This window comes from Pseudochaenichthys georgianus, chromosome 6 (assembly GCF_902827115.2).
Source record: "Pseudochaenichthys georgianus chromosome 6, fPseGeo1.2, whole genome shotgun sequence".
NCBI lineage: Eukaryota > Metazoa > Chordata > Actinopteri > Perciformes > Channichthyidae > Pseudochaenichthys > Pseudochaenichthys georgianus.
Genome location: NC_047508.1, coordinates 29350761 through 29422849, shown reverse-complemented (window position 1 = coordinate 29422849; position 72089 = coordinate 29350761). Strand labels below are relative to the sequence as shown.

Genomic DNA, 72089 nt, shown 5'->3' with positions numbered 1-72089 from the left:
GCAAAGTTTTCCAGGTCGGATGCGTAAGACTAAAAACGAGGCTTTCAAAAGAGGTATAATTACATTTTGGTTTAGTATTGATAAGTAAACTTGAGTCAAAGATTGCTGCAACTCCACCTCCTCGGCCCGTGCCTCGAGCAATATGAGTGTTGACATGGCTGGGTGGAGTGGCCTCATTTATGCTGACATATTCTTCATGTCTCAACCAAGTTTCAGTGAGACAGCATATATCAATATTATAATCTGATATTAAATCATTTACCAATATTGCTTTAGATGCTAGAGATCTTATGTTTAAGAGACCACATTTAATCTTCCTGTTTTGTTGCACTGTAGTAGTTGTTACATGTACTTTTATTAGGTTATTATGTATGACACCTCTATTAGGTTTTACCTTAAATTGTCCTTGGGCAGACACACACACCGCTAATATTGGGTATTTTATTGGGTTCGGGATTCCTATGGGTGACTGCCTAGGAGAGAGCGCAGAGAAGCGTGTAAGACTGCGACTCTGCCTCCTGGTCTCAACTCCAGTTTGTCATGGATTACGTCCACAAAGCCCTGAAATGTTTGCCGAAATGAGATCTGCACCTTTCAAAGTAGGGTGAATGCCGTCTCTCTTAATCAGACCAGGTTTTCCCCAGAAGGCTGTCCAATTATTTACGAAGCCCACATTGTTTGCTGGGCACCACCAAGACAACCAACGCTGAAATGATGACATGCGGCTATACATGTCATCATTGATCAGATTGGGGAGGGGACCAGAGAAGATTACGGTGTCCGACATTGTTTTAGCATAACTACACACCGACTCCACATTAAGTTTTGTGCATTCTGATTGGCGTAAACGAACATCATTACCACCGACGTGAATAACAATCCTACTGTATTTACGTTTATCTTTAGCCAGCAGTTTAAGATGCGCCTCAACGTCGCCCGCTCTGGCCCCCGGAATGCATGTGACTGTGGAGGCTTCGGTCTCTAAATTCACGTGTCTCATAATAGAGCTACCAATAACCAGAGTTGGCTTCTCAGCGGGTGTCTCGCTGAGTGGGGAATATCTGTTAGATACGTGAACGGGTTGGTGGGGAGCTGCGGGTTTCGCGTTATGCCCCTTCTGAACAGTCACCCAGCCTCCCTGCTGCTCGGGAGTTGCCGGGGGACGGCTAAGAGGAGCTACATTTTGCCGGTCCGCACATGCTAACATGGGCTTTACTTTAGCTGAGTTACTTTCTAAGATGCGGAGCCGGGCTTCTATGGCTATGATTCCCGCCTCCAACCTAACAACTATACTACATTTAACACATGTATCCTTACCAGTAAGGGAGGCCGGGAAGTAACCAAACATGAGACAGGAAGAGCAGGAAATAGCACCAGAAGGTGGGGAAAGAGCCATGGCTAGCTATCAAGCTAAAGTAGCTACCGTTAGCAAACCCGAAAAGAGTGTAGGCAACTGTGGAGTTACAGTCGCTAAGAGAAGGAGAGTTGTGAGTGCTTAAGCTGTAGTAACGTGTGATTACAACGTCAGGCAGTTGCCGTGATCAAGAGTTTTAAAACAATCGATTAAGTTTAAGTTAATAAGCTATCAGCAACAGAACAGGCACACGGGATACCCGGAGATGACAACAACAACCGGAAGTTACAACGTGCTCACTGCAATAGGTTCCTCCTTCCGCTCAGTCTCACAGACCCAAGATCTAAGAAATATGTCGTTCCTCCACCCCGTCTTGTTTGAGTAAGGCGAGATATCTCTGTAGCAAGGTGTTGTATTTTTTAATTTTTTCATAAGGGGGTAATCCTGTTTCGTTTAGCACCGCTCTCATTTTTTCATCCAGAACGTCTTCGGCAGTGCGTCTCATTGATTCCTTACTATGGGGTCTAGTTACACCATTCTGATTGAGCTGATTAAACTGATGAGGTGATAACAAAAACATCTTTTGACTCATGATCGAGTGAGTCCTCCTAAAAGCTGCCCTAAAATGGGGATAATAGCCCCGAGCAGAGGCAAAAGAAAACCTCCAGATTGCTTTCTTAAGGCCTTGAATTTAGTTTTTAAGTTGTTCTTTTTATTGGCCAAGAGTTTGAAACATTTCTTATTCTTTTTGAGCTTCTTATACTGAACGCCTGACAAGGGGATGTTACCTTTTAAAAGATTTAAAGATAGCTCACAGAGTGATTGAAGAAAATCCGGGGAGCAGTTATTGAGAATATCCTTGCGCTTCGACGGCTTGGCGTGACACAAGGCCTTCAGCAGAGGCATGTTTCTTTTTAAACGGGCTGACATACTGTTTGTCAAGTTTTCGTTTTTGGTACATAAACAACTGGCCACTGATTAGGTAGTGCCCCCGACCTAAGTCTGTAGACGTCTGGACAGCTGGGGGTCATGTCTACGATTAAATAGCCGTGAGGTTCGTTGGTAGCGTCCTCAAAACTTTGTAGGAAAAATTATTTATTACCCGGGTGTATTTGCTGAGCAAGTATGTTCATCTGTAATCTGTCTCTGGGGTTTTTAAACAATACCATGTAATTAGTATTCAAACTAATGGTACGACTGTTTTTCCCTTGATGAAAAACATTTTGAGTAAGCATCATAACGCTCATATTTCTATGATGACGGTACTGGGTGAAAAGTCTGACTACTTCAGGATGCTCCGAGGCCTGAAATATAACATCGTCCAGTATAATCAAATGACTTTGATCTGGCGGAAACAGGGATTCGTCTTGAAATGACTCAGGCAAATCTTTGATGAACTTTATATGTTTATTCTTTTCCTGCATTTCTGTATACATGGATTGAAAAGAAGTATAAATCCATACAATATTCTGAGGCTGTACATCCATCACGTGAATACAATTTTGCAATACATTCTTGACAAAAAAAGTTGTACCACACCCGCTGGGGCCCACTACTAAACAGGAAAAAGGAACTCGTAGTCTGGGCTCAAAATCAATTTGACGGGGTGAAAACATTTTTGTCTCTTCTTATTATTTCTCAATACCCAAAAGGTAAAGTATTTCCTCCGTCTAGCAGACGTCTCTTATCAAACACAACTCGGAACTTTTTGACGAATGACGCATTTCTCAAAACGAACCCCTTCTTATTACGTACAATATTATGCTGCGGAGTCACAATTACCCTCCCCCTCTCAGAGTTTTGGACGTAACCCTCTACCAGATCTGTCAGACTGTCAAAGTTCACTCGTTTGCAACATTCGTGCGTTTGTGTGATGCCTTTCACACGCATCACAACCTTTTTTTGATTTTTTGTTTGATAAGCATAACTTTTAGGGCCTGCCGACACAAATTCTTCAATCGTGTCGCCCTCCAACTCATCTGTCAGATCACCTAGATAAACCCCCATGGGGAGTGGAGTTTCACCCTGTCTTGTCACATAGATTATGCTATCTGTGTCGTAGTAGAAGACTCTGTGTTGTAATTTCTCCAATTCACTGTACAGTTTCAGCCTGGCATATGCAGTGGTAAATGCGGCAATGAATATGTTATCTACCTTGTTGGGAGGAGAGTAGCATTTATCACCGTAGCACCACTGAACAAGAGCCGTTCTGTCGTTGAGGAATGAGAAATACGTAACCTTATGTTTAGCTGAAAACAAGAGGTGAAGAAATTCTTCTGTTTTGGTCACAATCTTAGTCTGAGTCAGGTTGTTTCTCTGGGCAAATTTACCCCAGAAACTGTTGAGACATAGTTTTGCCACTTGTCTTTTGGCTGGATTTGATTTGATTTGATCTGCATCCAGCAAGATACCCTGTTTAGCGTGATAGTCTGCTACATACTTTTGTCTGCTCTCGTCATCTGTGGCCTCTGAGGGGTAACCTGAAGCTTCTTGTTTACCCTTCAAAAATGTGTGTATATAGTCTACAAAAATGCTGTCACTTTTCTTCTCAAAATGCCACACCTCTGTGATCCGAGTCATCTTGTACCCCAGGTCCAGGGCTTTGGTGAATTCTGTGGTCACCCAAACGCCTGTTAATGCTCTTTCCTCCTTGCTATGCAGGCAGGGCCCCTGTTGGTTGTTAAGCTCTGCGCATGTACGGCATAGGGTGAACACTAGCTTACCCCCTGCAGTTCGGTAGGGCAGGACAGGAAAGTAAAGTCCTCGGGGCGGATCCACTGTGGCTCTGATTAACCCAAAATAACTGCGAGGGTCTTTGAAATCTCGGAATATGATCTGGGGGTGTCCAAGTGGGTATAAGCCTGTGCAGTTGACATATGGATACAAGGATGTGAAATCACAATAATGAACCAATTCATCTGCAGCTGACGTGTGCCTCAACTTTACAGCACAAGTCCTTCCTCCGTAAAGAGAATTGCGGGGGGTCAATGGTTCCGGTGCTTTGTACTCCCTGAGGAAAGCCTGTAAATCTGGGTTGGTTTTTTTCATCTCAACCCAGGTATGTTCACGCATGACAATCACCTTGGCCCCGTGAACAGACTGCAGCTCATGCAGCTTTTCCTCACTAACAGCATTGAGCCGCTCAAATGTATCACCTGTCAAGGGGTTTGTCTCGTGTCCCTTGTAACAAGATGGACAGCCGTGATAGAAACAGCCGAGAAATTCCCAAACAATCTTGGTCCCTGCTACTTCGGCAAAACCATCCACGACAAAACGCCCCACTCGTTTTTCTCCTTCGTTCAACGCATGTTGAATAAATACACCTTCTGTTTGAGCTCTCCACTCCAACCATTGGACACCTGCATCTGAGTACGTCTTGTTTTCACGGCGATAGTCGTCGGGCGGGAGTATTGCCAGGGTTTTAGGCGGTAGAAAGTTGGTGGTAAAAACGTTCATACACGCAGAAGCTATGGTCGCACGGCTAAAAGGATCTACTCCAGTCTCTGTTAGGAACCCTTTTCGAAATAAAGTGGCGCCCTGGGCCAGAATGTCCACATCGTTTTTACAGTAAAGCAATGCCTGCTTTCGAAAATCAAAAGTGCCAGTGCATACCGTCTCATACCAAGTGAAAAAGTCACTTTTTTCATCAGTTCTCATTCGTTCAATCCCATAGTAGTGGGCTGAAGGATAAGGGCCTATATATTTCAAATTGGCCTTAGAGCTGAAACCGTGGGGAAAGTACCCCTTGATTTTATCTTCAAATCCCAAAGCTTTAGGCATTGCTGCTAAGCGCATCGAGAGATAAGACAATGAGTCTATGTACTTTTGCCCAAAATCCTGGTCAGTAAAAGAGATCACTTTACTCCCCTGCATTATGAAAGAGGGTTTTAATCCCTGCTCTATCATGGCATTGATAATGAGATAGCTGTCAAAACCCTTGGCATTGTGAGCGATGAAGGTTGCATTTTTGAACTTTGGACGTCTAAAGTGTGCCAGAAACTGCAGTGCACAGTCGGTGCCCTCCGCGACCCAAATTTCACCCGCGAGGGTTTTTGTGCACACCATAAAGGGGACATGTATACCCCCTGCCCCCTCCGCCATTGTTTCAAAATCATAAAACACTATGTTGTCATTGTGTTTTGTCTCTTTGGGCAGGACTCCGATGTAACACAGATGTTTTTCAGCATCGGTTGTAGAAGCAGAGGGTAGTTTTTCCCCGCATGTCTTACATTCTTTCACCGCACACTTGTGTGTTATATCTACACTATTCATGGGAGTGTAGTATGACAATTTACAATCTACACACTTTTTGTGTAAATCACAATTGCTAGCAACATTTAAAGATCTCTGTGTCTGTTTTTTATGTCGAGAGTGACAGCCGAGTGTACGGCACGTTTTGTTACAGTCTTTGCAAAAGATGGGTTTAAACTCATCCAGAGTACATGAGGGGTCAAGGCAGACATAACAATGACCTGGACAGGAGTGACTCCATTGAGAGCTGTAGCCCTTGTAACAATGTTCACATACAAATGGAGAGCCTAAAAAACCCTTCAAGTTTTTAATCCCATAGTAATGGTTATTGAGGAGAAACAAAAACACAGTTTTGTCTCGTTTTGGACCGTCTGTCTGGAATTTACAATGAGTACGTTCTTCTTTGCCACGTTCTAACCCTTCGTTATCAGTGAGGTTGTCATGCAACAACAGTGCTAAATTAATAGCAAAACACAGCTGGTTGGAGGGGTTCTGTACAACGTAAAGAAAACACCTCTTCTTTTTAACAATCTCATTGTCCAACATTTTATCAGCCAATCTTTTAGTACCGCCACGGGGGGGTTTTACAATCTGCACCATTAACTCAAGGTTGCTGTCTGCCATTACCTCCATATTTGACTGCACTGCATTGAATAACGCCTCTTCAAAATCGCTCAAATTATCATCCCCGTTTACATTTAATATAGCAGACACATTAGCCTGTAGCTGATCGCCCTGGAGTTCAATCTGAACAATATCTTCCCTCTCTGCCAGTAAAAAAGCCTCATTTACCATATCCTGGACATTGTTCATCAGAACCCTATAATAGGCTGTAAAGTCTGCTTCATCGTTAGGAGGAGTTAGGGCTAGAGACTGACGCAATTCTGTGTTATTGAATACAGGTCGAGACAAAACACTCGGTGTGGCATTTCGATTAGCCCCCCCTCCGTGTTGTATGGAGGGTCCTGCGGTTTCTGAAGCATTCTGTTCACAATGTCTACCACCACCATTTAGCCTGGAGCAAACTGGTAATTCAGAGTAACCCCTGCTGGCATTAACACTTTCACCATTCTGGACTGCAGAAACTGGGGAATCGACTACGGGCAGAGCTAGGCTACTTACCCCATGCAGTTGGCTCACTCCACCCGCGAGCTGATTTAAAAGCCCCAGACCGGGGTATGTGTCAGAGTTTTTATAGAAATCTATCACCCAGTCTAGAGTGCTGTCTAATGTTGTTGGATCGATTGAATTTGTTTGTGATGAGATGAAAGGTTCTTCGTCGTTTAACTCACTGATATTGCCCAAACACTGAGGAAATGGCATATCTCCGTACACAAATTCCTCATCACTGTTTAGTTCATTTATGTCGTTTATAGACTGAAGAAAAGAGATTTCTCTATCTGCTAAATCACCCATGTTTGACCGTTTATGAAAAAACAAAATCACAAGTACAATTGGCACAGTTGAAGAAACATACCGTACGGTTACATCAGCATCAATTTACATGAGACCCTTCCAATTTATTCATTGGTGTGTCCAGAAAAGTTCGCAGTAGCAGCAGTGGGCTTCCTCTCGATAATGGCTTGTCTGATCTGTATATAAAAAAAGACAGAGAAAAAGAAGGATAAGTATTTTTAAAACACATGATTATACAATTAACAACTAATAATTTATCAAAACATCTTGTAAAATAACCATACAACTTATTCACCTGTATGATATCTCGTCAGTAAGGGATCTGTCAGGAGCAGGATATCGCTCTGTATATTACGCTGCGTTTGGGCGGATAATTCACCCGCTGCTTGATTACGGGGTGAGTCTGTCTGACTCGTTAGGAGTGTGTCTGGGACGGATTGCAACTCGTAATTGTCTAGAAATACACTGTACACGTCAAATTCGGCCTGCAATTCTGGGGGGATTTGTAGTAGGACGGTTTCAGATGTATGCTGCTGCTGCTGCCGCTGCTGATTGTATTGCTGGTTCTGATGGAAAGCAGGGGAAATATTCCAGTCTGCCTGGTCCTCTGAGTCACGGGGAAGAGTGTGTCTGACTGGTGCCCCCGGGGATTCGGCAGTTATCTCAAAAAGTAGTGTGCGGCCGGATTCATAGGAGAGGCCTTGGGCTCCTGGTTGGATTTCTGTGCTGGCGAATACACCACCTTTCAACCAAAAGATAAACAACGCTATTAGAGGATACTTTACAGATAAACCATATTTGATTTCATAAAATACAATTAGTTTAAATATACTCACTATCTGTAGGGTATGAATCAAGGTAGGCTCCAAGTACACAGCCGATTCTTTCTATTACCAGAGGTTCTATTTGACTCAGAGTGTCCTGAGCTGAGACACACACAAAAGATTTGATTAGAATCTACACCACATTATTTTATACTTTTTAGTAAAACATGTTAAAGAAGTAAAATAAAATAAAACCAGAAACTCACCTAGTATTTCAATAATCCTATGACCCCTCACATTGGGGTTTTCAGCGCATAGATTCTCTACTGCAAAATACAAAAAAACATAACATTTAAAGTATCTAATAATATACCATACCCCTAATATACATGATATTAAAAAAAGTACTCACCACATTGGTTTGTGATGAGGTCCAGATCAATAAAGCGTATAGCAGGGACGTCAGGATAACTCATCGTCTGTTTTTCACTAACTGCCAAACATGAGCCTGTCTTATAAACCCCTCAGATACAAAATGTCAGGGCTTACCTCCAAAAAAGCTATCAATGATTCCTTACCAATGTAGCTATCTATGTGTCTTTTCTCGCCCCCCCGTAGTGTGTCTGCCATGAACACTTTTGTTCAGATCGGCCTGGAGCCGTATAGAGTGAATTGGGGCAGAAACCAGATTCTTTATGGGTACAACAAAAAATCTAATAGTACACGGCCTTATGGAGTGAATTGGGGCAATGGGAAAAGTAAAACATTCAGGCTCTTCGTACGGGCTTTTTTATGGCATGTATTACATTATATTCTAACAGTGAATGTCGCATGAATAGATAATCAAAAGCTCACTCTTTATGACACCTTAAGGAAACTTACTGACACTCAAGCGGATCCCCCTTGGAGAAAAGTCAGAGTCTTTTGCAGTCAAACCTGTGGGGGGAAATCCTGCTCGTTCCTTCAACCTTCCTTACAGAGCCCCTCCTCCAACACACGTGACCAGAAAGAGGCTGTACTCTGAACCCACCCACCCCTATGCCCGCATTCGCTTCTTGACTGGCGCTTCAGACGGTTGACTCGGTAAGTTGAATTGTCTGTCTTTTTTTAAATTTATTTTTGAGTATATCTCTATATGGTCTTATCCCAGTCATTTATACAGATGCTTTCATCAGTGTGAAATTGCACATCAAGGGCAGGCATCAAAAGCTAATTAGATTAGACAACATAGGGCTCTGAGGGGGAGGGGTCAAAGAGACTATCTATTCAATACATCAAAAATACCTATACAACAGAGGGGGTGTCTGGGGCTAATATAATTGCTGGCAATTACTCCACTCTCAGGGTCAGGGGACAAATACCTTAGGTATCTTAATTGATGCAATAAATGGCCTGTACACAAAAGGGGGTGCCTGGGGGTAATATAATTGAGGGGCAATTACTCCACTCTCAGGGTCAGGGGTCGAATACCTTAGCTATCTTAATTGATGCAATAAATGGCCTGTACACAAAAGGGGGGTGCCTGGGAGTAATATAATTGCGGGGCAATTACTCCACTCTCAGGGTCAGGGGTCGAATACCTTAGCTATCTTAATTGATGCAATAAATGGCCTGTACACAAAAGGGGGGTGCCTGGGGGTAATATAATTGCGGGGCAATTACTCCACTCTCAGGGTCAGGGGTCGAATACCTTAGCTATCTTAATTGATGCAATAAAATGGCCTGTACACAAAAGGGGGTGCCTGGGGGTAATATAATTGCGGGGCAATTACTCCACTCTGGGGTCAGGGGTCAAATACCTATAACTATCTTAATTGCTACAATAAAAAGCCTATACACAAAGGGGGTGCCAGGGGCTATTCTAATTGGGGCAATTACTCCACTCTTGGGTCAGGGGTCAAATACCTATAACTATCTTAATTGCTACAATAAAAGGACTGTACACAAAGGGGGTGCCTGGGGCTAGTCTAATTGGGGCAATTACTCCACTCTGGGGTCAGGGGTCAAATACCTATAACTATCTTAATTGCTGCAATAAAAGAATCACTCCGGGGGGTCTTTCACGCCAATCTGACATCAAAGGACTTAGCTCATTTGCATAAGTAGGGAGAGGTATGACCTGTCACACCACCTGTCACTTTTTTGAGGAAAGGAACATGTGTACTACTACTCATATACTATAAAAGTCTTACCCAAGGCTGAATCATAAACTAAACTGTATATATATATATACATGTATACATATATACATGTATAAAGGGTTACGTCCTTAGCTGGCTAATAAGCTACATAACAAGCTAAGCTAACAAGCACACAAACACCTGCTAACGGTGTTAACATGTATAATATTATAATTTTACTCACCGAAAAAAGCTGAGAGTAGACTTCTTGGAAGTTCTGTTAGTACATTCAAGCGCACAGCACGACATCTTAATTGTCTGGTATATCACCACGAACACGGCTAAAGCTAAAGGGTCAAGTACAGTAACTACGACTAACTAACGTTGTAGCCTCTATGGTTGTAGCCTAGCAGAGTGGACAAGTTGCTGTTAGCTGACAGTGAGGCATGTACTAACAGAATGTGTTTGAGTTCCTGACCAATAGCTGTCTCACAGTTCCAGCTGCTTCCTAACATGTGTTCAGAGGTATTAACCCTTTGTGTGTCTGTCTCTCCAGAGTCCCAGACGCTGCTGCTGCCGCTAAGCCGTCCTCTGAGACCCGCACGGGGAGGACTGCGTGGATCTATCGACTGTTCAGACCAACACAGGTATGTTTCACAGGAAGTGCCCAGCTTCATGTGAACTCAGTTATATTCTTTTAAGGGTTTGAATTAAGACTCTGTGAACAAAAGAGGCCTGACAGTTTATTCTCATGTTGTTTTACAGAAGAAAAGTGGAGGAGAGAGTGGACCGCAGAAGAGGTAAGGAGACCCCTCCTCCATCAAGAGCAGTATTGGCCTGTTTGTGAACATGTAGTGTTTAAACAGGGTCCTCCACATGTTGTACACCCCATTCAATGTAAAGCCTTGATTCATATTAAGATGTCTTGAATCAATGCTTCAAAGTCTTGCTTAGAAATGGGAAGTAAGATTTTATGAATCATTTGTAAGAACTCCACGTATTGTTGTAAATAATGTTCCTAATGCCTCTTTGGTAATGCAGGTGCAGACTGCGGCTTACATTTGAACTTGACTGCAATGTTCGCAAAGGAACATCTATAAATATTATTTAAATATTATCAAATGCACCATGTTTGGCTTTCCCAGGCCCACACCGATAGCATTAGCATGCTCGTTGTGAATACATGTCTTCTCATAGTGTTTATACATTCAGATAGCAGCTAACCTTTGAACTTTAATGTGCAATGTTCATAAGGGGCAGTTTGTTACAAATATGCTAAGCTATGTTTATACTTGAAATCATTTCACCATGGACCATGGTTTGGCTTTCCCAGGCCGACCCCCATAGCATTAGCCTGCTCGTAGTGAATACATGTCTTCTTGCAGTGTTGTTAAATGTAAGTGTAGCTCACGTCACTGAGCAGTAGATTAATCAGCTGTGTGTGTTCATCAGCCCAAGGTCAACAGGAAGTGATAACTGCTGGATCTTTTCCTGCTTCAGAGTGAGTCTCACACTGCCACTGCTCCAGTGCAACACATCTCACCACATTGTTGTAAAGAAGTGTGTCGCTGTAACATTGAACTTCCTGTTTCCTCACAGAAAAATCGTAAAGTCGCACCATGTGAAGGGACAGAGCAGAAGACCCCTCACACACCTCACAGGAGGTAAGCACACTGATCTCACACACACACATCACTGTGTGTGTCACCGAGAATAAAACACACACTGACAATCTGTTTCTCCCTCCATGTTGCAGCCCAGCCAGAGAAGCTCCATGTGAGGTCACTGAGGTGCAGAGGTTCAGTCCCTCTATTGATGACGAGGAAGAAGACCAGGAGCAGGAAGCAGAGGAGGAGAAGAAGAAGGTACCTGAGGTCCAGAGGAAGGTACCTGAGGTCCAGGAAGAGAAGAAGAAGGTACCTGAGGTCCAGGAAGAGAAGAGGAAGGTACCTGAGGTCCAGGAAGAGAAGACGAAGGTACCTGAGGTCCAGGAAGAGAAGAAGAATGTACCTGAGGTCCAGGAAGAGAAGAGGAAGGTACCTGAGGTCCAGAGGAAGGCACCTGAGGTCCAGGAAGAGAAGAAGAAGGTACCTGAGGTCCAGGAAGAGAAGAAGAAGGTACCTGAGGTCCAGAGGAAGGTACCTGAGGTCCAGGAAGAGAAGAAGAAGGTACCTGAGGTCCAGGAAGAGAAGACGAAGTTACCTGAGGTCCAGGAAGAGGAGAAGAAGGTACCTGAGGTCCAGGAAGAGGATAAGAAGGTCGAACTTCCTGTGATCGGGAGGAAGAAAGAAGGAATGATCAATATTCCTGTAACCAAGAAGAAGGAGGATACAAATACGGTGCCGATCCATGACACATCCCCCATCAGGTAAGTCCACCAGTACAATCAGGTTTCATTCAAAACAACATCAACACATGCTGAAGAACCATCTGGAATGTGGCCGCTTCAGTCTCCACAACGTTAATCTGACCGCTACAGATTCTATCAGAGTAGAATGACACTGATCTTGAACAATGTCCACATACTTTATCACCGATGCTAAATGTGTTTACTATACTTCATTTTCCTGCAGTCGTATGCCTGTCATGTTTCCTGACCGTATGTGTTTCTCTGTCTGTAGAGAGCGTTATGTCCCCGTCAACGAGGGGGTCCGCGGTGGGAGGCAGGACTGGCTCGGGTGAGTAGATCTGCTGAAAACACACACGACACAAATCTGTGGATTTTTGTCATCTTGGTACTGAATTGCTAACAATGACAACAAAGACGTTTTATTCAAATGCAGTGTTTATTTTGTTTAAAGATAGTATTTTATGAGAACCGAGCCTGATGAGAAATCAAATAATATTTCAGCTGCTTTTGTTGTCCCTCTCCATGTCCTGTGAGTATTGGCTAATGAATTCTGCATGTTGACGTCAGGTTTCCGAACCCGGGCAATCTGTGCTACATGAACTCCAGCCTGCAGGGCCTCCTCACGCTGAAGGGCTTCATCAGAGACCTCAGCCAGCAGCAGGAGGTGTGGAGTCACCTGCCAGAGGCCGACATCATCAGGTACACACTCACACACATTCTCAGCTTGCTCCTTTGTGAGGTCTGCATCCTTCTCGGTTGTTCCACACTTTATAACATCAACATATATTATCCCTCTGCAGAAGATTCATGAACATCGTGGGGTGTCACCGCTCTGCTGACCCCACCCTCAAATGCTGGCTCCTCCTCTTGTTCAAGAAGGCCCTCTCGGTCCGGGCTCCTGAGTTTAGAAACAACCGCCAGCAAGTGAGTCCTCCACCTTGCTTCTCTCTGTTTCACCTCCTCCTGATGCGTCTAACTGTGTGTCTCTGTGTGTTCAGGACGCTCACGAGTTCCTCACCACCGTCCTGGACCAGATGAAGGGTGTGGCCCCCCAGCTGCAGGACATCGCTGCCTGCCTAGGGAGGGCCTACAGATGCCCCGTGGAGGAACACCTGGTGTTCAGGATGCAGAACACCAGGACCTGCAGGAGGTAAGAGCACGCAGCACAACACAGACCGTCATCTCCCTGACTTTTCTGTGACTTCTGGGTTCATGTCAAAAATACGCTTCTCCGTGTAATTACATCATGAATTCTTGAGCTAGGGGCAAACAATATGTTTAATAAGGTCCACTAATATCTAATCTGTATATATTTAGTAACAATTTAAGAAATTAGCATTAGCTAATGCTAATGAATTAGCCTCCGTTAGCTTACAGTAACAAAGTGAGTCTGAATCACTCCCTTCAGTCGCTGCTACTGATATAATGGAGCCTCAATAGTGAGCTCCACACAACCAATCAGTAGTGGGCAGTGAATGCGCAGTGTGAGTGTATTTGTAGCGGTATAGAAATTCAAAGTGTGTTTCTTGAGAAGTAATATTGTGCTCTGTGTTGATGACCTGGATGTGGTCCACGTTGTCCCGTGGCTGTGAGTTCACTGTGTACTGTCCCTTTAATGTGCAGCTGTGGAGCCGGGTCAACACGTGAGGAAGACTACACCAACCTGTCACTCAAACTGCTGCCTGGAGCCTCAGTGGGGGACATGCTCCAGAGCTACCTCATGGTAACACACGCACACGCACACACACACACACACACACACACACACACACACACACACACACACACACACACACACACACACACACACACACACACACACACACACACACACACACACACACACACACACACACACACACACACACACACACACACACACACACACACACACACACACACACACACACACACACACACACACACACACACACACACACACAGTCCTTGTGTGTACAGTATCTGACAGCATGTTGTGTGTTCAGGAGACAGAGCTGGACTTCAGGTGTGACTGCGGCTCCAACAGATCAGTCCAGCAGCTGGCCTTCAAGACGCTGCCAAAGTGAGTGAACTACTTCACGGTGCTAACAAGTGTTTGATTTAAATGTGTCTCCTAACAGTCTGTCTGGTTGTCTTCCACAGAGTTCTGATACTGCACGTGAGGCGGATCTGTTTCACTCCCAGCATGCAGCTGGTGAAGCTGAGCGACCCGGTCACCATCTTCAGAGAGCTGATGGTGTCCTCTACTGAGGTAACAACAGCACATTGTGTGTGAAGCTGCTGTTTTAAAGTGTGTGTAGCTAACTGTTATTACTGTGCTCCTCTCAGGATACTGGGTGGTACAGCCTGGTGAGCATCATCAACCACCTTGGGAACAATACAAACAGTGGTAAGACTTTATTTCTTGTTTATTTTTGAATGTTTGTTACGACAATGTACAACTTTGATTTTGTTCTGGTAGGTTTGTGAGCTTTTTTCTCTTGACTTTACCACTTTAAATGCAGGATATGAATGAATATCCCCCCCTCCCCATATTAATATATGTTGACCTCAAATAACCCTAATATGCGCCAGTATGTTTGACCTTTGATCTAACAGTGAATTGTCTCCTGTCAGGACACTACATCAGCGACGTTCTCCATCCGGAGGCGGGGCTTGATGACCCCTCCGACAGATGGCTGACCTGCAACGATGCGGAAGTCACTCGCACCAGCGGGGAGGCTGTGTGTCAGGAGAGGAGAGACACCGCCTTCATCCTCTTCTACCAGAGGAGACAGGTGAGAGGGCCGAGGAGGAAACGCTGTTTCCAGCTTTGCTCACAACACAACTTCCTGGACCCAGCTGCTCTGTCCTGACTCTGAGTGTTCTGTGTTCTCAGTTGTAGAGGGGCGGCGGTGGATGAAGGCGGGCTGAGGACGAGCCCAGGTGAGGGGTTACGGGGGACCAAAGAGGTAAGTGTGAGTTCCCCTCAGTCTCTCCCCAGGGGAGGGGGAGACTGAGGGCCAGGACGGGGATCAGGAGGCGGGCAGCGACGTGGGACCACACAGGTAGGTCTCTCCCTCTGCTTCTGGAGTTGCTGAAGATGGAGGACCAGCAGATGATGGGGCCTGCAGCAGAGAGAGGACTCCCCCTCTCCACCGGCCCTCAGGAGGAGGGGCTTCTCCCAGAGAGCCAGGTTCCTCCCGAGGTCTCTTCCTGTAAAAGGGAGTTTTTCCTCGCCGCCGTCGCCTCTGAATCTTTACCAGGCCAGTCAGAACTCATCTCCAAGTCCTCGCTCTGAGTTGGCCGCGGATCAGACAGCTCATATATATATATCTTTTTTAAACTTAGAATTTATTTTCAGACAGTTCATATTTTTAACATCATATTTGGAGATGAGTCGGCCTGGCTTGCTCTCTGGGAACGACTGTAAATAATTTGTATAATTAGGGATGCACGATATTGGTTTTTTGAAACCGATACCGATAACTTCCTGCTTCTCAAGACCGATACCGATAACCGATAATAATATAATATATATATATATTAAATGTACCTGTAGTTTTTGCACACCTGGTGGTAAAAAAGAGACCATATTTATTTTCCGAAATAAACTTCTTGCCTTTTTCAAAAGCCTCGTCGATAGGTAAAAGCCCCGGTGCTTTTGCAGCTGGCTTTGGATTCGCCGCTAGTTTAGCAGCGCAGGCGTCTTCGTACGCTTTTAACACACCATCGTAGCGATGGCGATGTTTCAGGTGACTAATCAGGTTGGAAGTATTGTAGCTCGTTGCCTTTTTCCCTCCTCGTGGAACTTCTGCATTGCATTTGTTAATACAAATAGCAAGCGAACTATCGAACTCTGAAACTTTGAAATAGTCCCATACTACCGACGACATGTTTGTTTACTGTCCTGGCTTCACGGCCGCACACCATTTACGTCACAGCCAGGCATGAGTTAGGGAGCGCTGGATTTGTGAAGAACTCCCCTCTTCCTAAACCACTAATACCACAGTTCTGGCAAAACGGGAGGAGCCGAGTGGAAAACAAGCGCCCCTCATCCCAATCCACCCACACCGCAGGATCTTTTCTTTTTTTTACCCAAGAAATATATTGTATATTATCGGGGCTATTAATACTTTTATCGGGTTTATCGGGATGACGTCATAATTCCTAATATCGGACCGATAATTATCGGGCCGATAATTATCGTGCACCACTATGTATAACTATATAAATAAATGAATAATTTATAAAAAATTAGGGCTGTCAAACGATTACAATTTTTAATCAGATTAATCACAGCTTAAAAATGAATTAATCATGATTAATCACCATTCGAACTATGTCCAAAATATACCATTTATTTATGTATATTGTTGTGGGAATGGAAAGATAAATGAAAGAAGGCGGATATATCCATTTAACATACAGTATCTATGTTTATTATAAAAAATGTCTGTGTGTCAAAGTAAAAGACAGCCCACACACCTATCAATCATCAAACCGTGGGGTCTTAATTCATTACGTGTTGATTTCTATCAACGGGGGAGTAGCCTACTTCAGGAAAGTCGACAGAGGGGGGGGGGGGGCGCTAGTGGAGTACTTCGTGACCACAGAGTGTGAACGTTGTGATCAGCTGTTTTAGCGCAGTTCTCCAGTGAAGGGGGGAAGTCTCCCTAGGTTGGCGTAGTTTTGGCACAGTTCCGTTGTACAGACCGACGTTAACAGCAGCCCTGTCTGTGCACACGGAGACCGACTCTGTCGCCCGGTGATCTAACCGCCTTCTGGAAAAGCTTCACAAGTACTCGGTACGCAAATGCGCTTTGTGACACAAGTGACGGTACGCATTTCAAATTACGCACATAACCTGCGTACCAGTTATCTGCACCCCTGTACCAGAGCCATATTATTACTATTATATGGCTCTGCCCTGTACTACAGCAAAAGTATTCTGCGTCGGGACTTCCTGCAACAACACCACGCCGTTATCAAAGATGTTTTATTGAGAAGACGATCACTACGTGACAAAAGTTTTCAAAACCGTGGCTACTGAAATCAATCTTACTAACTGCTGTCTGTGCAATTTACTCCGCGCGAGTTGGCAGACTTTATTTTGCTTACTTTAACATCATTTTTCATGGTGGGGCTAAGCCATTTCTTGGTATGGGTGTAGCCTACCCCAGCCATACCCTGGCGCTGCCACTGGTGGCACGTATGGGGCGGGCCATTCTGCACATGCGTTAAATGCGTTAAATATTATATATTATAAATTAATTACCGCCGTTAACGCGATAATTTTGACAGCACTATAAAAAATATATATTATGGTCTGAGTGCATTTCATTCATTTTGTGTGTCATTACACTGGCTCCCTATAGAACACAGGATAGAATTTAAAATTCTTCTTCTCGCCTACAAAGCCCTTAATGGGCAGGCGCCATCTTACCTTAAAGAACTCATTATACCCTACTGTCCTACTAGGGCATTGCGTTCCAAGAATGCAGGGTTGTTGGTTGTTCCTAGAATCTTTAAAAGTACAATGGGAGCCAGAGCCTTTTCTTATCAAGCTCCACATTTGTGGAATCAGCTTCCAGTTTGTGTTCGGACGGCAGACACCCTATCCGTTTTTAAGAGTGCGCTTAAGACCTTCCTTTTTGATAAAGCTTATAGTTAGGGCTGATTAGATTCAGCCCCTATAGTTTTGCTGATATAGGCTTAGTTTGTCGGGGGACATCTTACTTCTTCCTTCTCTCTGTCTATACCCGTGTACACTCATGTTCCGATTAACCCAGCTTCCCCAAATGTCTTTCTTTTTGGTGTCTATATACGCTGGGATCCGGAGTCATGGATGATCCTGCGGTCCTGTGTCCTGGATCGCGAGCGCTGGATCTTGAGTCGTGGCTGTGGTCCTGGATCATAGGTCCTGGATGGATATCCTCGTGGATTCATCTTCCTATTATACACACATGCATTTCCAAACATTTGGACTACCTATGTTGCAAATGTATTATCTTTTCAATTTACACACGGCATCTATTGCACGTCTGTCCGTCCTGGGAGAGGGATCCCTCCTCTGTTGCTCTCCCTGAGGTTTCTCCCATTTTTCCCTTTAAACTGGGTTTTCTTTGGAAGTTTTTCCTTGTACGATGTGAGGGTCTAAGGACAGAGGGTGTCGTATTGTCATACTGATATTCTGTACACACTGTGAAGACCACTGAGACAAATGTAACATTTGTGATATTGGGCTATATAAATAAACATTGATTGATTGATTGATTATAAGGTCTTGTTTTTAAAGTGAACTCTATTATATATCATGTTCTTAAATGTCCACAACCACATTCTCTGTGTGGGTCATTTCACATATTTGAAGGAAAAATACATATATATTCAGACAGTTAAATAAAAACAATGTTTTTCTAACTTGAAAGCATGTTAACGCGTTCTAGCAGAAACCCAAAATACAGTTACTAGAACAATTATCATGGTAGTTCTCTTTAAGTTATGGTAATGTAAAGTGTTTCACTTTGGGTTTAGGCTTTTTAAACACTTAAATGTGCAAAGGTTTACATGGTTATTTACACGTAACTGTATTTCTTATGTCTGCAGACAAACACAACTACTTTTTATATTTTGTGTTATTTGTTATGTGATTATATTTCTTAAGAGTATTTTTTTTTAATCATTTGTTAGCCACCAATGCCTATATTACAGAGACAGATGTGGAATGTGACTCGTGGAATAAATGCAACTTCATCAGAAACTCATTTGGACATTTTATCACTAACCTAAAATGACGCTCAATGTCCTCTAATCTCCCTGAAAACGCATTTAATTTGACTTACTAGAGTGTGAGGGAGTGTGAGGTGCTACTCAAAGCCATCAGCGACCTCTGTGTCATGCACTTGATTTGTTGGGATACCTTACACCTTAAACCTGTTTCGTACGAGAGCGCCAGACCACTTTGGATCGGAGAGGATTGAACGAGCAGGGCATGTTGTTTCCGTCTCTACTTCAGTCTCTCTCAATCCTTCGGACCTTAACAGCCGTGCCATAAAGAAACCAACGGACTGATAAAAAACTTCTTTGTTTAATCTGCTTTTTACTGATCTGCAGTAATCATTTGTTCACATTTCTTTTATGTGTAATGTGTCCAACCCGGTATCACGGCAAGACGTGAACATGTGACGATGTACCATGCTGGGAGACGTGAAGATGTCATGATTTCAAACGTGACAGTTACACGGTATTGTTACCCCATGTTAACCAGTGGAGAAATAACCGGAAATACCAACCAAATGCTACTCCGACGTAATGATTTATTTTGTAATAGTCACACTCGATTACGCCGATTTTCTTGTTTCCCCAGCTGGTCGACACCTCTTTTAACAGAAACAAAGGCTACATTAATGTATTAAATTGATGTTAATCCGTGTGTGTGTGAATGTGGAATTAACGGACGTGACGTTGTGCGATTGAGTTACCAGGCAACAGCTTCGGTTCATGTTAATTTACAAACTCTTCAACTACAACCGTAGTTATATTTAAAAACATGTTAGAAGGCCTCACGAAATACTTTAATGCAAATTAAAATGTAAATGTGAAGGAATGTGTGTATAACAAAATACATCGGTCATAAACGAAACCGGAAACAGACGTAGGCAAGATCCTCAGCTCGATGATTGGATGGTTTAGCCGCAATGCATGCTGGGATTTGGTGTTTATGTGATGTGAAATCTGAAAACGTTTTTTAAAAATACAATAATACTTTATTCCGAGTGTGCTTGCTTTTCTCTTTGAAAGTCATCACATAACGGCATTGTAATACACGGTTCGGCTGCATTAAATATTACATATCTGCCGTAAGTTTATTTACATAGCACCTTTCAGCACCAGGCAATTCAAGGTGCTTTACAAAAATGAAAGACATTCAGACAAAGGCATTTAAAAACAGTAAAAGATAAAAAAAAAAGAAACATTAAAAGAAAAACAAAAAATGAAAGACATTAAGAAAATGGCATTTAAAATCAGTCATTAAAAAGAAAAGCTAATAAAATAAACATTAAAAGATAAAAGTTACAGTGCAGTCTAAGATATGAATAGTTCAATTATTTCGGTTCTTGATTTTTAATTTATTCACAGAACCTCCCTTTGGAAATCCGAACATTTCCGTCCCGATTGTTAATTTAGACTGATTGTTTTCACCATGTTATGCTCGCATGACATCCACAATCGGACCCTCAGGAGGGTGTACTAGCCCCTACTCTGCTTTGCATTCCATAACAAAGTCTTTAAGTGTTACCTGAACACCCGTGTTACCAAAACACTATTTTTCACCCGTCGGTGATGTGATACTTGTTCCTCAGTACAAATCACCCAAAAACTGATCGTAAACCCTGGCTACGATGGATATCCCAAATATCCTACTTTCGAGCAGTCCCTCTCATAAATGTCATGGAGTTTCAGACGGTTTTCACCATGTTTTGCTCGCATGACATCCACAAGTGGACCCTCAGGAGGGTGTACTAGCACCCTACTCTGCTTTGCGTTCCATAACAAAGTCTTTAAGTGTTACCTGAACACCCCGTGTTACCAAAACACTATTTTTCACCCGTCGGTGCTGTGATACTTGTTCCTCAGTACAACTCACCTAAAAACTGATCGTAAACCTTGGCTACGATGGATATCCCAAATATCCTACTTTCGAGCAGTCCCTCTCATAAATGTCATGGAAAAATTAATTAAATTTAAATTTAAAACATTAAAAGAAAAAATACATGGATAAAAGTTACAGTGCAGTCTAAGATATGAATAGTTCAATTAAAAGCAGCGACAAAAAGAAAAGTCTTCAGCCTGGATTTAAAAGTAGTCAGAGTTGCAGCGGACCCGCAGGTTTCTGGGAGTTTGTTCCAGATATTTGGAGCATAATAACTGAACGCTGCTTTACCATGTTTAGTTCTGACTCTGGGGACAGAAAGCTGACCAGTCCCTGAAGACCTGAGAGATCTGGATGGTTCATAATTTAGCAGGAGGTCAGAAATGTAATTTGGGCCTAAACCATTCAGTGCTTTATAAACCAGCAGCAGTATTTTGAAATCTATTCTTTGACACACAGGAAGCCAGTGTAAAGACTTCAGAACAGGAGTGATGTGATCCACTTTCTTAGTGTTAGTGAGGACTCGAGCAGTGGCGTTCTGAATCAGCTGCAGCTTCCTAATAGATTTTTTAGTGAGACCTGTGAAGACACCATTGCAGTAGTCGAGTCTACTGAAGATAAAAGCATGGAAAAGTTTTTCCAAATCCTGCTGTGACATTAGTCTTTTAATCCTAGGTATATTCTTTAGGTGATAGTAGGCTGATTTAGTAACTGTTGAAACTCAGGTCAGAGTCCATGACTACACCTAGATTTCTGGCTTTATCTGTTGGTTTGAACATTGCAGACAGAAGCTCAGCGCTCACTTTTATATGTTCTGACTTTGCTCCAAAAACCATTACCTCAGTTTTATCTTTGTTTAGTTGGAGAAAGTTCTGACACATCCATTCATTGATTTGTTCAATGCACTTACTCAGTGTTTGAATTGGAGCATAGTCTCCTGGTGAAATTGTTACGTAGATTTGTGTGTCATCTGCATAGCTATGGTAACTTATTTTGTTGTTCTTCATTATCTGAGCCAGTGGTAGCATGTAGACGTTAAAGAGAAGAGGCCCCAAGATGGAGCCTTGAGGAACCCCACATGTCATATTTGTCAACTCAGATGTGAACAACTTTGTTTCTATAGGTAAATACCTATATAAACAAAGTTGTTTCTGTCCTTTAGGTAGGATTCAAACCAATTTAGAACTGTTTCCGAAAGTCCCATCCAGTGTTCCAGTCGGTCTAGTAATATGCTGTGGTCAACAGTGTCAAACGCAGCACTGAGATCTAATAATACTAACACTGAAGTTCTGCCACTGTCTGTGTTTAAGTGGATGTAATTAAAGACCTTTACAAGAGCAGTCTCAGTGCTGTGGTTTGGACGAAAGCCTGACTGGAACACATCGAAACAGTTATTTAAATGCAAGAAATGTTGAAAAAACACTTTTTCAATGATCTTACCTAGAAATGAGAGGTTTGATATGGGCCTGTAATTGTTCATTACTGAAGCATCTAGATTATTCTTTTTTAAGAGCGGTTTAATGACTGCAGTTTTCAGGGCCTGTGGAAAAATACCTGAGTGAAGAGATTTGTTTACTATATGAAGTAGATCTGAGGCCATGCAGTGAAAAACATCTTTGAAAAATCCTGTTGGAATAATATCAAGGCAGCAGGAGGAGGATTTCAGAAGTTGTATAATGTCCTCTAGGTTTTTATCATTAATCTGATGGAATTGTGTCATGGTGTTTGAATTGATATTAGGTGGACATAGGGACAACACATTTGCTGTACCTGATGCAGAGGCACTGACTGCTTGTCTGAGTTTCTGAATTTTGTCAGTGAAGAAGGAGGCAAAATCATTGCACGCCCTGGTGGATAGAAATTCAGAGGCTACTGACACTGGGGGGTTAGTTAGTCTGTCGACGGTAGCAAACAAGGCACGTGCGTTGTTTTTGTTTTTGGTAATGATGTCCGAGAAGAACGATTGTCGTGCGTTTTTCAATTCCAAATTATAAAGGCCCAAGTCTCTCTTTATAGATTTCAAAGTGAACCTGGAGATTTGTTTTTCGCCACCTGCGTTCAGCTTTTCGACATTCTCTTTTTTCTGTTTTCACGGTCATGGCCTTTCTCCATGGAGATATTTTCTTGCCAGACACTTTCTTTACCTTAGTTGGAGCAATGGCATCTATAACATTTTTAATTTTTTGAATTAAAATGATGTAATAGCTCATTTACTGAGATGTTAGCAGGGGCAAGTGTGGAAGAAAAATTCTGAGTAAACATTTCCCTAGTATTTTCAGTTAAATATCGCTTTGTGGTTATCTCGTTTTTAACATTTGTGTGAACAGAAATAGAGCTCTCAAAGAAAACACAGGAATGGTCAGAGAGTGCAACATCAGTCACCACAACCTTAGAGATATTCAGACCCTTTGAGATAATTAAGTCCAGAGTGTGCCCCTTATTGTGCGTGGGCTCCGTCACATGCTGAGTCAGTCCATAGCTATCAAGAACACAAAACAGTTATTTAGCCCCTCTGTCCTGGGGGTTGTCAACATGGATGTTAAAATCACCAACAATGACTAGACGGTCAAAGTCAATATGTCGCCAGTGGGGATGGGATTTTTGTATGTCATATGATGATGCATTATATTTACTGTGTGTATATGTATTTTAAGCAGAAGTGATTTATTGTACGGCTGCCAGCCGCTGATCGACGGGTCGGTTGAAGGCAGAATTGCGACGCTCCCAAATTCCTGTCTATTGCCACGCACTCAAGTTCCTGTGTATTGCAATGCTCTCAAGTTCCTGTGTATTGCAACGCTCTCAAGTTCCTGATATTGCAACGCTCTCAAGTTCCTGATCATTGCAACGCCCTCAAGTTCCTGTCTTTCGCACCGTGCGCTGCTCCTATCAGGGCCAGTGCGCATCTGAGTCGGACGCGCTCCGAACTATTGGGAGACGCACGCCAAGTCTCCAACTGCTTTCTTCCGACCAGAAACACGCTGCGCTTAAGGAAGGGTGAGAATAAATAACTTTTAACTCCTCTCGGTCTGAGGTGTTCTTGCTAGGCTGTCACTGCATGGTTAAATGAACAAGGAGAGTATGGGGTGCAAATAGTGCCACTTGCAGTCATTTGCCCACCAGTGCCAGTGACTGTTCCATTTTACTCCTTAGCAGCCAGTGAGTGGGAGAGCATGTTCATTGTGTGATGTGTGTAGTGCTTTCTTTAAATAGACGTGTCATGTGTGTAGTGATTCCCTAATAGAAGTGTCATGTGTGTAGTGATTCCCTAATAGAAGTGCCATGTGTTTGCGTTATTTGCATGCTTTGTGACATTTTACTTTTAGTTGTACCATTCATGGTCCCTCCGGCCAGCAGGGGGTGGGTAGAGCAGTAGCAGCCTGAAATGACGGGGTGGTATATAGGCACTGCATCACTTGGCCTTGTGATACATTTCCATGTGAGAAGCTTCGCTGATATGGTCCCTTACTATTTATTTAATTGCTAATAAAGATTATTGTGTTACCCGATATCTGCCTGCTCCTCGTGTGTGTGGGTCAATTGGGGGATTAGAAGAACTGGGTGCCAGCAAGTGGGCCATTACTGATGCCCCTTTCACACCAGCGCCTTTTCAGCTCCGGCTCGGAGCTAGAGCCTGAAAAGCGCCGGGTTTTCTAGTTCACACCGGAGCTGCGCCGGCTCTTAGCTCCGGAATCCGCTTCATTTCCAGCTCCAAAAAATTGTCGGTCCAGAGGCAAGAGCTTTGGAGCTAAGAGGTGACGTCGCTTACGTCTCTCTTACGTCGAGGCGTGCAGGAAACTAAACCCACCTCCCATGGGTCGACTGTTATGCCTGCCTACAAGCAGTAGTGCCTATAAACACACTTTATAAAGTCAGGCAACACTAACCAGGCTTCGTGTGATTCTGTTTATTTGTGCCTTACTTTGACCATCCGTTCGCTGTTATCGATCATTGTGGAGAGAGGCAGACGTGTTGTTTTGTATTATTGCAGCTATCGGATGCAAGTAGTCAGTTTAGCTTCGGTTGCTATGCTAACATCACCCATTTTATACCAGAGAAACTTTCATAACAGCGTTGTGATACCAAACAGTGTCAATTCAGACTGACAGACATTCACTTAGGCTAAGGGGAACTGGGGATATGCATCAGCTGCTTGTGTGAGTCGGACAGTGAATACTTTAGAGCGGCCGCTACAGTGTGAGCTAACCGGGAGCTAACGGGAGAATAAACTCCTGTGGAAGAGCAGCCAGCACTGCAGCGGTCGGTAAATGCTGCAGAAACACATTAATAAACAATGAACCACGGCCCTCTGGAGAAAAGCATAAGGTTGGAGAAGTAGTTATTCAATTTATTCTGGCTTCGTGTGATTAAAAGCAACACGATCATCGATCCGACGCAGTTGTTGTTGTTGTTGTGAGCTGCCGTTGGGGGGCAAATCAGCGATGTAAACGGTGACGTCATGACGCAGCAAGGGCAGCTCTGGGGCACCAGTGGGCGGTGTGCACAGAGCGGGAGCTGAAAAGGGAAACCGGAGCTGAACCAGAAAAGCTCCCGCTCGGAGCTAGAAACTGAAAAGCGCTGGTGTGAAAGCCGCAATAGAGGGCTCACTCGCGACAAATACACACTATAGACAGCAGTTCAGTAAAGTCATCAAAAAAGCTTGCAAAGTATTTGGGTGGTCTGTAGATATTTAGGAACAGAGCTCGAGAGGAGCATTTCAGCTGAAGGGCCACATATTCAAAAGAAGCAAAGTTCCCATAAGATGTCTTCCTGCATTGAAGGGAATCATTGAACAGAATAGCAACTCCACCCCCTTTCTTATGCATTCTTTCCTGACTCATAAAACTAAAGTTGGGAGGGGTTGATTCGATAAGAACAGATGCACTGTTATTTTGTTCAATCCAAGTTTTTGTTAAAAACATAAAATCGAGATTGTGCTCAGTGATAAACTCATTGATTAAAAATGTTTTTCCTGCCAAAGACCTGACATTTAATAAAGCTAGTTTAAGTTTGTTAAACACACTATCAGTCATGTTTTTTGTAACAAGCTGTGGCTGACATGGAATCAATGCTAAATTAGATAAACTCACACAAACGTTTGAGCGCTTCCTGTTTCTAAAATGATTCACTGCTCTTAATCTTTTACCTATCAACACAGATATCGGCAAAGCTATAGGCAGGCCGGGCCCCGGCATGTCCTGGAAAGAGTTGAGTGCCATACGCCCCGTACATCCATCGCTGTGTGGTTTGGATCCCAACAGGACATAAAAAGGCTATATTCCTTGTATGTCTACATGCCAAATAAAGCTTATACTGAATCATTACTATCATTGTTGTTGTCTTTCCTTCTGTCACACTAATGAGTAAGTCTATGTACTAGAGGAAACAATGTGATATTTTCTGTTATTCATCCCAGTCTAATTATCCTGGTTCCTCATGTCTTGCTTGTTCAATTAGATTGGACTCATTTAAAACCAAAATAAAGCACACTCAAAGTGAATCTGACAGTGAGGGAATGTTTTCTTGTAATGCTTTAAGTTATTAACACTGATTAAAACATTTAATTGTTTATTGAATTAAAAAAGGAACATGAACCTCATCCGACTCAGCAGAAATTTGAAGTTAACAGAGGCCAATTCAAATTCAATCTGAAATGAAGGGAATCCTTGTCTCATCTCTAACACCTCCCATCAAACTGGCTTTATTTAAAGGGAGACTTTTCATTATCTATCAGACACATGCAACATCACAGTCATCTTACTCAGAAGATCACAAGATACGTCTTCGAGCTGATGCTCCAGTGCTTGCATTCTGACATCTATACGGTTAGATCCGGAGAAATCACCGGGGAACTATCCTCGTGAGTCACCTTCACCACAGACACTTCACCCCCCCCTCCCTTTTACATTAATATTTGCTAACCTTTCTGAAGAACCAGCACCTTACCGTGGTAGAGAGGTTTGTGTGCCCTGATGAACCTGGGGGCTGTGTTGTCTGGAACCTTGTGTTCCTGGTATGGGTCTCCCATGGCAAATTGGTCTCAGGCAAGGGGCCAGACTAAGATTGGTTCAAAAGACCTCATGAAAGAAACAAGAACAAGAAGTGAGGATACCCGGCCCGGAGGAAGCCCGGGGTCCCCTTCTGGAGCCAGGCCCAGAAGGAGGACTCGTCGGAGAGCGCCTGGTGGCCGGGCTTGCCACGGAGCCCGGCCGGGCCCAGCCCGAAAAGGCAACGTGGGCAACACCTCCGCTTCTCCGTCCCGCGGGCCCACCACCTACGGGAAACATCGATGGGGTCGGGTGCGCTGCCAGAAGGGTGGCAGTGAAAGCGGAGGGTCTCGACGGACCAGACCCGGGCGGCAGAAGCTGGCTTTGGGGACGTGGAACGTCACCTCTCTGGGGGGGAAGGAGCCGGAGCTTGTGCGGGAGGTGGAGCGGTACCAGTTGGATCTGGTTGGGCTCACCTCTACGCACAGCGTCGGCTCTGGAACCTTACTTCTGGATAGGGGTTGGACTCTATTCTTCTCCGGAGTTGCTCAAGGTGTGAGGCGCCGGGCGGGTGTGGGGCTACTCACAAGACCCCGGTTAGGTGCTTCGTTGTTGGAGTTTACCCCAGTGGACGAGAGGGTCGCCTCCCTACGCCTGCGGGTTATGGGGGGGAAAACTCTGACTGTTGTGTGTGCTTATGCACCCAACAGCAGTTCAGAGTATTCGGCCTTCTTGGAGACCCTGGAAAGAGTCCTGTATGGGGCTCCTGAAGGGGACTCCTTAGTCTTGCTGGGAGACTTCAACGCACATGTGGGCAATGATGGAGACACTTGGAGGGGCGTGATTGGGAGGAACGGCCCCCCTGATCTGAACCGGAGTGGTGGTTTGTTACTGGACTTCTGTGCTAGTCATGGATTGGCCATAACAAACACCATGTTCGAACATAAGGATGCTCATAAGTGTACGTGGTACCAGAGCACCCTAGGCAGAAGGTCCATGATCGATTTTGTTATCGTATCATCAGACCTGAGGCCGTATGTTTTGGACACTCGGGTAAAGAGAGGGGCGGAGTTGTCAACTGATCACCATCTGGTGGTGAGTTGGGTCGAGTGGCGGGGGAAGATAGACCTGGTAAGCCCAAACGTGTAGTTCGGGTGAACTGGGAACGTCTGGAGGAGGCCCAAGTTCAGGAGGCCTTCAACTCACACCTCCGGCGGAGCTTTTCGGGCATTCCTGTGGAGGTTGGGGACATTGAACCAGAGTGGTCGGTGTTCAAAGCCTCTATTGCCGAAGCCGCGGCGGGGAGCTGTGGTCTCAAGGTCCTAGGTGCCTCAAGGGGCGGTAACCCTCGAACCTCCTGGTGGACACCGGTGGTCAGGGAAGCCGTCCGACTGAAGAAGGAGGCCTTCAGGGATTTGTTATCCCGGGGGACTCCCGAGGCAGTTGCAAGGTACCGACAGGCCCGAAGGGCAGCAGCCTCATCCGTGGCCGAGGCAAAGCAGCGGGTGTGGGAGAAGTTCGGAGAAGACATGGAGAAGGACTTTCGGGTGGCACCAAAGTTGTTCTGGAAAACTGTCCGACACCTCAGGAGGGGGAAGCAGGGAACCATCGAAGCTGTGTACAGTAAGGATGGGACGTTGTTGACCTCAACTGATGGAGTGTTGGGGCGTTGGAAGGAACACTTTGAGGAGCTCCTGAACCCGACAACTCCGCCCTCTATGTTAGAGGCAGAGCTGGAGTATGACGGGGGATCAACACCAATCTCCCGGGGGGAGGTCACTGAGGTCGTCAAACAACTCCACAGTGGCAAAGCCCCGGGGGTAGATGAGATCCGCCCGGAAATGCTGAAGGCTCTGGGTGTTGAGGGACTGTCATGGTTGACACGTCTCATCAACGTTGCGTGGAAGTCGGAAACGGTACCGAAGGAGTGGCAGACCGGGGTGGTGGTCCCCCTTTTCAAAAAGGGGGATCAGAGGGTGTGTGCCAATTACAGAGGCATCACACTACTCAGCCTCCCCGGGAAAGTTTACTCCAAGGTACTTGAAAGGAGGGTCAGGCCGATTGTCGAACCTCAGATTGAGGAGGAACAATGCGGATTCCATCCTGGTCGTGGAACGACGGATCAGCTTTTTACTCTCGCAAGGATCCTGGAGGGGGCCTGGGAGTACGCTTATCCGGTCTACATGTGTTTTGTAGACTTGGAGAAGGCGTATGACCGAGTTCCCAGGGAGTTATTGTGGGAGGTGCTGCGGGAGTATGGGGTGAGGGGGTCTCTACTCAGGGCCATCCAATCTCTGTACTCCCAAAGCGAGAGCTGTGTCCGGGTCCTCGGCAGTAAGTCGGACCCATTTCCGGTGAGGGTTGGCCTCCGCCAGGGCTGCGCTTTGTCACCAATCCTGTTTGTAATATACATGGATCGGATTTCGAGGCGTAGTCGTGGGGGGGGGGGTCTGCAGTTCGGTGGACTAAGGATTGCACCACTGCTTTTTGCAGATGATGTGGTTCTGATGGCTTCATCGGTCTGCGACCTTCAGCTATCACTGGATCGGTTCGCAACCGAGTGTGAAGCGGCTGGGATGAGGATCAGCACCTCCAAATCTGAGGCCATGGTTCTCAGCAGGAAACCGATGGACTGTCCACTCCAAGTAGGGAATGAGTCCTTACCCCAAGTGAAGGAGTTCAAGTATCTCGGGGTCTTGTTCTCGAGTGAGGGAACAATGGAGCGTGAGATGGGCCGGAGAATCGGAGCAGCGGGAGCGGTATTGCAGTCGCTTTACCGCACCGTTGTGACGAAAAGGGAGCTGAGCCAGAAGGCAAAGCTCTCTGTCTACCGGGCCATTTTCGTTCCTACCCTCACCTATGGTCATGAAGGATGGGTCATGACCGAAAGAACGAGATCACGGATACAAGCGGCCGAGATGGGTTTCCTCCGCCGGGTGGCTGGTGTCTCCCTTAGAGATAAGGTGAGAAGTTCGGTCATCAGGGAGGGACTCGGAGTTGAGCCGCTCCTCCTTCGCGTCGAAAGAAGCCAGTTGAGGTGGTTCGGGCACCTAGTTAGGATGCCACCTGGGCGCCTCCCTAGGGAGGTGTTCCAGGCACGTCCAGCTGGGAAGAGACCAAGGGGTAGACCTAGGACCAGGTGGAGGGATTATATCTCTTCGCTGGCCTGGGAGCGCCTTGGGATCCCCCAGTCAGAGCTGGTTGATGTCGCCAGGGAAAAGAAAGTTTGGGGCTCTCTGCTGGAACTTCTACCCCCGCGACCCGACCACGGATAAGCGGGAGAAGATGGATGGATGGATGGATTTGCTAATGTAAGGAAACACATCAGCGGCTCGGCAGGCTCCCTCACTGAGGCTGGGGGCCTCACCAGCCAAAGGTCAATCTGACACCCCCGACCCGCCCACCTCTGTGTATAGGCCTACAGGCCTGCTGTTACATGAGTAACTGCTGGATGACTAACTGTTGTTTGGATTACGGCTGAGTTGGCCTCATTCAGCGTTCAAAACTATTTTAACTGCAGTGTTTTGGCGCTCGCTTTAATAAAACATTACACCTATAGCTCAGGGCCACAGGAAATGACCTACAATTAACTGTGACATTAATAAACTCAGACAAAAGCAGCCAGCTCAGTGTGTGTACGTCATCAGGTTATTAATAGTTCTAACAGTTATATGTTTCAATTACTGAATTACGGCAGTTCCAGAGTTCCCGTTAGCCGGTAATTAAAGGACTACGACCGGTAAAATATGCTGAAGACCGGAAAATCTAAATCTCTCCGGTCAAAGTGTTCGTTCAAAATAATTTCTGTTTAGCGCAATACTGCATCAGTTGCGCAACTTGCGCCACTTATGAGACAGACAAGAAGAGTATGTGACAGACAAGAAGAGTATGTGACCCATCGACGCCACACTATTCAAAACAGGAATCGAACGTCTCCTACCCCCCCCCCCCCCCTTAGGTCACAGGCTCCTCCAGCGGACGCTTTTATCCAAAGCGACTTACAATAAGTGCGTTCGACCAACAAAATACAAGCTTGAAGAAAACAGAATCATAAAGTACATCAGGCTTCATAGAGCAAAAACATTTCAAGTGCTACTCAACTGGCTTTAGATAAGCCAGTCCTCCAATCAAATATCTCTCCTGATTGTTGGCACTTGATAATCACCTTCCCTGAATTTTACTCAGGTGTAACTAAAGTCTGCTTTAAGGGTTGTTTATATTTCACATCATTAATCAGAATTTGTAAAGTAATTAAAATAAATGTAGTGGAGTAAAAATACCTGGTTAACCTTAAAGAAAGCCCTCAGGATTATAAAAGACCCCCATCACCCCAGCCACAAACTGTTCTGTCTGCTGCCATCTGGCACAACAGCCGCATTCTAGGAGAGTATGTGGCTGTTGTGGAGGACTACAGTACCTGGGAGTGCACTTATGGGCTGAACTGGAGGATCAACACTGACGCTGTGTACAAGAAGGGGATGAACAGACTCTATTTTCTGAGGAAGCTGAGATCCTTCCACGTGTGCAGCAAGATGCTGGAGATCTTCTAGTCTGTTGTGGCCAGTGCACTCTTCTTTGCTGCGGTCTGCTGGGGGGGGGCAGCATCAGAGCCGGTGACACCAGCAGGATCAATAAAGTGATCCGGAAAGCTGGGTCTGTCATCGGCATCAAGCTGGACCCCTTTGAAGCTGTGGTGGAGAGGAGGACACTGAACAGGCTGTTGTCCATGATGGATAACCCCACCCATCCTCTCCACCAGCAGCTGGACAGTCAACGGAGCTCCTTCTCCAACAGACTGCTGCAGCTCCGCTGTCACAAGGACCGATACAGGAACACATTCCTGCCCACTGCAATAACTCTGTACAATAAATCACCTCTGGCTGGAAGAGAACTCTCTGCGCCATAGTTTCTCTAATACAACCTCGCTGTACATTGTACACATATATAATCTGTTCAATATTTGATATTCCATATTCCATTGTCATATATTTTTGAATATGTATATTTGCATATATAATATCTACATGTATATTTTCTATTTCAATACGTATATTTTCTATTTTCTTTTCTTTCTATTCTTGTTTATTTGTGGTTTTGTTTTATTGTAAAATGCCTTGTCTTTTATGCTGCTGCAACAAACACAATGTCCCAAATTGGGATCAATAAAGTACCATCTTATCTTATCTTATCTTACATCCGGAATAAAACCACCAGACTCAGGGACAGTTTCATCCCACAGGCCATAAGACTATTAAACACCTGCACTTTGAAATAACATCCATAACATTCATCTGGCTGCTACTTAGAAATGATTTGTCTAATATATCATATTCCAATCACTTGTATAGACTCTTATTGCACTATTTCACTTTTTACTATTTTTCTTTTTGTATTGACTTGCACTATTTTTTCTGTTTATCTGTTTTATTGTGTTGCACTGTTGGAGGAGCCTGTGACCTACGGGGGGTAGGGGGGGGGAGGAGACGTTCGATTCCTGTTTTGAATAGTGTGCCGTCGATGGGTTTCATTCCATTTCAAAATGCTGTTTGTCGCTCAGGGTAAACTTCAACATTGTCAAGCAAAGCACATGGTGTAGTCCCAAACGATAGCTGAGGATTCTGGGTAGTGTAGTGTCTTCGGCCATCCTAAACTGAACAAATATTTGTTTCTCCGAATCGAAGGGGAAAATTACAAAAGCATTGTACACAATTTAAACCAATCAATGTTGTGTAATCAACAAGGATAATCTGGTGTTTTTTAGTTGATGAGTAGTGCAGATAGCACTGTAAGATCAATCGACAGAGAATACTTACTTCCGGTGTAAAATCCTGCGTTATCCAATGGGAATGGATGCTCACAATAGCCGCGTTCACAATGGGGTACTTTTCCCACAAAGGTTCATGCGAACTTAGTTCATGATCGCGTTCACACCAAAAAGAGCCGGTACTAAAAGTAGTTCATGCGAACCTTTTTACCCCCTCGAAAGTCCCTGCTCGAGAGCAGGGACTTTCGAGTTGCTCTTTTTTGAGAAAAGAGCTATATTCCTGATTGGCTGGGCGGATTGCAAACCACGCCCCGTAAAACTCCCAAAAAGTTTTGTGAAGCCGCCATTTTATTATCCTCGCATTAGCATTATTAGCATTAGCATTAGCCCAGCGCAGAAACGCAGAGAGACTAACTTATGGCAACACAAAATAAAACATGGGAGCGGTGGAGATGAGGAGCTGTCGGCGTTCTGGCGATTTACTCGGAAGGCTTCAGTCGAAGCTGCTGGGACTCCCAGCAGCTTCTACTGAAGCCAGTCCCCAACTCCGGGAACTTCCGGCCGGGGACTTTGGGCGGCAGTATACGCCGTGAAGTGGTTTGCGGCCTGCCAGTAAACCCAAAGCAGAAGAAGAAGAAGTGACGTCAGCGGCTTCATTTGCCTAATCCACCATCAGGGACTTTTTCTGGTGTGAACGCGATCTGTACTTAGTTCATGCGAACTAAAGAGTTCGCATGAACTAAGTTCGCATGAACCTTTGTGGGAAAAGTACCGCAGTGTGAACGCGGCTATTGCTCTCCGTAATACAATAAAGGGGACATGATCAAATCGGAATATAATGTTCTTTTAAAAAACGTTAACTACAGGGAACAATCTATTTGACACAGCTGAATCTCTGGCCTTCCTTAAAAACTAACTAATTTAATAGAAATCACAGTTGTATTACACACAATGCACTGTTTTTTGAGAACACAAATTCGTAACTAATGCACCATAATACATTCTGACGAAAAATTAAAATTATTATGAATACAAATAAAATAAAAGAAGCCTCCCGTGAGTTACTACAAGCTATAAAGTAGATTTTAAAAGCGTTGTATAGAATAAAAGCTCACTGTGGGACGTTGTAGAAATGCGTGTGTGCACCACGACAAAAGAGCCTCATTCACTTTACATTGGGGTTGTTTGCGTGGTGCAGACACGTAAATGTAACAAAGTTCGTGACACCACCACGCAATGCGGTGTTAAGGAGTCGTGGTGGAGTCACGCATTCTGGTGAGATCAGGTTGTACAGGCCCAGGGCCTGATGACAGGTTAAGGTGGGCCTGCCTAGTAGGACAGTAGGGTATAATGAGTTCTTTAAGTTAAGATGGCGCCTGCCCATTAAGGGCTTTGTAGGCGAGAAGAAGAATTTTAAATTATATCCTGTGTTCTATAGGGAGCCAGTGTAAGGCAGCCAGAACAGGAGTAATGTGGTCCCTTTTCCTAACTCTGGTTAGTACACGAGCTGCAGCATTTTGAATCAGCTGAAGCGACTTGACTGACTTCTTGGTACTCCCTGATAATAAAGAGTTACAATAATCCAGTCTAGAAGTAACAAATGCATGGACTAGTTTCTCTGCATCGTTTTGAGGCAAGATATGCCTGATTTTGAGGCAAGATATGCCTGATTACGTTTATCTACGTAGATATCTGCCCGATATGTCAATTTTGCACTTTTGTTTTCATGCAAGTTCTCACATCATAAGTATGTGTTTCCAGATGCCTCGCCTCAGGGATGTTTGACGTGCGACTGGGGCAGCACTTTAAAGGACAAAGTCTGCTATCCGCGTTGTGAAGAGGGGCCGATACTTTTCAGAAAAGGTGTGCGCTTAGCTTCAAGCCATGTACCATATTACTTTAATTATTCTAATCAACATATTTGAAAGCAGAGGGAAATGCTCCCCTATTTAAGAAAAGTTGTCACATTAATTCCTCACTCAATCATTGCACTACTAAACAGTGGGTGTACTGGGATCGTTGTATACATAAATGAGGATCTGCTGATCAAATGGTAAAGTAACTAAATAATCAAGGTCATCATGACAACATATTCCCTAGCTTCTTACTATAGGTCTGTGAATTGCCAGTTATCATAGTTGTGGTTATTTCGAATAAATCTATGTTTTTGTCTGGGCTTTTTGAACTGGTTTGATTTAAGCTGGAAAAGTGTAATTTCACATACCAATCATGATGTTTTGAAATGTTACCGTTGTAGGAAACGTGTGAGCCATGTGACAGCTCGTGCAGGCATTGCACCGGCCTCAGACCTGACCAGTGTTTGACTTGTCACCGGGGTTTTGCTCTTCATGCTGTGGAGAGGCGCTGCACCCGCTGCTGTCAGGCTGGAGTCAACGACACTGATTGCTGTGCTTGTGATGGCCGCTCAGGTAGAGACCCTGTCTTTCAGAAGCAACATAGGACTGTTTAGGTGCAACCAATTATGTGCAAACTATGTGCAATATGAGCAATATATATATATATATTAGGGCTGTCAAACGATTACAAATTTTAATCAGATTAATCACAGCTTAAAAATTAATTAATCATGATTAATCACCATTCGAACTATGTCTAAAATATGCCATTTCTTTATGTATATTGTTGTGGGAATGGAAAGATAAATGAAAGAAGGCTACGGTGGCCCTGAAGTGCAAGACACCACAGCATTTCACAAAACACCACAGCATTTCACAAAACACTACAGCATTTCACAAAACACCACAGCATTTCACAAAACGCCACAGCATTTCACAAAACACCACAGCATTTCAGAAAACACCACAGCATTTCACAAAACACCACAGCATTTCACAAAACACCACAGCATTTCAGAAAACACCACAGCATTTCACAAAACACTACAGCATTTCACAAAACACCACAGCATTTCAGAAAACGCCGCAGCATTTCAGAAAACACCACAGCATTTCAGAAAACACTACAGCATTTCAGAAAACACCACAGCATTTCACATTGGACGGAAAGGGTATTCCTTTAGGGAGAACACTTCTTGTTTGTGATTGGACAGAGCCAGCCAGAGAAGCACTGCTGTGATTGGTTGTTTTTGCTGCCAGTCAAGGAATGACGCTTCGTGATTGGTCAACACCAGACAGCGAAATATGTCCCAACCATGGTCCCACAACGTATGGTCCCAACACATCAGCCGTTAGCACACACTCAGATCTCACAGCTCCTCATATCTGTTCAGAAACTGGACAAAAGTTAAACATGTACAAACCACAGACTGTCTATGTCATGGCGAATACAGTCGCTGCTTTATTTATGTCTGTATGATGTTGTTGTGTGGACGGAGCAGCTACAGGTTAGTTTAGCCTGATGAATCCGATTCAGAAAACACGCATTTTAAAAGCTTTTCGTCTGCCGTCTTGTCTGCAGACTTGTCAAAGCGTTAATTCATGGTTTTTACTAACTGCTATCAGTATGTAGTTACTTCGGCATCACTTTGAAACGTGTAATACAATTAAATCACGGTCAAATATGTTCATTTTGTTGTAGGATTTACATGGAGATACGCCCCGTCCCCTCTCCAGCGCCTCTTGTTTGAATGACAGCATTGACAGGAGCAAACACCGCTGACAGCCGCGGTGAAACTCGAGTGATTAGAGCGATGCGAATATTGGGTGGTCTACCATAGTATTTACATGGAGATAAGCCCCTTACAAACCATGAGTTAATAAAGCATTAATTCTGTATTTACTCCTGTAAATTAGTCATTTGAGACAAAAATGTCCACTGCAAAAGACTTTGATAAAAACATTATATTAAAAGGTTTTTTTCACAACTAATTAACACACCCTAATAGAAAATACCAAAAATGTAATCATTTTCAGGATTTTAACCCTTTCAATGCCATTTTGAAAACATGAAACCGCTGTTTTTTTTCATGATGAAAACAGAGAAAATGAGTTATTTTCCCAAAAATACATATCTGGAGACTGGCTCTTTTTTTTTTATAACAGTCTTGGATATGTCAAAGATTAGCAACAAAATGGATTTTTTTGCATTATTAGTTTTTGCACAAAATCAGATTGAACAAAAAAGTTACAAATTAGTCATTCGGGACAAAAAAGTCCACTTCCAAAAACTGCTCTAAAATGACAACAGATTAATATTTTTAAAAACTTTTTGGGGTTAAATCTTTCAATCAACTTCAGTCCTGATCAAAAATACCAAATGTTAAATTATGTTCAGGATTTTAACCCTTGAACTGCCAGTTTTAAAACATGAATTTGCGTTTTCTATGAAAAACATGCACAAAAAGGCAGTTATTTTCCATATAATAAATGTTGGGGGGTCGGCTTTTTTTTTTTTTATCACAGTCTTGGATATGTCAAAGATTAGCAATAACATTTTTTTTTTTGCATTATTAGTTTTTGCACAAAATCAGATTGAACAAAAAAAGTTACAAATTAGTCATTTGGGACAAAAATGTCCACTTCCAAAAACTGCTCTAAAAGGACAACAGATTAATATTTTTTAAAACTCTTTGGGGTTAAATCTTTCAATCAACTTCAGTCCTGATCAAAAATACTAAATGTTAAATTATGTTCAGGATTTTAACCCTTGAACTGCCAGTTTTAAAACATGAATTTGCGTTTTCTATGAAAAACATGCACAAAAAAGCAGTTATTTTCCATATAATAAATGTTGGGAGGTTCGGCTTTTTTTTTTTATCACAGTCTTGGATATGTCAAAGATTAGCAACAACATTTATTTTGGTGGATTATTAGTTTGTGCACAGAATCAGATTAGACAAAAATGTCCCATCCACTTCCATTATAACCACATCTTTTGATCTCTCGCCATACCGGTATAAAATCATGCATTTTGTAATGTCAGGGTTTTATATTGGAGGAAAATAGTTCAATTTGTCCTTTTTACTGTATATGACCAGATGTGACATTTTACATTGAATTACATGCTTGTCATGTCTTGGTTTACAGTTTACAGCATTCGCAATTTCCCCTCATCTCTTTACCTTTGATGTGTGTCAGAATGTAGGAGTAAGTGTTCTCTCATGGCATTTTGTTTTTCATTTGTGCTGTTTCATGTGTCTTAGAGGTAAACAGAGGTATGATCTTGACCCAGCTTGACCTTTTTGTTTAGAATTGTTTGGAACTTCAAAGGCTTTGATAATGTCTCTTTAGCATACAAACATACACAGCCATACATGCACTAAGTCAATAAGCGAACACCTGGCTGCAAAGCCAGATTCATAAATATGTGTAGTTTGGCTGGCTGGTCGTTTCATTCCTGTGATACGCAACAAGCGAGTAAGATGAAGAGGCCCTTCTCTGTGGAAGAAGCTAGGGATATGGTGATGAAGCCGGCAACCTCCAGCGAGCTGCTTGACTCTTCTTCTGAATCAGAAACAACCTCAGAAGAAGAATGTGATGTGGAGTTTGTAGTGGAGTCTGATCCTTCTTCTTCTGACCCTTCCACTGAAACTGCAGAGGAAACAGAAGATTCTGGCAGTGGGTGGACATCAACAAATTGTGAAATCTGGTCTCCCTCTAACAACGACACGCTGCGCTACATTCCCGCTGCCAGAGGTTTGGTTCCAGGGCCCACGCGTTATGCCATTACAAGAATTGATGACGTGGAATCCTCCTTCAATTTATTTTTCACTGCTGAGATCATTAGTAGTATTGTCGACATGACAAACTTGCAGGGGGGATGTTCGGTGGCAAACTGGAGTGATGTGGATGCCACAGATATTCGTGCATACATCGGTCTCCTGATTTTGGCTGGAATGTACAAATCGAAGGGCGAATCCACCCGCAGCCTCTGGGATGACCACAGTGGACGTGCCATCTTCCGTGCCACAATGACCCACACCAAATTCCGGTTGATGAATACCACCCTCCGGTTTGACGACAAGCTGATGAGACCTTCCTGTCACAGAGAAGACAAGCTTGCCCCCATCCGCTCTCTCTGGGAGAAGTGGACACATCACCTTCCGATGCTTTTCAATATACATACCAAGCAAGCCAGCAAAGTATGGGCTAAAAATCTGGATCACTGCTGACGTTGAAACCTCCTATGCCTGGAAGTGCCAGATTTACACCGGTAAAGCTGCTGGCAGTGCTGCCGAGGTGGGCCAGGGAAAGCGTGTCATCCTGGAAATGACAGAGGGGCTCCAAGGGATCACTGTGACTTGTGACAATTTGTTCACGTCATATGCACTTGTGCTTTTTACTGCTGTGGATCCCTCCTGGAAGCAAGCCAAGTCCTTCAGGAGGAGGCTTTTCTTGGAGGAGTTGGGGAGATCTCTGGTGTCTGCAAAAATCATGCGGAGAAAGCATCCACCTCGTACACCGGCTGCTGTTACCATAGTGGCGGACATACAGGCCTCGGCAGCTGCCCCTGACACCGGCACAATCGCAAGCGGCTCTGCCCCCGACACCGGCACAACCGCAAGCGGCTCCACAAAAAAGAGGGGACTGTGCTGGATGTGCACTGGGAAAAGTTCACCTGCAGAGAGCACCAAATCCCCTGCTGCAGGTTCTTCTGGATGAACTGATATCTCTCTCTCTCTCGCACGCACATACACGCACACATTATTTGTTATCTCCATCTATCTTACTCCGTCTCTAACACACATACTTGCTCTATCTTCATCCATCTCTCATTTTATTCAACACACACTCATACATATCATTGTTCTGTTTTGACAATTTGATTTGTTCATGAATGTTGATTGCAGTTTGCTGTTTGGAAAATAAATGTTGACATTGATACATCTGATGCTGATTTAAAAATGATTTCAAAGAAAGTTGAAAATAGTATTACTTCAGTGTTTTTATAGGTCATATAATTCAATGGTAAAATGTCACATCTGGTGATATACAGTAAAAAGGGACACATTGAACTATTTTCCTCCAATATAAAACCCTGACATTATAAAATGCATGATTATATACCGGTATGGCGGAGAGATCAAAAGATGTGGTTATAATGGGAGTGGATGGGACGCGAGTGGCTAATATGTAACTTTTTTGTTTAATCTGATTTTGTGCAAAAACTAATTATCCACCAAAATAAATGTTGTTGCTAATCTTTGACATATCCAAGACTGTGATAAAAAATAAAAAAGCCGACCCCCCCAACATTTAATATATGTAAAATAACGGCCTTTTTGTGCATGTTTTTCATAGAAAACGCAAATTCATGTTTTAAAACTGGAAGTTCAAGGGTTAAAATCCTGAACATAATTTAACATTTGGTATTTTTGATCAGGACTGAAGTTGATTGAAAGATATAACCCCAAAAAGTTTTAAAAAACATTAATCTGTTGTCTTTTTAGAGCAGTTTTTGGAAGTGGACATTTTTGTCCCGAATGACTAATTTGTAACTTTTTTGTCCAATCTGATTTTGTGCAAAAACTAATAATGCAAAACAAATCCATTTTGTTGCTAATCTTTGACATATCCAAGACTGTTATAAATATAGCCAGTCTCCAGATATGTATTTTTGGGAAAATGGCTCGCTGGTATCTCGAGCTGAGCGCTCATTGGTGGTTTTTACCACGTGCTGCTGATGAAACTCTCCAATTGGCTGGCAAAAGTTTGTTGTTGTTTTGTGTCAGTTTTATGTCGCCACATCCATTCCCATTTTTCATCATTGTTCCACAATGTTTATCATCATGAAATTAATATCTATATATTTTATACTATACTGCTTACCGTTTTCATACTTTATATATCTTAGCATATTCATACACACTGTTCATACTGCTCACAGGCTGCTAGTGTATATCTAGTGTATTCATACCCCACTGTTTATTCATCATTCAATTCATTCTATATGTTATTCTGTAGATTGTGTACATTACTTTCCACTTCGCTGCTTGTTGCACCTGGTTAGAAGCTAAACTGCATTTCGTTGTCTCAGTACCTGTAATATGTGCAATAACAATAAAGTTTATCTTTAAGTTAAACCAAATCATTAAAATAAAATCTGTTGTAATGTAATGATTTGGTTTAACCTTATTTATTGAATACATCATTTAAAATGGCAAGATTAAATCAAATTACATCCATGTTGTACACATCCAGGCCCGGTTCCAGAACAAAATGACTCAGGGTGCATCTGAGATTAGAGAGAGTGCAGTGGTAAAGTACTATTTTTATAAGTGGGGAGTGGACCTAACACCCTAGTGGTCCTCATCTCCTCTAGGAGGGGCCTCACCTCCTGTAGGGGGGTCCGGGGGCATGCTCCCCCGGGAAGATTTTCTTTAAAATATTGAAGTTAAAAGCATCAATCTGGTGCACTTTGAGAGCAAAATGAAGAGATCTATGGATCGATGTGCTCTTTGCTTGATTCATGCCTTCCCAGTCCCTTATCACGTAGCCTATAAGAGCATGGCGCCAGTTGTTGTAGCCAGTTGTGGTGAAGGCATCTGACTTACTTGAACCGAAATGTCTACATGCATAGCAGAAGATGGCATCTTTTTTACATGAATATTCCAGCCAATCTCTGTTTTGAAACCATGAGCTGCAAAATGAGTAGCCTACAGGCGAGTTGGGCACTTTTTTAAATATACCTGGGCAGGCTCTGTTTTGCCGAGGTCCTCTGGCACATGCGGGCCGCTGAGGGGTGGCGGTGTTTGGGGCAACGAAGACCGCTGCGGCTGCTCCGCCTCCGTGGGCGAGGCGGGCAAAGCCGGCGAGTCGGGCTTTATTGTCCACGACAGTGGCCGCGGGTAATGTAATGTCCCCATGATCTGAACTGTTATTACCTGCAGTAGATGCAGTGTTACTGCTGGCGATAAGGGCTGGTTGTTTTAACCATTTTCTGATGTCCATCATCACTGAAACTGATAGCTTTGTAAGAACCTTGCAGATGACGAACGCGCAGCGGCACAGGTCACACGCACCTGACATAATAACGTTACTTACCCTTTAAATTGACCAAATAAATGCAGCAATGTTATTTAACCACAATTCCAATTTATTTTATTTAAACTAAATTCTTCTTCTTAATATTCTTCTTCTTATTATTACTACTATTATTATTATTATTATATATGTAATATTTTTCAATTTCACTTTTCATTTTTCAAATGAGGGTGCATAACGACTCAACTGAGGGTGCAATGCACCCTTATGCACCCCCGTAGAACCGGGCCTGTACACATCATAAAGCTTAAAGTGGCAGCTAAAGAATTAACACAGCAGCAGGTCTGTTCAATTCATGCTCATGAAGCTTCATGTGTGCGGATCTGAAGGGACTGATCATTTGTAGCCTGTCCACCTATCAGTTTTGCAAACATTAAGAGGGAGGAGCATTTCTAATTATGGAACCCAGTCACTGGTGTGGTTCCTCATCATGACTGAATTAACAAACCTATATAAAGCAATAGTGATCACCTTTGTCTACAGTGGGTAAAATGGAATTTGTGGTGCTTACACTGCGTGATGGACAGGGAGACATCACTGTAAGAGTCTCACAAGACATTTCCCAAAGACTACAAAATGGTGAGTAAACAACTAAATTGCATTCCAACAATCTGGATATGATTTTAAATTATCTAAATTATTTTTCAGATAACAGTTTAGCAGCTGCACTTATGCAGCAAGCAAGGGCTGCAACAAATGCACAAGGTAATCTATCATTTAAATCAAAAATGGTATTGTCTTTTAATGCAAATCAAACAAATGACATATTCATGTTTATTGTAAACAAATATTTAATTTTCTCTCAATCACAGTCCCTTTAGATCAGGGGTCTCCAACACGTCGATCGCAAGCTACCGGTAGCTCGCGGGCAGCTTTTCAGTAGCTCCCAGCTCGATTATCGATTATAGCGTAGTAACGTTGCTTCTTGATTTTTCGGCCGCGGCCGGACAATAAAGTTTTTTTATTTTAGAATTGTTTCTGTCACACGAATATAAAATTGGTCGGTGACGCAGAGATCAAGGAGCAGACGTGACAGCAGCACAGCGACACCACACACGGAGCTGTCTGCTTTCTCCAGCAGCATAATGACTGAATGAATCAGTCCGCGTCGCTGCGGCTCAGAGACACACAGGGAGGCAGGGGCGGACTGGGACTACAAATCAGCCCGGGACTCTCGACCGGCCCACTTCGGTACCGCCGGCCCACCGCGGTACCGCAAGTAAATACCGCTAGTAAATTGTCGGGGGGACTGGGGGGGTAGACAATTTACTAGCGGTAGACATTAAGGGTAAATAATGTGGACTTGTATTATCATTGGCCCCACCATTGTAACCACTGGCCCGGAGCATTCGTCCAAAAAAAATGGACTAATAATGAAGTAAATTAACACATTTGTTGCAATAGTAATGTATGCACTAACGACATTACTACTTGTATTACAACATTTTAATCATCAGTTCTTCCTCATTTTCCTCAATTGTTCATATTTGGTTTATTAAAATAATGATATTGTGGTCATTGTTAAAAAATGTCTGCTATTATTATTATTTGTATAATGCACTTTCTGCCTTCCTGTCATTAGGAGTTAGACATGTAATGGCTATGTAATAGATTTGATTAGCACCTTCATTATCCTAAACTGCTGGGACATTTCGCCAATACCTTTTTATATGGTCTACTCTTCACTTACTTGTCAGCATAGGTCGGCATTGATGTACAGAGCCGACAGAAGACCTTGTTTATATGGGCATCATATGGAGAGGTGCAGTGACGCGTCCTGAAACCAGGAAGTAAGCTGCTGGTTCCCTCGACAAGGGTTTTGGAAAATAGCTGGAAATAAGGTCTGTGGAAAACAAACCTGTTTGATAAATGCACGTTTTGTTCAGCCGGATAATCTCCACATGTCTACCCTACTTTTATAATTTTCGAATCATAAATCTAATCGATAGATTATAAAAGGGTTTTAGGACGCGTCACTGCAGCCAACTCCATCATCAAGCTGGCTGACACTTTCTCTCCCTCTTCTTCTCATGCTCCCTGTCACTCTCCTTGAACTCCTCCGGTGACTTTCTTTTATTTGAAGATTGTTTTTTGCCCGGCGCTTGGCCGGTTACCGCTGGTAATAAAAACATTTGGCGAATGGTTAGGTGGCACGATAGTCTGTAGTGAAGCAGCGCGCTCCTGCTCCCGCTGCGCTCCGGAGCAAACAGCTGTTTGCTTTTCACCCAACAAAAACGACAACCGACTCACGGAACGCTATGTTGTAGCGTTGATAAACGAAACAATTTAACTAAATTGCTAGTCAAAATACCAATACCACAGGACCATTTTTATATTTTTAGTGGCCCGAGCGGGCAAGTGGAAAGTACGTTATGCTGGCCCGGGGTGTCTAAATAGTGCTTCCGGGCCAGCGGGCCATTTAATGTCGAGCCCTGCCGGTTACCGGCCGGCACACATCGTCCAACCGGCCCACTTCAGTACCGGCCCATCGGGATTCGTCCCGAACGTCCCGATGGCCAGTCCGCCCCTGCAGGGAGGGATTTGTGTTTTTGAAAAACACTCGTTATCGTAATGTCAGGTTTTTGGTGGATTCAATCAAGTCTTGGATTGCAGAGTATGAATGTCCTCTTGCTATTTTCCGTTGATAAATACGCGTGTAAAATGTGTGAAGGCAGGAGGAAAGCTTCCGCGATCGCCGTCTCCTCTCTGCTGCTCCAAGCCCCGCCCCCTCCTGAAAATAATGAGTGACAGGCTGACAGTGACCCGATAGAAACTTTAGTATTCACTTAATCACTGAGATATAATGAAGCTAACTTAATCTCATACATTCATGGGATTCATGTAACAGTGAGACAGAGAATGTAAGTGTGCACCCACATGTACTATTTTTGTTTTTATAATGCTGTTGTAAATACTCCTTGTCTGCCATGTTCAGACTCAAGTCATGTGTGTGATGCCACATTCAAGACATTCAGTGTCCTTTTTTTAACAGAAGGCCGTTGCTAGAAGCTGCAGTTAGACTGCAGAAGTATTAGTTTTTTGTTTTTGAGGATGGAAAAATGTCACACACAGATATAGGGAGGCTAGACCTACAATTGATTAATTATGGTTTATAATTTCATGTCAACACGAAGAAGAAGAAAAGATGGCTGCACTGTTCAGTGTCAATCCTGTGGAGATGGAGGTTATACATCTCCAAAATTATGTTCAGCTTAAGTCTCAGCAAAACTCACAACATTTCTGGAGCCTTGTAGACCCAGAAAACTATAAAAACATCACCAAGCAGCACTGAACAAGCCTGCTTTATTTGGTTCTGTATACATCCCTTTGTGAAGCAGCTTTTTCTGGCATGAATGAAATCTAAATACAGAACAAGACCGACTGATGAACATGTAAATGACTCTATTAGTGAACCTAAGTGGGTCCAGCATACACCTGTATGGTAGACTCCATGCAGCGCCAGTTATCTCACTAACTGTAAAAAAGAGTGAATGCACTTATTTTACACATGCCATAAGATGCTTGCAAGGTGGTGATTAAGGCGATGTATTTACTATGTGGGCCATACTAAGAAGTGAAAACATTGTAATTTGCTCTTGGACATGTATGTGAATCTTCAGTGAAGTACTTACTATGTTGTCCATATTAATATGTTAGAAATTGTTGTTTTCTTGCACCTTGATGTGAAGTTAAGATTTTAGATAAGCTTTAGGTATTGATTTCACACAAAAGTAGCTTAATTCAACTGATGAGTGCTATGTGAATAAATGTAAGCGATGCGATGCAAGTAGCTCTTGGCCACTTTCATTTTTTCAAAGTAGCTCTCAGTTGGAGAAAGGTTGGAGACCCCTGCTTTAGATCATGTCATTCTTCATACAATACATGTGGGATTTCTATTGCATCCACTTCATCTGCAACGAAAAACGCCAACGCAATTTCCGCCATTGCAAACCCAGCCAGTCAAGCCGACTCTGAGTCCGAGCTGTCCGATTTAAGACGAGCATTTTGACACCTCCCCCGGCTGCGATCGGCTACTCTCGTCTACTTTCGAGGCGAGCCGCAATGTGTCTCAAACAAGCCTACTCTGTCGTCCGGTGATCTAACCGCCTTCTGGAAAAGCTTCGTCGGTACGCAAATGCGCTTTGTGACACAAGTGACGGTACGCATTTCAGATTACGCACATAACCTGCGTACCAGTTATGTGCACCCCTGTACCAGAGCCATATTATTACTATTATATGGCTCTACCTTGGCCCTTTCTCATTTCTCTAACTCCCCTTCTCGACTCCCCTCCTCGACTCCTATCCTCGAGACTTAGTCCCGCCCACAGGAGATACGAGCGGAGGAGCCGAGGAGGGGAACCGAGGAGAGAGGAGGGGAAGCAGCAGGCGGTTAGAGAAATGAGAACTCCTCTCCTCTGAGCGGTCATTTTAAAGAGACGTCCATTAATGATGACAGGAGGCACAGCAGCCCTCTGTCTGATGGACAGATGTGTTCATGACGACTTATATATTTACTTTTGATTCATTCACAGTGCGGTATAATGAGACAATAACAGGCTACAGATGCGGACACGCACACACACATAGGCCTATATATGTATATATTTATATAAATATATACAATTTCAGAATCAAACAGAGCATTCATAATAACGTAACAATATCAGAGACTGGATATATCCCCCCCCCCCCCTCTCTGGTCGCTGCAATGAGGAAAATAAATTACGGGCCAAAAGTTTTATTTACAAGTATTACAAGTTAAGCAGAGGACACCAAACCAACTGAGACCTGTCTGTCCGCTGCATCTACGCACACACTGTACCACACACACCTACACATAATCAGGCTACAGCTGTTGCGTATTTTATTATGTGAAGCACTGAATGGTTTTAGAAAAATATCGACTCTTTGTTTGTAGATATCTAACTAAAGCAAATAAAGAGAGTAGGCCTGTTATAGAGTGATATATATTATACACACTGCTCTGCTTTCTGCAAGGACCTCACAGCTGTTCTCTCTGTAAACATCGCATCATGATGAAAGCAGTTTCTAAAATAATATCCAGGGGATGCATGCAGAGCTGTCATTGGCTGAGATAAGTCCGGCCGTGCGTCACGACTCTTTGAAACATCTCTGTTGCCGGAAATGCATCCGCGAAGAAGCCGTGGAGGAGCCATCAGTGTATCCTCGGTTATAGCTCCTCCAGAGAGGCTCCTCGATGCTCGATGCTCGGTCCTCGACGTGCATTTAGAGAAATGAGATGTCCTTCAACATGGCGCGCTAAAATTCGTTTCCGGGTCACTACCGGAGGACAGAGGAGTCGAGGAGTCGAGGAGGGGGATTTGATGAAATGAGAAAGGGCCCTTGTACTACAGCAAAAGTATTCTCCGTCGGGACTTCCTGCAACAACACCACGCTGTTATCAAAGATGTTCTATTGAGAAGACGATCACTACGTGACAAACGTTTTCAAAACCGTGGCTACTGAAATCAATCTTACTAACTGCTGTCTGTGCAATTTACTCCGCGCGAGTTGGCAGACTTTATTTTGCTTACTTTAACATAATTTTTCATGGTGGGGCTAAGCCATTTCTTGGTATGGGTGTAGCCTACCCCAGCCATACCCTGGCGCTGCCACTGGTGGCACGTATGGGGTGGGCCATTCTGCACATGCGTTAAATGCGTTAAATATTTTAACGCAATTAATTCAAAAAATTAATTACCGCCGTTAACGCGATAATTTTGACAGCACTAATATATATATATATATGCAATATGCCGTTAAAAACTGCAATATATACCTGGCTGCTAAATCCTCAGAACTGTTACAGGGTGTGTATTTTTGTAAAACGTGTAATTTTTTTATTATAATTTTTATTTTTTTATCTTTAGTACTTTTACAATGTAAATGTCCCCTCTGTGGGACTAATAAAGGTATTCTGAATCATCTCTTAAAGGCAGTTTTTTTGTTTTAGGTCTGTGTGTGGAGGCGCCGCAACCCAAGTCAGGGGACGATCAGGTAACAGACCTGAATGTATCGTCTGCAGCTCTGAAGCACACCTCAGCTGGCGTACCCATCGCTCTCCTGCTGGCTCTTGGGTTGGCTCTGGCTGTGTTCGCCTTGATCAAAGCCCATGCCAGGAAGAAGCTCTGCTGGGGCCAGAGCTACGAGAGACTGAACGGCAGCGCCAACATGCCTCACGGGGTCCCTGAGCCGGACAGCGGGGACGAGGTGGATGTGGTGTACACCAGCAGAGGCGGATCGGTGTATCGACGATACAGCTTCATCCATGAGCAGGACGCAGATGCACCCCATCATGTGGATGAGAGCACTTGTCTAAATCAAATGTAGATACTTTGAAAACAGAGATGAAGATATCTGAGGAATGTATTGTGGATAATCACAAAATTATGACTGATGGGAAACATGTAAATGGTGCAGTAATGTTAAGGATAGTCAGGCCCGGTTCTACGGGGGTGCATAAGGGTGCATTGCACCCTCAGTTGAGTCGTTATGCACCCTCATTTGAAAAATGAAAAGTGAAAAAAAAAAAAAAAAAAGTAAGAAAAAAAAAAGTGAAAAATATTACATATATAATAATAATAATAATAATAATAATAATAATAATAATAGTAGTAATAATAAGAAGAAGAATATTAAGAAGAAGAATTTAGTTTAAATAAAATAAATTGGAATTGTGGTTAAATAACATTGCTGCATTTATTTGGTCAATTTAAAGGGTAAGTAACGTTATTATGTCAGGTGCGTGTGACCTGTGCCGCTGCGCGTTCGTCATCTGCAAGGTTCTTACAAAGCTATCAGTGTCAGTGATGATGGACATCAGAAAATGGTTAAAACAACCAGCCCTTATCGCCAGCAGTAACACTGCATCTACTGCAGGTAATAACAGTTCAGATCATGGGGACATTACGTTACCCGCGGCCACTGTCGTGGACAATAAAGCCCGACTCGCCGGCTTTGCCCGCCTCGCCCACGGAGGCGGAGCAGCCGCAGCGGTCTTCGTTGCCCCAAACACCGCCACCCCTCAGCGGCCCGCATGTGCCAGAGGACCTCGGCAAAACAGAGCCTGCCCAGGTATATTTAAAAAAGTGCCCAACTCGCCTGTAGGCTACTCATTTTGCAGCTCATGGTTTCAAAACAGAGATTGGCTGGAATATTCATGTAAAAAAGATGCCATCTTCTGCTATGCATGTAGACATTTCGGTTCAAGTAAGTCAGATGCCTTCACCACAACTGGCTACAACAACTGGCGCCATGCTCTTATAGGCTACGTGATAAGGGACTGGGAAGGCATGAATCAAGCAAAGAGCACATAGATCCATAGATCTCTTCATTTTGCTCTCAAAGTGCACCAGATTGATGCTTTTAACTTCAATATTTTAAAGAAAATCTTCCCGGGGGAGCATGCCCCCGGACCCCCCTACAGGAGGTGAGGACCCTCCTAGAGGAGATGAGGACCACTAGGGTGTTAGGTCCACTCCCCACTTATAAAAATAGCACTTTACCACTGCACCCTCTCTAATCTCAGATGCACCCTGAGTCATTTTGTTCTGGAACCGGGCCTGAGGAGAGTAGTGGTATTTTTCTTTGGGATTGTTCTTTTTTGAGTGCTGTTGAGTGTTATTCTGCTCTACAAAGTGCCTGTACCTGTAATGCACAGAAGCATTTGTGAGTAAACAGTAAAAAAAACACATGTGTTTGTATGACTTTCTTTTTGTTACTTATTTATATATTCGTTCAACAGTGAAATGATTGTGTATAATAATTGAAATGACCATGATCTCTGTAAATAGACATTTAAATGAAATAAAATATTTTCTACTTGATGTCCTTATAGTGCAAACATTGTGATGGCTGTGTGCTGATATTATCGTATCATAAAATAATATAGACGTTCCAATATTATGTATAATACTTGTTCCAACAAGTCCTTCTGTTCACAGGAAAGTCCATATCCTATTAATGGTTACCATATAGTTTGCTCAACAAATGCCTAACACACCTTAGTTTGACGCACCTACTGAGAGGGCTGATTCAGTTTTTCATTAGATATACCTGTCAAACTTTAGCTTGCAGTGAAACAAAGATCACCGATGCTGAAGTGACTACAGCCAAGGAATGGCAAGGTTTTTCATTCACCTGACTTTGAGGACCCTCTCTCTCATCCTCATAGGTACTTTGCTTTCATTTTTCCTTTGGTAAACTGACTCCAACAAGCAGTCGTTGCCTGATCTCAGAATACCACAGCAGTTTTTTACTGACCTGCTTGACTGCTCGGCTATTATCAGTGGAGACATTACCGGCAAGAAAAAACAATTAGAAGTGCTTATGGGATCCAGGAAAAGACAGAAAGTACTATCTGAGGACTTCTACCTTAACGTGACAAAGGACTGTCCAGCTTACCTTAAGAGAGGTTTCATTACATCACCCATCAGTGAAGAAGAAAATGATTTTCCCATTGCCTACTCAATGGTTATTCATGAAAAGATTGAGATGTTTGAGCGTCTTCTAAGAGCTATTTACACTCCTCAGAATATCTACTGTGTGCATGTGGATCAGAAATCCTCTGAAGACTTTCTGAAGGGAGTGAAGGCAATTGTTTCCTGCCTTCCTAATGTGTTTCTAGCCAGTAGGTTAGAACGTGTGGATTATGCCTCATGGTCCCGAGTGCAGGCGGATCTGAACTGCTGAACTCACACGTCCAGTGGAGGTACCTGCTAAACACCTGCGGGGCCGACTTTCCCATCAAAACCAACAGGGAAATGGTTCAGGCTCTGAAAGCCCTAAACGGGAAAAACAGCATGGAGACAGAGGCCACCAATGACTACAAGAAAGCTCGCTGGCAGTATCATCACAATGTTAATGGCACTGTCGTAAGGACTGATATGAAGAAAAGTCCCCCACCTATTAGCAGCCCTATGTTCATGGGAAATGCTTACTTTGTGGTCACGAGAGCCTTTGTGAAGCATGTGATGCAGGACAGAGAGGCTCAGAAGCTATTGGAGTGGGAGAGGGACACTTACAGCCCCGATGAGAACCTGTGGGCGACCCTGCAGAGGATGCCATCCGTTCCAGGATCGATCCCTGCCAACATCAAGTATGATGAGTCAGACATGCAAGCCATCGCTCGCGTGGTGAAGTGGGGCTATCATGCAGGCAGTATAAAAGATGGAGCCCCGTACGATCATTGCACCGGTGCTTACAGAAGAGCAGTGTGTGTGTACGGCGCTGGAGACCTCGCCTGGCTCCTTCAACAACATCACCTCTTTGCAAATAAGTTTGATCCTGAGGTTGATGACATCGCCATTAGGTGTCTGGAGTCAGTTCTGCGGTTTAAGATGTTAGGACATGACATGGTAACAGATCACTTCTAACAATTTGTAAGGCTTAATCAGCTAAAATGTATAATATGTTAACAGAAATATGTTATACAGATCATTACGTTATACGTTTATTTTTATATTGCCATTATTTAACTGAAATGTCTTGATTCATTCTCTATTAATTATCTTCAAGATACTATCTGTCTTGTCATGTTTTTTATGAATGTGGCTGTTATTGTCAGTATATATAAATGATGATAAACTCCAACTTCAATGAAATCGATATTTGTGGTGCCATCTAGTGGAGTCTAAGTGGATGAGATAAAGAAGGTAAAAACAGTTCAAACCGGAAAGACGTGATGTAAGATTTTACATATTTATTGTTTACACGTCATATGAATGAAATGATTGCCATGATAATACAACAGGAGAATGTAATGGTGTTTTGGCGATTAGGCCCCGGTTTGCAGGATAATCATTTAGGAGGGAAAGCACCGCTCCGATGAAATCCCCGGGGTCTAGACACTGGTGGTGGTGCTGAGTAGGTGAGACCGGTCTGAAGAAGGAAGGTTTAGCTTTGTCCTGGAGGAGACTGGAGGCGAGAGGGGTGGAGGCGGGTTGCGGTCATCTGCAAATGACAACTGACAGGGAGGAAGAGCAGGCATTTAAGGAATTTAGCATGTGCAGCTATTGGCTGCTGAGGGGTGACGCCCTCATATTTAATGAGGGGGGAAGGGAGCCATCGAGTGACGTGTAAGTGACTCGTGTTAGGTCTTCCTTATTGAACTTGCGCTAAGCTTCATTTCAAACCGGAAAGACGTGATGTAAGATTTTACATATTTATTGTTTACACGTCATATGAATGAAATGATTGCCATGATAATACAACAGGAGAATGTAATGGTGTTTTGGCGATTAGGCCCCGGTTTGCAGGATAATCATTTAGGAGGGAAAGCACCGCTCCGATGAAATCCCCAAAACCATTGAAGTATGAAATACTGAGATGAACTGAGTTGCTTACCTTGTGGGGTAACTGGTGATCTGGGAAGGAAAGATAATAGATTAGCACGTATATGAGCGACATAGTGCCGGAATCACTGCCGGAGCTTACGGGTCATGCTGAGACTCTGACTGCCGAAATCAGTGCCGGTCTTACCTGAAAACGACCTGCGGGTCGCATGCCTGGCCAGCAGGGCTTGACTACGCCGAGGAGCGAGCGGTTTCGTTTTGTAACGGTGGCCTTCCGCCACGACACCGAAGTGTACGGTGGCCTTCCGCCACGCCTGAACTTCGCAGGCTATATACATCTTTTTCTTTGCTCTTTTCTCTTTCTTTCGTAACTGACACGGAAGTGTACGGTGGCCTTCCGCCACGCCTGACTTCGCAGGCTATATATATATATTTTTTTTTTTTTCTTTACTCTTTTCTCTTTCTTTATTTTCTTTGTTTTGTAACTGCCACGGGGGTGTACGGTGGCCCGAGTCCACGCCTGACTGCAGGAAATACATTTACTCTGATACGTTTGAGCAAGGCCTGGGAATGAAATACCTGTGTGCCGGAGATGAAGCCCGTTACATGTAGTTGCAGCGTGAGACGAGCCATTATTCCCTGTGGGCGGGGCCCGCGGAATTAGGACAGGAATGCAGTTTGAATATCAGGTACCTTAGTGAGACATGTATACTTGTGAATGTATTTATGAGCCACCACCAGTTATATGCATAGATACCATAGTCAGGGTCTGAGAGATCTTTGGGAAGCCAGTACGGCGCTGAAGTCTGGGCGAATGTAGGTTGTGAAGGCGGAGGAGGACCACCGTCCTAGTTGTTGTAGGGATGAGGTAGAGAGACCTTGATTAGCAGCAGAGGTGGCTGCACCTATCCTGAAGGAATGTCCCGGGTATGATATAGGTGATAGGCCGGATTTAATGAGAACTTGCTTGAGGTAGAAATTGACAGGGGCCATGACCCTGCGAACCACTCTCCCTGGAAGAAACCCCCAAAACCCACGGATGGGGCGACATCCGTGGAGAACCTCATTGAGTCAGAGGAACGCACGAGGTCATCGTAAAAGAAAGTAACTCCGTTCCAGTGGGCGAGCAGGAGGGACCAGGAACGTAGGTCTGAGCGGCAGCCTTCGTCTAAGAAAATGCAGTCATGGAGTTTGTCGACCGCTGATGCTGCGTCCAGGAGGCGGGAGATGAACGAGCGCCCCTGGGGGATGACATGCATGGCGAAGTTGAGGTGTCCGAGAAGGGAGAGCAACTGTTATTTTGTGATGACGTGTTGCTCGCAGTATGACTTGGTGATGTCCCGGATGCGCTGCAATTTGTCGGAGGGGAGAGACGCCTTCATGTCTATGGAGTCGAGGATGATGCTTAAGAACTCTAAGCGTGTGTCGGGACCTAACATTTTCTCTTTGGAGAGAGGGACACCTAACTCCTGAAGCAGTGTTTAAGCTTGGCCAGTGAGATCCCTGAGCTGTCCTGTGGTGGGACTATGGGGAGGAGTCGTCCAGTAGGTGAAGGACGGAGGGGATTCTGACGATGTTCAGCGGGTTTCAGCAGGATCCAGCAGAGCGCTTCCGAGAAGGAATTGAAGAAGCAGGGGCTGCTTCTGCGAAAATACAGTTTGAACTCCCACTTAATACCGAACGAATTCCACTGAGACGGATGAATGGGGATGATGTTGAAGGCATCGGTAATGTCCGTTTTGGAGAGCCGAGCTCCGTGCCCTGTGAACTTGATCATCTTTATTGCATTATCCACTGAGGCATGGTGAAGGGAGAACTGATCTGGAGGGATGATGCTATTGACGCTGCTGAATGGCCAGAGCGGGGAGCGGACAGATCGAAATCAGCCTTTTATTTACGTGTGGCTTATTCCGATGGGATTTGAACGGAACACTGAGAAGGGGGAGGAGCTAAAAGGGCCGATTATATATCCTTTGAGAAGTTCTTTGTCGATGAGCTGGGAAACTATGTTGGGTTCTTTAGCGGCTGACTGTAAGTTTCTTGCTACGAAAGTCACTGTGGGAGATGGGAGGACCCCTACCCTGAAGCCTTGGGAGAGCCCTGACAGAGATAGTCAACGAACACGGAATCTGGGTGAGTAGATAGCGCAGCTGCTAGCTGAGGGATGATAATGGGAGTGGAGGGTGGTATTCCAATGATTATTATTTTTTTTTTTTTTTTTTTTCCCTCCTCCACGAGGTTTCTGGCGTAGAGCTACTGTGACGGCCCGTCCACACGGTGGCGCGCGTTAAAGCTTCCAACGCTTCTGCCCATTCACTTTGAATAGGGTGACATCACTTTTAGCAGGACTGTATTTTGGGAAGCGACGTGGAGCGTTGCTGCGTTGCTCGCTTCAAAAGTTGAGCAATGTTCAATTTTGTTGGCGCCTCGGCAGAAGCGTCAGCCAATGAAATCCCGTTTATGCAAATCTGCCAGTACAAGCGCTAGCCAGTCGAACCGCGTGTATGCTGGGAGAGACTACGCAGGTCATTACCTCATATTCCGGAAAATGGAGGGAAAATTCATTATAGCGGTAGTGAATCACCCGGTGCTGAATGATCGGTCTCTGTTCATCTACCGGGATACAAACCAGGGGAGCGAGGCATGGAGGGAGGTGGCAGGGACAGTGGGTGAAACTGGTAGGTTTTCGCCTGTTGGAGTTTTTTTTTTTTTTTTTCCCAGTTTACTTCGTTTTAACATTGCTATTGCTTTGTATCTCGGGGCAAGAGATTCATGTGATTGGTTGTTGGTCACGTTGCTCGCAAAAAACAGTAGCGTAGGCAAAAATGTACTTTAGGGTGGGCCTGTAAAAATATAAGGTGGGCCAGATTTTTTTGGCAGATTACTTTTAGAATACTTCCGAGTTCCTTTCTTCTTCTTCTTCTTCTTCTGAATACTTTCTTTTCCATAACAGATGGGTATGTTTTGGTGAACGGGAGACACGTATTTTACTGTTTTATCAAGAGCACAACACGACATCTTGGTGTCATTCTGGACAGCTCTCATCTGCACCACACGTAAAACTCACCCATACTGCATTCTTGTACAGTCTTAAAACCTTTCCTTGAAATATGTTATACATGTAAGGTGTCCTTGGGTGCTTTGAAAGGCGCCCCTAAATAGAGTGAATTATCATTATTATTTATTATCTGAAACGATGTAATAACTTTTTTTTTTTTCTTTCAGTCACTTGCCCTATACATTCCGCAGGCCATTCACTTTGATTTGATCCCGTTATAAATGTCATCATTTCGACAATAAATAAATGCTACAAAAACGTTATCTTCCACGTTTTATCTAACCATCTCCGTTTCTACCTTTCAATATATTTTGAAAGAGAACTCTCTCTCTCTCTCATCTGCGTGCGGGGGCGGGGCCTCACAGACACGCTGCATCTCTCGCTTACAGACACGCTGCTGCGCTGTGCAGTGTGCACACGGTTCTGCTGGTAATGAATATTACATTTTGTGAGGAAACTTCTCAACCAATAGTTCCAATAAGTATTCACTTCAGGTTTATGAAAGTAACTGACTCAGATTACTCGTTTTTCAAATGTAACGCCCGCTGAATATACATGATTTTTTGTATTTCTGATTACGTAACGCCGTTACATCTATTCCGTTACAACCCGACCCTGTGTGGGTGAGTGCAAACATTTTCGTTAACACTAGTACCTGACCTGAGTGCCACGGAAGTCGAAGCTCCTGTGACGAGTCTTCCAGGGCCTGGAGGCGAGCATCGATAGCTATCATGGAGCTAGCCAGGGATTGCAGGGAGCCGGCTACGCTACTCTCCATGAGGGGTGTGTTAGTGGCGCTCCCGGACTGGCAGCCTGGGAAGGGGTGGATTTTGGAGGTGGACGGGATCCTGGCTGGAGGGCTCGACTTCCTGCCCTTTTTTATATTACCTCCGCGGCTGCGGCAGCGTCCTCGCCCTGCTCTCTGGGGAGCTGACTGGAGCTGCTGCCCCGGACTGGGGAGCTGTGCTGGAGACCTGATCCGAGAGCTCTCGGAGCTGCGAGAGAGTGAGGCCTGGGGCTGTAGGGATGTCCTGCTGCAGGAGCCGGGCGAAGAGGAAGTCTGCCTCTGGTGATAGGCCGCTGTGGGGAGCCGAACCGGGCTCGAATAATTCCATACCAGGTTCGTGATCTGAATTGTCCGCGTTGGACATCTCGAGCTAGTTTTTCTTGTGCTTTTTTTTTCTTTTCTTTTTTCTCACGAGGAGGAGTATAATACTGCTACTGTTTGCGGTCATCTGCAAATGACAACTGACAGGGAGGAAGAGCAGGCATTTAAGGAATTTAGCATGTGCAGCTATTGGCTGCTGAGGGGTGACGCCCTCATTTAATGAGGGGGGAAGGGAGCCATCGAGTGACGTGTAAGTGACTCGTGTTAGGTCTTCCTTATTGAACTTGCGCTAAGCTTCATTACAGTAGTATCTAAAGCAAACCAATTGAATTGATTGAAGTAATGTGAATATAATTAGTTTTCAAACATATTTTGGTGATTTTTTTTTTAACTCAAATGCTGTAATTTACCTACCTATCTTGTATATAAAAAAAAAAAATACAAAACAATGATGAAATCCATGACTTTACTTGGAGGAAATGTTACATTAAGACCTAAATCTTTGCTTCAGATCATTGCTCTCACAAATGTTCTCCCTACACAACTCAAAGGGCACATTCTGAGTGAAGGGAAAAAAATAAAACTTTATTTTCCCCCAGGCAGGATTTTGATAGAGAACGTCAGCAGTGAAAAGTGAAAAAGGTGCTGTCAACACGTGTTCAATGAAATGCCACTCAACGGGTCAGAGACCTAAAATGCAGTTTAAAATCAGAGCAACCATAAAAATATATTAATTTCTCTCCTTTGTCACCTTTTGAATATAAATATATATTTAAATGTAATAAAGCAGAACATGCATCAATCATTTGTAACAGAGTGCCTTACATAACGTGTAGATACACCAGTAACTAGGGGACACCGATAAGCTAAGTTGGACATGATATATTGGCAGTAAATAAAAATCAGATTAAAAACATTTCAGACAGCAAGTGGAAGAACGCTGAAGATCAAGCTGTGAAAAGTCCCACGATGTAACAGGCAGCACAGTTTCAAAAAGGCACTTCATGATGCAAACAAGTCATCAGTCACGTTGCCCAGAACATAAACATACGAGTGGCTGTTTGAAACATTCTCCGTCGTTTTCCTCCTCCACATCGTGCGGGCTAGCAGGGTCATTCTGGAACAGCAGCCGCTGCGATCTCCACTTTGCCGTGCGCGTCCTGGTCGATTCTGCAGGGAAATTCAACAGTGATCAGACACCTGTGCTACTGGGATGACAGGTCATATAACAAGACATTACATTACAAGATAACCGATATGTAAAATAAAAACAGGCGGCCTTGCAACAGAAACGTTTTTATATTATGGCATACTGAAATGTGATCATTGCCTCTACACCATTACCAAAGGGACCTTTTAGTATGAGAGAATATTTCATTTACTAGTTACTAGTTACTAGACTTACCATCTGCATACAGATACAGTAAATGCCTTACACCCTTACTTTGATAAGCCACAACATAACTGCAATTCAATAACCCCCTTGCAGTGTGAGAAAAAGTTTTTAGAGAGTACTTGTCCATGGACAAGTGAGTTTGGCAATTTACTTGTCCGAATACATTTTTCACTTGTCCAGAATTGACAAAAATTGGGGCCACTGGAATCTTCTTCCTCATCGTATTTTTTACATTTTCCCACAGTTTTTACAACACCGCTAACGTAAGTGAGCGGTAACATTTTACTGCATCACACATAGGGTTGGGTATCGTTTGGATTTTAACGATTCCGGTTCTGCTTTTCGATTCTGGTTATTTTCGGTTCTCGGTTCCGGTTCTTTGAGAGGGTAAATCAGTCCCATGACAAACTGGGAGAAAAATATATTTATGAAAACATTAAGTCAAATCTGTATTCCTATTTACAAATCACTTCATACTGTTGAATTTCTTACGGTTATTGAATACAATTATATAAAAATAATCTCTGCATTGTTTAGTTAGTTCTAAGTGGTGCAGTTTGAGAATGTACAAAGACTCCAGCTCATTCAACACTCTGCAGCTAGACTACTTACGAATACCAAAAGGAGGGAACACGTTAGTCCTGTCTTAGCTACTCTACACTGGCTTCCTGTAACTTTTAGAATTGATTTTAAGGTACTTCTCCTCATATACAAGGCTCTAAAAATGGACAAGGACCCAGCTACATTGCTGACTCTCTAATGAACTACACACCTGCCAGAACACTGCGATCATCAGATGCAGGTCTATTAGAGGTCACCAGAAAGAGTCATAAAAGAAGATCGGTGATGCAGCCTTTGTAAACTACGCCCCAAAACTGTGGAACATGTTACCCAACAATATTAGGGAAGCCAATACATTAGGCATTTTTAAAAGGCAGCTTAAAACCTATCTCTTTACCAAAGCATTTTACTGATTTTACACTATTATACTGCACTATTCTCTGTGATTGACATTGCACTATTTATCTATGTTTTATTCCCCATGTTTTTATTTTTAATTATTTTATCCCACTTTATGCTTTGCTCTTGCTGCTTGTTTTACACAGATGTTATGTCTTATTTTTTACTGATGTAAAGCACTTTGAACTGCAATCCCCTGTATGAAAGGTGCTATACAAATAAAGTTATTATTATTATTATATTTATAGCCTATAGGCCTAGCGCTTTTCTACAACTCAAAGACACTTGCACGCTTACACATGTCCTGCAATACACATGCTGCAGCTGCCCAGCTACTCACTGTTTGTAAAAGTTAATAAATAGTATAAATAGCATTTCAATAATGTACTTTCTATACCCTGCTTCATAAACAATACTGACATCCCTGCTCCTCCGAGTCTGGGGGTCCGGGGATGTGAGGACAGCGCGAGGACAGACAGGGAGGCTGCTTCACTTCATAAAGGAAATGGTGGTCAATATTAACAACACAGGAGCTAAAACGCTTAATAACCTTCATTACGTGTTAGAGAGAGAACATAAGAACGTTTGACAAAGATGAGGCTGTTAACGAGCAGCAGATCCGCTGTGTGTAGAAAGAGAGAGACGCTGAGCTGCACCATGCAGCGATCAGCTGATACGGAGCATAGAGAGAGAGCTGCAGTCCGCGGGGCTCGGCCTCCTGTCCTCACAACTCTTATTAATCCCGGTACCGGACAATTGTTATTTGTTCCTACTCGGAACCGAGTTTTGCTTCCCAACCCTGCCACGGTGCTACACTTCCCGCCCGCCCCGTCTAACTGTACAGAAAGCGGCGAGATGCATTTCCTTAGGAATCGACTAGCAGAACCGAAACTAACATTTCTAAACGAACAATGGCGGACACGGACAATTTGCGAATGAGTTCTGCCTTTTGTAAACTGAATGTATCAATAATTTGTCAATAAATCGGGGCGAAAAACGTCACTTGTCCGCCGGACAAGTCAATTGAAAGATCTACTTGTCCGATATTGTAAATAACACGTCCCGGACGGTGGGACGTGTACTTTTTCGCACACTGCCTTGTCTGTGCTTATCAGTATAGAGTGGAAACAAGTCTGTGTGCATGAGGGTAAGGTTTGCAGTATTACTAAACATCGGCAAGGAGTGGGTATGCAGTGAGTCATGCAGAGAGCTGTGAGAGTGGACAAGCCCAGTGTTCAGTGAGAGAGTTATCGAGTGCATCCGTGTGAGGATATGGTTACAGTGCAAACCACAACACCACAGTAACAAAGACTTCCCTGTAGGTCCACCCCACCAGTCGTACAAATATGAACAAACTTACCCAAGATCAAATTCTAAACCTGGTTTTTAAAAAGACACATGCAAAGTAAGATCTACTTGAGGCCCCAACTTTAATATCAGAAAGCAGCAATGCAATTATTTAGCTGGAAAAGTATGTGCTGGACATAAATCAATAATTCAGTGTCTGTACCTTGTACCAGTACCTTTGGTATGCAATAGGCTACTAAGGGTACATGATGTTTTAACAACTGATCGCTGATATTAAATTGAGGCAAGAATAGAGAACATATAAACAAGAATGGATTTTGAAATGTACTTTACAGGATTGGCTCAGAAATTAGATTAAGTTGGTTAAATAATGACCAAGCCACCTATTTCTGGAAACCAATCAAGCTTCTCAGTTTGCTATTGAGTGAACATCCTTAATCCACTGAGGGGAAAATGTGGGACATTTAGAGAGGACAGCAAATCATCCAACTACAAACATTCGGGACAGAACAAAGTGTATTGTTGCATTTTTGAAAGCCAACGGATCATTTCGTTGTTAGTTTGTGAATTGCAAAACAACAAAGTGCTGAGACTGACCCTGGTTGTAAGTGTATATACCTTTTACGGCTTTTCCTATTTTTTTCTTCGTCAAACCTTAAGAGGGGGCAGGGAAATGGAGTTAAGGAAAAAAGAATAACAGCCAACAGCAACCAGACATCCACAAAGAGCAAACACATTTGGTAAAGAGATGAATTTGCATTGAAGCTTTTACAAAAGCCACATGGAAACTAGGCCGCATCAGGTAAAGTAGAAAATACAGCATGAGCTCAATAATGATGCAGAACAGCGAAGGTCAACCAGAGGAAAATACAAATTCCTTGATAGCTGTTTATGGGACAAAACAAATCTACATTTTCTAGTAACGTTGATACTTGTTGAAGGTTAAATAAACTCATGAGTGCATAAGGCTATACTGTTCTCTGTTTAAATCTTAGTAGCTTGCATTTGGATCTCTTCTAGTGAGTCAGCCTTAAAACCCCCGACATCTTGTCTATACTGGCCATACAGGAAAAGCTAAATGTTACTGTGGCACCACCTACAGATGAAATCCAACCACAGTCTGCAGAATCAGCCAGATAATAGGGGGAAAAAGCAAGGGACATGACGTCTTTTACATTTTTACCTACACAGATTACATCTGTAAAAGGTAAATACATGTCAGATTACTTCTACTGGAGGAGTCAGGTTTTTTCAATTATTATATTTCAAGTATTGATTCATTGCACAGCTGTAAGATCTGCAGTCACCAGGTTCACTTCATGGAAACAAAATGTCTTCCCTCAACAGAGAACCACCCGATGTAAACATAACAACGCTCGTGTATCATAAAAAACATGTTGCCATATCCCAGAAGGTCTGATTTGGCTTGAAAAGTGCGTGTGTTTGAGTGGACTGTACTTACTCTTTGATACAATCGGGTATGGACACATACTCCATTGGAACCAGTTCTGCAAGGTCTGTCAAGCTGAACACATACTGGAGTTTCTGACTAAATTTGGTGCTGTCAAAAAAGAAAAAGGGGAAATATCAAAATCTAAAAGGTTACCAGAGTGAATCTTAATTTCATAATTTTAGTGACTTTAAACATTACAAATTACCTTATGAAAGGTTTTGTGAGTGCCAGCAGCGTGCGAATAAACCAGGAGGGATGAACGATTATCAAAGACTTCAAGTTCTTCCTTAGCCTGTACAGAAAGGGAGGGAAATAGACAACATGTAATCACATATTAGAGACAACTGTCTGAGGATTGGCCTGATGCTCTGCTTGTTTCCGAGTGTGACGTTCACTCCGACTGACCTCCTGTCAATCTGCTGATAACACTTTCTGAGCCAGCCGACAGTTGGCATCTTTTTCCTTGAGGTGGCCCCGTTCAAATACACAATCATATAGTTCTCAGCAACCAAAAGTTCAAGTGTGCCGATGACATACCTGCAGGAAACAGGGAAATAACATTAGCGCTGGATCCAAATGGTTTGCTCACAAGGCCAGAAGAAATCAAATAAACACTCACTTGAATAAATTGTCCATGATGTATCTGTAATTTGGTTGACTGCTTTCAGGCATATAGCACACAGCGAACACAATTATGGCATTCAAACCGTCTCCATAGTAACCTACAGTGAAAAATCAAACATGAAAAATGAATGTTTCAGTATCAAAACACTGTTTTCATTGTCAAAAAAGTTCACAGGGTATATGCAGGAATCCTGAAGTCAAATGTAATACCTTTTAAGACCTTTTTTAAGACCCTTTCCATACATTTTAAGACCTCATCGCCACTTCGAGTTTTAACCGGTTACATTGGAGACACACTTTACAACTTGCATTTCCCCATAACGATGTTGTTTAACAACCGGCGTAAACGGACCTTCGAGCGCTATCAAGCAGTGAGCGTGCGATGTCCTGTTCAGATGACGTCAAATCCAACCTGATGCCATAAATAAACTACACAGAATCACACTACACACCTACGCAATGATTACATTCAGGCAGACGGTAGAACACAACCTCTTTGGACAATTTATATACTTATTAAAAACAAGCTACAAAATGTAATACCTTGGAAAATGCCGTTTAATACTTTTTAATTGCCTTAATTTTCCCTAAATTAATTTATCAACTTGTCTTTTAATACTTTTTAAGACCCCGCGGACACCCTGGTTCAACTTTTCCATCAGTTTATTATTTATGCCACTGACCTCCATGGCTGATAACCCTCTTGTAAGGTTCGATGGCCTTCATGTCCACTCTGTGCTCCTGCTCTCCGATGCGAAACACCCTCCAGCGCCGACCCTCCTCCCTCTCCTCCCTCTGCTCCGAGGCGGAGTACTCCTGGACGGACTCCACGCCCTTCTGTAGGACTTCTGTGGTTTTCGGCTTGGGGAGGTCATCTGAAGGAGAGGGGGCATTTTTAAACCCACAGCCTGGAGGCTACACACACAATGGATGGGATTGTGTAATCAAAGCAGACGGACCTGTCTGATCTTTTTAAATGTTTAGATCACTCAATTTATTCATAGTTTACAATAACATGCATTGTAATCATTGGAAATTAAGATTGCATAACATTTTCTGCTTTTACTTTTTGCATCTGGGCTGCATGCTTTCTCTCTGAATCAACACCAACAATCAAATCTCAACTTCCATGTCTCCCTTTCACTTGAGGTCAACATTTACAAATACCTGACACTATTTCCTGGGAGAAAACCTGTAATTGTTCCCTGCATGTGAAATAAATATGTCGTGCAAAATACTGATTATTTTTGTACGTCTTTTGTAGAATATATAGGTGCATGATGTGCACAATGTCTACAATGTATACCATGCGTCATCTAGACACCAAGTAAATGTTTAAAATATCATAGGTCAAGCATGCAAAAAATTAAATAAAATGCGAATAGTGCAACCAAATCACATCAACACACTTACTTATACAAGTGTGTTGATGTGATTTGGTTGCACTATTCGCCTTTTATCTCTGTAAGCAGTCCATTCAAGAAATCAGTTGTTTCCTTTAGAGCACTGTATGATCCTCATACTCAAATGTAGCGTGGACATGAATGGTAAAAGGTTTATAAAATAAACTACCAAATGAATAATAATATAAAAATATATTTTAGGTGGTAAAATGCCAAATGTATTGCATCACCAATTCAATTTGGCATAATTTGGGTGCTATATTGTATTAATTAATTGTCATTTCCTGTGTGTGACACAGCAAATTACCAATAACCAAATAGCAGATGTAAGCAGGTGTTAAAATGGCTAGTTTGTGATAACTGCAGCATTACTGTGCAGATTGAACTTGATTGATTGATTGATACTCAACGCATTTCAAGGGAAAAAAATGCCATGCATATAAACAATAACTGAAATGAAGTTCATGAAACACAAAACCTCCCCATGATTTGTTGAACAACAGACAACAAAACAAAATCGGGACAATATGGCTTGATTGACTCGTGGTTCGGCAGAACAAAATGGGGGCTGTCCAGAAGACCTTACCACACGGGAGAGAGAAACCTGTTGCTGGCCTGCAGCCTGTTTCCAGGCTGAGAAGGGAAACACTGCTTCAAAGTGAAAAAGAGGAAGGCAGCATTGCGGAAACAGAAAAACGACAAAGCACATTTTAACTACACTGAAGGCAGTCAGCTGCCTACCCCATATATGTACAATCAGGAAGGAAATAAAAACAAGACAATAGAACCCAGAAATAAAATGCTGGACTGATAACACATTTGATCCTGTGTTAAAAGCCAATACAGAAAGAAGAGTACTTCTTTTCATAAAAAAATTACACATCTGTAGACTTCATCTGGGTCCAATTTAAAAAGGCATCTTTGCACCTCCCTCTTCATCAAGTCAATCTAAAATGAACTCTTTGAACTTTCAGTGTTACTTAAACAAACGGGGTTTAAAAACTGTAATTCGTATCCTGTCATGATACAAACGTCTTACCCTCCCATTCAAACTCATTGCTGTTGTCTGACGGTGTGTCTATGTCATCGAGGTCCAGCTCTGTGCTCTCATCCAGCTCGTCGGAGAGGAGGGAGCCTTCGCTGCGGTCCAGAGTGAGACTGATGTCCGGAGCGGCGAGCTTCCTCTTTGCCTTCTTGCCATGGTCCATTCCATAGCCTGGGGTGGAGGACAAACCAGCAGTGTTTATACTGTCTGTGAGAACAATTAAAGAGTCCATTCCTTCGTTCAGCTCAAACTAATATGAGGCTTCTTTTTAGTTTGAGTCATGATATCAAATGATCTCTTCCACCAGTACGGTCTTTCGCTTCAAAATTCCCTCTCACCGTCTGAGAGGATTCACAGTAAAAGAAAAATATTGTTAGATACCCTTTTGTGTGATAACTCAGACGATGATATTAGTTTTGGCTGAAGTTAAGAACGCATTTTTAAGAGAATGAACAGGAGTATTATACTGACTAATACATCTCTGATCACAATGTGGATTTTAAGATATACTTGAAAATGTGTCCTTTTTTAAGCAATGCACTTTTTCTTATTACCAGGGTCTATCTCTTCAGAGGTTCCTGCAAAAAGATCATCTTCCAGCTCCTCTTCCTCCGGTAGGGGCCTAATAATCAAACAGCAGGTGATAAAGCTTTCAGTAGGATTATACTTCATGTGACTTTCAAAACACAAAGGTGTGAAACAAATCTGTGAACTATAATCCATATGTGATGAACAACATTATGACCGATTGACAATACCGCGGAAAGTCCTCATCCTGCCACTCCTCCTTCAGTTCAACTCCTTCCATCCTTAGACGAGCTTCTGTTGTGGCAACTGACTCTTGGCGCTCCAAGCTGGAAATGGAAACAAAAAAAGTTATGCCATCTTTTAAGTGTAACAATCTCTAATTGCTAAAAGGCCCTCTTGTAATACACATTTATTAAGATCAACAGCAGGGCCAGCAGAGATGATCCGTGACAAACAAAACACATAATGAGTTGTCTTAGAACAGCTGCTTGTGACTTGTACAATACTCAAAGGATTATGGGGGAAGCAACGACCAGGAGTCAAAGGCAGTTTATATTCTTGGGTTTCTATATCAGCGACTAAAACAGGGTAATGATTATGGATAATGATGGAAGGCTACAAAACATTAGATACACCATACTAAAGTTGGACAAAAGCACATAATACTTCAAATAAGGTGAGGAATAATTTTCTGTTCTGCATCTTTTTTTATTTGATTTGAAGGGATTCAATGGAGCAAAACACAAGAATCAAAATAGGTTTATTGACTTTCTCCCTGACACTTAAAATCAATAGGCTAGAGCTAACTCCTCAGTTTTCATTAGCAGGTTACAGTGACATGCAGGGTTTCCCACACAGACTATACTTGGGCGGGCCGCCCAGGTATATTAACGACCGCCCAAGTATATTTCGCGACCCATTTCGTTTTTTTTTCTTTTTATAATTTTTTTTTCCCCGTCCGTGACCACGACGCGATCTGCGATTGATTAACTTGTGGACAATGATCCCTCGCTCTACGCCTCCTGTACCCAGTCCCGGACTGGCCATCGGGAGGACCGGGGGGTTTCCCGATGGCCTGGCCTGTTAAGTGGCCTGCCTCACACAGGGTGACTGGCTGTCTACATGATGTGGCCTGCCGACATGGCCACTGTCATACAGATCATAAATCAATGCCCTTGATTGGGCTCTGTGTGTCATTCAAGCTCAGATAACCTCAGCTCAGGTGAGGTAAAGGACTCTCTGAGTGTTTAGATAGTTAACTTAGTCTAAGTTCTCAGTGGGTCTCAAACGGTTTGGTCATCATTTATGTAAACACATATTTCCATTTGAGGGGGTAGTGATTAGTAAAATATGCATGAATAACTAAAAAAAAAGTTAACTAGGTGAAAAAAGGTAAGATACACTTTTAAAACTTGTTGAGAGCTAAAACTAGTCTTTGCTGCTGCCTCAAAGAGGAGCAGGAGGGAGAGGAGGGAGAGTGTTCATGTAACACTGACATGAACAAGCGATTTGTATCTTCACAGCTGGAAATACTGCTTACCAAGAGTTTGGCTTTTAGGATAAACCTTATAGTTCTAATGCATACTTTATAATAACGGGTAATAACAGCTTTCTGTGTTGTGGTTAACCCGATCTGTTACTTACGACCTTAGCATCACATCAGAGCGAAACCCTGCTTATGTTCATATAAAAAACGTTATGTTTCTCCACAAGATGACATGGGCTTTTTGATCCGATTTGATCAAATATTTGATTATCTGATGAATCACGTTACTGCATGTTGATTGCATATCTCCTCTAGAGTTTCCGCTTCTAACTTGCCACATAATAAGATCACTGGCTTCTTGAAAAGCTTTTCAAGCTTGTATTAAAGGCTTAGTTTATAAACCATAAGGCCACTCACTAATGCGGACCATGGTCTCTGTATCTCTGCTGTATAGAGCTCCCTTTGATGCATTAATCACTTACACGGCCGTATTGTGCTTCCAGACACAAACACATTCTGGGTATTTGGTGCTCAACATTTCAAAAAAGTTGAGCTCTTTGCTTGTGTATTGTAATCCCCTAACATCTGAAATCCAACTGAGAGAGGTGCAGTGGAAGTGCCCCAGGAATGTGGTTTTCTTAAAAGGACACCCTTGGATTGAAAGGGTGTTTGTGAACAGCTTATTCAAACTGTAAAGATTATTATTAACTACATTTTATATTTGTAGTCCTTGAGCACATTTTAGGGGACTTGTGATGTTTGAAATATCATGACATTTTACACGTGCACTACAAATCGAACAAAAAGCTAATGAACATTTGCATGCCAATATTGACCCATATTCGTGATGTGAAACAGACTATAAGTGTATTTTAACAAATATTTAAATAACAGAGTTCAGTTCTCTGACATCAATACAGTATAAGCTAGTAGGAACCATTGCAAGATGCCTGGAGTTACTCTGGCACGGACCTGTTTACAAAAGCCTCTAAAAATGACCTGTCTGTCAGATAAATATCCACTTGGCCTGTTTTGGCTTTAGTGAAGCACTCTCGAGTTTAAATGTACAATTATTCCGTAAACAAAGATGCATATTATTCAAAATTAATGTATAAAAAGGCAAATGCACAATACATAGAAGCCCCTTACAATTTTTAACCTAGATCAACACAGTGGTCATTTGCAGGCAATGAATGTTTGTCAGAGGTCAGTGAAATGATGCTCTGTGCATGTAACGTTGGCTCACGGTCCACAGATGTTCCACTTTTTGTTGAGATGTGCAAGAAGTGTTAATTAACTATATGGAAATGTTTGACATCATAAACTGGACTATGTGTGTATTGTGTACACCACATTTAACATGGAAATACATCCTTACCAGCCTCGAGCTTCTACTTTTCCTGTTGTTCTGGTCAAACAGCAAACACAGAAATGTCACAGGGTTTAAAAAAAGTTATATCCTTCACTTTTAGTATTCAAGCTTGTTTTTAGACTAAGCATTTCATTAGAAAATAAATGATGTTAAGTTTATATTTGAAATCCACTATAGGGTGTTCCTGAATCAGTTTAACATTGTTTCTTTTTTGTTTGGTACTGTATAAATGCTGGTCTTTTAAGGCATCTGTCTCTAGTGCTGGATTCTGAGAGAGAACAGTATGTTTGCGATGGAGAGATGAAACCAGGAACTAGCTTATATAATTAAGTTGCCAACATGTAAACCACACTTAAAAATACACATACAGACCTTCCAATGGGTCCAGGGGGACAGCGGGGCTGGGGGAGGCTCACCGGGGTAGAGCTTCTCGCTCCCGGCTGTTCCTGCTCATTGTCTGGAGTTGTCCTTTCCTGTGGCGTACCTCTTGTTTTGGTTAGACTTTCTTGAAGTGCCTCTTCGCCATTTTCCACTGTAGACGTTGTGCTATTTTCTAATTCGTCTAGTTCCTCCTCATCACATTCTCCAGACACTCCAGAAGATGAAGGACTAGACGCCTGTCTGTTTCCCAGCTCTTCAAGAGTCTTCCTGGGAGTGACAAAATCTGTGCTGCTTTTGTTTAAATTCATATCACCTACACCCTTCAGCACCGCTTCACTCTCAGTAACTTCCGTTGCCATCAGTTTCTTCTGTTCACTAGAACCGCTAGAGCGGATCTGAGTGAAGGAGTCCGCCAATTAAAAGTTGAAACACCGGTTTGCTAGTTGAACTAAATCAGTTATAGAACTGCATCTGACTTGTAAACTTGTAAAGTTCGGGGCCAGCGTGCTAGCTCTCGTCCGCTATACAGCTAGCCAGAAGGACTGTTGTTGTTGACAGCTAGCTATCCCGACTAACAGCTATATTATTGACCAAAAAGTGTTATATGTCGCACAGGGTGGACAAATAGTCACCTTTTCCAAATGCGTCAGGGTGCGTGAAGACAGGAGTCGAAAAAAGTGCTAGCTTTGCTTAAGCAACGGTGCACAGTGTTCCTACTTATCAATTTCCTCCCCTCCTTCCTCCAAGTCAGAATGTTCTCCTGTGTACGTAACGTTAGTCACGCTAATGCTAGCATATGCGCTAGTTAGCTAGCTAACCAATTTAGCCACAGCAAAAGACTAGCTTATGTTGTCCACTTTGCACCGGCATTTATCCATACAACCAAGCTAGTTGTCAATTACGACACAACGTTAGGACAACAGTCCCAAGGGTCCTTGTAAGGTACAAGGTGAGTATCCACTGATTAAACTAGCCGGTAACGGCAGAAGACGGTTATTAGCTAACTAACCGGAGCATTCTGTTGTTGAGTTTTCAGCTAACGTCAGAGGAAGCGAGCGTGCTGTGGAGTTGCCAGTTGTGTTTCCTGCAGGTTAGTATCTACACGTTCTACCTTCACCTCTGAAACACTAAGCACACTAAGATATGGTATCTTTGTTTTTTAAATAAAATGTAGAATGAATCGTTTTCACCATCTGAATTATAACGTGCTTCAATGCCTCGTCGTTATCCTACTTTATTAAAAATATTCACTTCTGTTCAGTTTCTCACGTCACATGTTTAAACGACCCAAACAAATGTCATAAAGTGCATTACGCTCCAATTTTATTTCCAAACAGCTTATATCAAGTTATTTTGGAATACGTCAATAGAGAATATATGAGTCCAAATAGTTCTGACTGATCTATGTAAAATGAGCAAACCTGGCACCCCTGCCGGATTTGGTCCTTCAAAACTGTCGAGGTGTCACAGCAGAATCTGCTAAACATGTAACTTCGATTTACATTGTTAATTTGAATTCCCCATAAACATCATCAATACATTGTCAACTGCATTTTGATTTCAGTTATAGTAGTAGAGCTACATATTGTATGTATGTAATGTAGCATATTGAATTAATTTACATTAACATTTTATTATGTGTTTTATTGTGTACTTCTACCTCAAGTAGCCTACACTTTTTTATTGTACTTCTGTGATTTAGCTAGGGTGCATTTTTGACTGAACTACTTTTCACTTTACTTTTTGAATTACAGAATAGCTACTTGAACATATTGTAAATGTAGGTCCACCTTACCATAACTCTATATATTTTAGGTTGGGTATTGGTAGGTCCAAGCTTCATAAGCAACCTCTGTTTTGTTGCTATGCAAACACACAAATGTATGAGTGTCAACTTGAGAGTTCAATTCAAAATTCCATGCTGCAGTGTCAGACCGAGACTTGTAGAAATGTAACACTCCATGTGTATCATGCAGTATTTAAGACTACATCATAACATAACATTTAAAACGAGTTACATTTTGTGTGGTTTATTATAATTTTTCCGCTATCATTTTAATATGATTTTGAAGGAGGTGCATTAGTCACTTCATAAATCTGAGCTTTACCTTTAGTGACATATATTTGTCACTAGGTGGAGGCAGAGGCTCACTTTAACACTGCATGCAAGGGAAGCCTTTATTGATACACATCCGCTATAATTCATACCTTTGTGAGAAATAAACTGCAGTCTGAGGTTTAATTACGAAGCTAACTTTTAAGTTACATTTCTAGATGTTCGATATATATGGGAATTTAGAAATAACATGACAATATCATGTCTTTGTATTTACAAATTAATTTGGGTAAAGTCATCCTTCAGGTTTGGCATTATCAATAAATCATTCTGAAGAGTATAGAACATGTCAGTCCATTTGAGTTTTAAGAGCTTTTAGCCCCACTTATTTCTTAACGGCAACAGATATTCTATCATTTCTTTTTTGGTGATAGTTATAATTACCATTTTATTATCAGACCTCATGGATACAAGACAAGACAGCTATAGATCTAAGATAATGATGTTGCCTGGTTAATACCTCCTCTGTGTGCAACGGATCATTCAGTGTAATTTCTAATTAACACATTGCTATTTACTCTGTTGGGATCATTAGTCCTCATCACAAAAGGATAATCCCGTCAAATTGAGAGTTTATGCTTGCCTTCCACCTTCCATCATGGTGCTGTTTGCTAATGAGTCTTGTTGCAATTATCTAACAAATTAAGACAAATGCTGCCCGTTCAGCCAAGATAAATGTATAGAGCCCGGATATAGCATTAACACATAGTATAACACAGATGTATGCCTCATGTTTTTAGTGAATTCATTTAACCATTATACCCAAAATGTAAAAAGAAAAGAGAAAAAATAAATACAATAGCATGTCATTAATCATGAGTTTGGATATCATTTTGTACGTGTTCTTATTATTGTTTTATTGATATTTTACAGTGTGAAATTGTAGTGAAAATGCTAAATACTGACAATGAAAAATAATTATTAAAGCTTCCTTTTTAGCCAAATAATATAAATATCATCCATTATGATATTGCTGCAAAAAAAGCCCTCGCAAAGTATAGCCTGAACGACTACATATTGCACTATTGTCATTTTTATGTTGTATTGTTTATTACACTAACTCTCAAATCTCTCTTCAATACACAATTAGGTGTCAGAGAGCAGCTATTGTTTTTCATGCAGTTCCCTGATGATTAAAACACAAAAAAATAGTAGCATTGTCTGATGCAAAATGTTTCTCCTTTTAAAAGTAATACAAGAACTGCTTTCTTAACGCGGCCGCTGTAGCAGACCCCTCCTTTCATGATGAAAGAAGGGTTGAACGCTAGGATCAGAGATGGAAGTTGTAACCTATTTGTGAAGCAGAATCATTAGGAAGATTCTCCAGCCAATTTCCATAAGTGGGGTAGCGGGATGTATTTAGGCTACTCGAAGTATATCACTAATGAGAAAAGACAAAAAGGATTCATGTGCATGTTTTATGCAATCTCTTTCTGGGTGTAGATGAATAATTATTTATGATTGCAAAGCCTAAAAGGGAGGCAAAAAGATAGCAACTGCAAAGAGACTGGTACAAAATTTAAAGAGGAAGTTAAATGAATATTTAAGGGAAGATGAAATATTTAATGGAAACAAATGAGCAAAACATTTAGAACTGCATGATAAATAGTAGTGAATGCCATTAAAATGACCCTCTTAATTTGTGCTATTTGCAACGGTAGCCATAAGGTCTCATTCATACTTGTAATGGTGTGAACTGAGGACTCAGACAATTGTTTTCCACATGCCACATATGAGAACATACTGTCTGTAACCCAGGGCTGACCTCCTCGCTGAGAAATATTAGCCTTTGATTCAGCGGAGTTTGTATTGATGCCACGAGGCAGAAACAATTCATGTTTTATTGACCTTGCACAAGTTGAGGTTAGGGATCTGGGAAAATACACATAATGACATAAATTTGGTTGCAGTTAATTTCTCAAGAGATATTCT

At 42.9% G+C, this 72089-nt stretch overlaps 3 protein-coding genes across 5 annotated transcripts; 2 read left to right on the top strand and 1 right to left on the bottom strand.

Annotated features, from left to right (window-relative positions):
* Positions 1 to 14423: 14423 nt before the first annotated feature.
* On the top strand, positions 14424 to 15291 carry LOC117447616 (ubiquitin carboxyl-terminal hydrolase 26-like). Its single transcript, XM_034084384.2, has 4 exons — positions 14424 to 14506; positions 14584 to 14644; positions 14872 to 15032; positions 15134 to 15291. Exons 1-4 carry the CDS (start codon positions 14441 to 14443, stop codon positions 15137 to 15139), a joined length of 294 nt encoding a protein of 97 aa, XP_033940275.1. The 5' UTR covers positions 14424 to 14440; the 3' UTR covers positions 15140 to 15291.
* A 34433-nt stretch (positions 15292 to 49724) lies between these two features.
* On the top strand, positions 49725 to 51174 carry LOC117447788 (beta-1,3-galactosyl-O-glycosyl-glycoprotein beta-1,6-N-acetylglucosaminyltransferase 3-like). The gene is given in 2 exon segments (XM_071203386.1): positions 49725 to 50313; positions 50316 to 51174. Coding segments are annotated over 2 exon segments (1044 nt in total). The 5' UTR covers positions 49725 to 49955; the 3' UTR covers positions 51002 to 51174.
* A 5363-nt stretch (positions 51175 to 56537) lies between these two features.
* On the bottom strand, positions 56538 to 69111 carry bnip2 (BCL2 interacting protein 2). Of its 3 annotated transcripts, XM_034084678.2 has the most exons (12): positions 68033 to 69111; positions 65033 to 65128; positions 64829 to 64896; positions 64269 to 64445; positions 62510 to 62701; positions 61822 to 61924; positions 61608 to 61739; positions 61408 to 61494; positions 61212 to 61310; positions 60368 to 60403; positions 59802 to 59820; positions 56538 to 57255 (listed from the first exon to the last, which is right to left on the bottom strand). In XM_034084678.2, the coding sequence occupies exons 1-11, from the start codon at positions 68398 to 68400 to the stop codon at positions 59808 to 59810; spliced, it is 1371 nt and encodes a 456-aa protein (XP_033940569.1). In that variant the 5' UTR covers positions 68401 to 69111; the 3' UTR covers positions 56538 to 57255; positions 59802 to 59807. The 3 variants fall into 3 exon arrangements, with proteins under 3 accessions (XP_033940569.1, XP_033940567.1, XP_033940568.1); XM_034084676.2 differs by lacking the exon at positions 59802 to 59820 and having other exon boundaries at positions 68033 to 69110; XM_034084677.2 differs by lacking the exons at positions 59802 to 59820; positions 60368 to 60403 and having other exon boundaries at positions 68033 to 69102.
* Positions 69112 to 72089: the final 2978 nt, after the last annotated feature.

Coding starts and splice junctions, on each gene's coding strand:
- LOC117447616 (XM_034084384.2), top strand. CDS start 14,441: ATGCAGCTGGTGAAGCTGAGCGACCCGGTCACCATCTTCAGAGAGCTG. Junction 14,507..14,583: donor TGATGGTGTCCTCTACTGAG/GTAACAACAGCA, acceptor TGCTCCTCTCAG/GATACTGGGTGGTACAGCCT. Junction 14,645..14,871: donor TGGGAACAATACAAACAGTG/GTAAGACTTTAT, acceptor GTCTCCTGTCAG/GACACTACATCAGCGACGTT.
- bnip2 (XM_034084676.2), bottom strand. CDS start 68,400: ATGGCAACGGAAGTTACTGAGAGTGAAGCGGTGCTGAAGGGTGTAGGT. Junction 64,446..64,828: donor CTCTGAAGAGATAGACCCTG/GTAATAAGAAAA, acceptor CCTCCACCCCAG/GCTATGGAATGGACCATGGC. Junction 61,925..62,509: donor GAGGGTTATCAGCCATGGAG/GTCAGTGGCATA, acceptor TTTTCACTGTAG/GTTACTATGGAGACGGTTTG.